Source organism: Struthio camelus, chromosome 1 (genome assembly GCF_040807025.1).
Source record: "Struthio camelus isolate bStrCam1 chromosome 1, bStrCam1.hap1, whole genome shotgun sequence".
Taxonomy (NCBI): domain Eukaryota; kingdom Metazoa; phylum Chordata; class Aves; order Struthioniformes; family Struthionidae; genus Struthio; species Struthio camelus.
Genome location: NC_090942.1, coordinates 120,949,619 through 121,010,566, shown reverse-complemented (window position 1 = coordinate 121,010,566; position 60,948 = coordinate 120,949,619). Strand labels below are relative to the sequence as shown.

The 60,948-nt window shown below is 45.5% G+C and overlaps 3 protein-coding genes and 1 long non-coding RNA gene across 6 annotated transcripts; 2 read left to right on the top strand and 2 right to left on the bottom strand.

The window, feature by feature from the left end:
- Nucleotides 1-2,722: 2,722 nt before the first annotated feature.
- Nucleotides 2,723-10,680, top strand: LOC138061579 (uncharacterized). Of its 2 annotated transcripts, none has more exons than XR_011135419.1 (2): nucleotides 2,723-2,854; nucleotides 6,895-10,680. It is a non-coding gene; the product is annotated as an uncharacterized lncRNA (long non-coding RNA). The 2 variants fall into 2 exon arrangements; XR_011135420.1 differs by lacking the exon at nucleotides 2,723-2,854 and adding an exon at nucleotides 5,408-5,623.
- Nucleotides 10,681-15,874: 5,194 nt separating this feature from the next.
- Nucleotides 15,875-16,736, top strand: C1H21orf140 (chromosome 1 C21orf140 homolog). The gene has a single exon (XM_009667641.2). It carries the CDS (start codon nucleotides 15,875-15,877, stop codon nucleotides 16,634-16,636), a length of 762 nt encoding a protein of 253 aa, XP_009665936.2. The 3' UTR covers nucleotides 16,637-16,736.
- A 7,414-nt stretch (nucleotides 16,737-24,150) lies between these two features.
- SMIM11 (small integral membrane protein 11) lies at nucleotides 24,151-35,283 on the bottom strand. Of its 2 annotated transcripts, XM_068913248.1 has the most exons (4): nucleotides 28,245-32,660; nucleotides 27,992-28,107; nucleotides 26,113-26,292; nucleotides 24,151-24,338 (listed from the first exon to the last, which is right to left on the bottom strand). In XM_068913248.1, exons 1-3 carry the CDS (start codon nucleotides 28,519-28,521, stop codon nucleotides 26,125-26,127), a joined length of 561 nt encoding a protein of 186 aa, XP_068769349.1. In that variant the 5' UTR covers nucleotides 28,522-32,660; the 3' UTR covers nucleotides 24,151-24,338; nucleotides 26,113-26,124. The 2 variants fall into 2 exon arrangements, 1 of the variants encoding a protein (XP_068769349.1); XR_011135418.1 differs by lacking the exons at nucleotides 24,151-24,338; nucleotides 26,113-26,292; nucleotides 28,245-32,660 and adding exons at nucleotides 32,742-32,843; nucleotides 35,031-35,283 and having other exon boundaries at nucleotides 28,021-28,107.
- Nucleotides 35,284-37,997: 2,714 nt separating this feature from the next.
- On the bottom strand, nucleotides 37,998-38,375 carry KCNE2 (potassium voltage-gated channel subfamily E regulatory subunit 2). Its single transcript, XM_009667587.1, has one exon. It carries the CDS (start codon nucleotides 38,373-38,375, stop codon nucleotides 37,998-38,000), a length of 378 nt encoding a protein of 125 aa, XP_009665882.1.
- Nucleotides 38,376-60,948: the final 22,573 nt, after the last annotated feature.

Genomic DNA, 60,948 nt, shown 5'->3' with positions numbered 1-60,948 from the left:
ACATTAGCGCAGAGATCCAACTAAAGTACTCTTGCTGATTTGTATTTTTTTCTTATGTTATCTTTAAGGAAAAATTAAACCTAAAAAGTGTGAGGATTAACTCCTCAGCTAATGGAAAGCTAATGGAAACATCCCAGCTTATTCTGGAGTCTTTGTATCTTCATTGAAAGACTCTCAACATTTTCCTTCTGGCCTTGCTGTTATGTTTGTGCTCCAAACCCATTCCCTCATGCCTCATTCCTTTTTAAAAGAAAGGTGTCATCGGCACTGGCACAGACTTCTAGGGCTGTCGATGGAGGAAGGAGACTGTCTCCATTAGGCAGGTGCTGAGTGCTTGTTCCTGCTCAAGGGACATGTTTGTGGCTGCACACCTCTCTCCACCCACACCACAACGGGATCCAGCCCTCTGATGTGTTCCCATGACTTCCGTCCTTTTCAAGAAATCCTCCCCTCACCTAAACATCGTGGCTACCCTAGCTCCTTCATTCATTTTACAGAGAATTGTATCTGGATGTTTCCTCCAGGTGACATGGGACCCTTTTTGTCCTGCCTTTGGGAAGGAGAAGCAGGAATCCTACATACTTCAGCCTCGGTATGACTGAGCATAATGTTTATCTCACAGCACTTTTACTGTCTTTAGATTAGAGGCTGACACTAATCATCTAGTCAATAGAAAGAAAGCCCCTCCTGAGGGCATGTCATGCTAAGAGAGAGGGACTCATCACCTTTGTGACTATCTGTCCCCCTCCACTGGGTAGACAAGCTCCCCATACAGTCCCAGTCAGTGAGATAAATCCCACTTTTGCTGTAGGCATGAGCCTGTCCCTCTCCTATCCCCATGTGGTATGGCAGATCAGGCAGACATCATCACCAATGGGTTTGTTATCACTGTTAACACTTTTACATTTTCATTTGTTTATGTTCCCAAGAAAAATGACCATCAAATCTAAGGAAGAGGTATGAAAACAGGTGGCTTCTCCCTCCTCACACTTTAGCTAGGGAGAGAGGTGAGGTAGGAGCTGCAAGGAGACTTGGAGCTATACTTGGTGGGGCAAATGGACATGGTGCAAGTTTCCCCCTTCCCTCGCTCTCACGACACTACCTCCAAAGCTAGAAACAGGACAGTGACTCTAACATAGCGCTAATAGATCAGTCTAATGTGGCCCTAATCTGATGAGCCCTGCAGAGAGGCAGGCTAACAAGCCATGCTGCAGTGCCTCGCTGACCCAGCTATGCCATTGCCAGGGCCCTCGCTAGCATCTCCACGTGGCCTTGCGTTGTGCCCTGCTGATGTACTGGCTCACTCCCAACCAGCCTCAGTCTCCAGCACAGCCCTGGGCAAGACAGTATAGACATGACGGCTGGTATTTTGTCCTCTCCACTGGGTTTTGTCTCTTGGAGTGATCGTGGCTTTAAATTGCTAATACTCTCAGTACCACATTTCACGCCTAGAGCTGGGGGTTAGCTATAAAAGTCCTGCAATCTTGCAGCAGTGCGAGTTATATACAGATGGGGAAAGCGCAGGAGGGAGTTTACCCCCGACTCTCGTTCCCATTAGGCCTTGCTGCCAGTGAGTCCCCAGATCTCATTTTCTCCAGTGAATAACACCCTGCTTCTGGTTTTGTCCTCTTACTCGCTCCGAGCTTGTTAGCCAAAGGTGCAGCTCGTCTAACGAGCTGCTCATACTTTCAAAGCACTGTGTGCATTGAATCCAGCAAAAATTAGACATGAAAAAATGAGTAGTTTGGAAACAAATCCCACAGCAAGATTTATGAATCTGTCTGACCGCGATTTAATAGCAATAGCTGCTGATGCTTCTCAAAGGCAGACAGACCCTGCTGTCATGGGGCCCTGGTTACCCCAGCTTTTATTTGTCCTACTCCCTCCTGTCTTTTGGCAGGGAAGGAAAACTAGCCTACTTTAGCAGAAGCTTTACTCTTTACTGAGCTGACGTTAGTGGAAGTGTTCTGGCATCGCAGAGTGTGCCCATGATAGCAATTGTCTGTGGCTCCCATGGCAAAATCTGAGTTAAATAGGAAATGCTGTAAACTGCGATCGGTGTTATATGTTGATCGTAAAAGGGGACTTGAATACGAAGGGGTGTAACTTGTACTGTTTTGGCATGTAGAGGGTGGATGAACTGAATAGAGCACCCCTGCCCAGCTGGCAGAACAGGATAGAAGAGGCTGTGGCAGGAGGATGTAAGATGAAAGATAGTAAGGTTGCTTCACCAAGCATCGTCTTTCCCATTCCTATCAGTACTTTCTTTCCCCATCCTTTCTCCAGAAGTGCAAAGCAGGAAGAACAGGGATGTAGGTGTGCACCAAATGCGGAGAAATAACTGCGTATTCTCTTTCCTGTTGCCTGAAGAGATGGCACCAGCCGTGATGTCTTGGGGTGACTAGAAGACAGATATTTTCTTCTCTATTTTGAGTATTGCCAACTTTAAAAATTCCAGATCTATGATGAATAACCAAAAATCAGCCTCAGACATAACATCTATTCTTACACAGGCTCTGTCCAGCAACAAGTGCCTGCCTGGAGAAGTCTTTGTGCTTTATTTTGCCCTGTACTGAGGCAACTGAATTCTCTCCCTCCACGAGATGAGGCAACATGTGGTCACTTGCCTGGAGCCCCCACACTGTACGAGCCTTGTATGCCCATAGGATCCTGTTACCACATTACTTTGGCGACACTCCCTCATACATAATGTGCCTGTGATTACTTGCTAGAGGCAAGAAGCAGAGGCCACTCCTCTCTCATGCTCCTTAAATAGTTAAATGCATTGGTCAGCAAGGGAAAAGCTTCACAGCTGAAAGAGGTGCTGCTCCCAGGGTATATCCAAGTCTACAATGTAAGTAAGCTCTTTGAACAAGTACGACATTTCATAGCTGTTGTTATGGTACCTGGCGGGTCTGGAACGTCTACATGGAGATAAATAGGCACTATTTTAACAGGGGCTATTTTTGAGATCTTTAATCGTCTCGATTATTATGGATACAGATTTTTCTTAAAGTGCTGTTCTCTGAAAATTAGCTCTGTTTAACACTCAAACTACCAATCATTTTTGGAAAATTAGCCAGATGATAGGGCATTATACATGTAGCTATACGGGTGTTTTTATATCATTGTGTGTATGTGTTTGTAGGGAGAGGAGAAGTATATGTACATATATCTGTGTGCATACATTTATGTTCATGGATTTAAACTTGTCTATGAGATAAATGATAGTAACGAATACTTACAACTGAAACGTATGGAACATACCTACGTTCACACGCAAAACAGAAAATGGTTAGAATGGAAAAATAATGTTTTGGCTGTGGAAAAGCAGTGGAGAGGGGATTGTGTAGAAACAAGATGAGTCCCACTGTGAAAGAAAATCTGTTGGGGATGGGGATGGGGATGAGGATGGGGAGAAAGTGACAACACGGCCACCTGAAGTCTCAAGGAGTGTCCATGTACCATCCCTGTATCGTTCCAATATTACGGGGGGGGGGGGGGGGGGGTGTATGTACATAGGCAAATGACACAGTCCTATTTGTACAAAACCATTGAAACCTGTTTTCTCTCTCCTAAAGGCCTGGTGAGGCACAACAGCAGTCACTAATTCTTACCTAGATGCCACTAAAGGCAGATCCTGTTCCTAGCTTTATTCCCTCTCATTTTGGGGTGAACCCTGAGGTTCTGCAGGCCTTTCAGTTGTGTTGCACTTGTTCTTGGCCTCCAAAGTCCACTGGCTAAAAATCTCCAGCGCGCTATGTGCCGACCTGAGCAGAATTAGGTAGCTGTTAAAGTAACAGGTGATGCTTTGCCCTTTCAGCTTGTTATGTCATTTGCCTCAAGCCTCTCATTATTTTTTTCTTGGGATTTGCATCTTTAGCATTGCTTTTCTGTTATATTTCATATAGGAGAGAAAGCTTTTCAAAATGTGGCCCATTACGTGTATCCCCCTGTGTTTTCCGTACGTACAGTATTTTACTGTAGTCGGATGACACATAGCTCAGCAATACCCACACTTGGCAGACTTTTCAAGTGCCAGTCCAACGTTTAACCGGTTTCAGTTTTATAGAGCACAAAGCGCTGGATACCCTAGAGAGAGGTGCATGAGGAGCTGCATGTTAAAAAAGTGTGCTTTTTGAATTAAATTTAAAAAATTCAACAATCTATATGCCTTGCTAAAGGACTAGCACCACTCCAGTAGCGGCAGGAGTCATGGGAGCTGATGCTAAGTGCGGGATCCCAAGGGCAGCACTGAGAAGAGCTAGAGAAATTTTAAGAAGACAAGAGGTCCATCTAAAATGTATCCTGTCTGCAAATATGACCAAAAGCAGAGATGTGAGGTAGGGTTTAAGGTGACCCCTAAAGCACCAGAATGTAGTTTGGAAATGAGTGCGGACCTCCCACTGCAAAAAAATGCTGACAGTAGTATGCATTGAAAGTAATAAATGTGAGTGAAAGAGCACTCAGAGCTTAGCCTCACTTTTACTTGGTGGTAAATGCATATAGTTGCAGCAACCAGGCACAACATAGTCTGGGGAGCAGGAGAGTATTTCTTTGGGGGGAGGGGGACTGCAGAAAGTTAGGGTGGCCATGTATCAAGAAAAATAAGGAGCACTACGGTATCCCTGAACTTTGGTGCTCCCCAGGTGTAGCAGCCCATCATGGCATTGGCCACCAAACCCAGAGCAGAGGGTTTGGTAGCATATGACAGAGAGACAGAGGAGGGATATGTGGGTTTTTGGAGCAAGAGAAAAAACCTTATTATCGGAAGTCAATTTACTTTCAGTAAAGCTTTTTCAGAATAAAACTTTCAGCCAGCGCCCACTTGAGGTAGAGAACACTTTTTTTTTAAATTGTGCACTCTGAAAGGGGAAAAACAAGATAGATTTCACTTTTGCAAAGTATTATGAACACTCATCTCTACCTGAACCGAGGACATATAGCCAGACTGGGCTTGAGTGCAAAGGCAGTTTAATTGCATCTGGTTAGAAGTATGGCAGGGATCTTGCCTTTTTATTTTTCTGTGTAGACCTAAAAATCCTAGTTAGCTAAAGACTAAATTCTACCCCAGCTAGGTAGTCCCAAATGGCCGCTATTGTTATAGTTTGTGATATTTCCCAGATGTGTTTCCAGTTCCTGTGCTGCAGTTGTAAATCTCCTCTTGCCTCTGCGCATGGCTGTCGTGTAAGTTGTACGCTCGACTCCGGTAACTGGCTGCAGGGGTTATTTGGCTATTAATAGATTCCAGGCAGGCCAGTCACAACCCAGCCAGCAAAGTAAACACGTTCATTAAAAGATAATAATTGCAAGGAGGTGGAAACCTAACCAGGAATAGCTAATCTTAATCATCCAGGATGTTCAGGCAATTTCAGACAACCAATCCATGCTTGCACATTCAGGTGACAGGCCCATCACAACTGGCCCAGAGAGGAAGTGCCTGACTTCCTTGAGTGAGGACTAGTGATCCTCACAATGCGGGACGCACAGAGAGGAGATAAAGCATCCCTTCCCGCCAGTGCCTGCTCTGGAGGGAGCAAGCAGGATGCAAAAGAAAAGGAGGCCGCCAGCTGGGGATGCCGGTTGCCCTGACGTTGGGATCTGACCATGAGCTTTTCCAAGGGTAATGCTTGTTTTCATGCTGCCAGATATCTCTTGGTGACTGGAGGAGTGAGCTGCTCTGAGGGAGATTTCTCTAGTCTCCATCAGAAAATTTTCATTTTTTTAAATTCTAATATCCATAGCTAGCTCTTTAAATGGCTTCTTGTACGAGATTTAAGGAAGTAGTCAAAGCCTCAGGTGTCGTAAATCACCAGATGTCATACTGAAATATGTGGGCTTGTATCTCCAGTTTGTACAGACCCTTTGCAACTAAGAGAGCTACACAGGTTTACTAGCACTGGCTGAAAAACAACAAAAAGCAACAAAGTAAATGTCGTTAAATTAGTGAAAGTGGCATATCTGAGATGAAACTCTTGGTTTCTGTTTACAGCTGGACAAGACTTTATGGAGAGATTTGCATAACGCTTTTCTAAGATTATAGCATGCTTCCTGAAGAAGGGTATTTCAGAGAACCAAAAATTATACACAGATTTGTATCAAATTTGGCAAATTGTTGCTGCCAAAAGAAATAGCTTATTATTTAGATGTAGGAGTGGGAGATGGAGTCAAAACTTTTCTTCTTGAAATTTTTCACAAAGGAATGACTTCATGTTTTTTTAGAGGCAATGGTTTAATTTTTTCTTGCACGAAAAATGACTCTGAAAAAAGCTCATAAGAAAAAAGAAGATAACCTCAACAAACATAATATGGCAGAAAATAATTTCTTTCTCAAGTCTCCTTCTCAGCAAGATAACAAACTTATACCAATTTGGATTAATTTAGTTCCTTCCCACTGTTTCCTTCTTTTGTCAGTTCAGCAAGTTTTATTGTAGATGGTTTATTGCCCTTCCACTCAGGATCCAGAGCTGTAATATAGTACTGTTCTCCTTTTGGTTGAGTGGTACTATCATTTGAATTATGGCAGTACCTAAGCACGTCATTGTGTTTACATCGTGATAGTCATAGGATTTGACAATGTTATTCCTTTGTCCTGAATTTGATGCTACATCACTATCAACACAAAATCAGCTTAATGGGGAGTGGTGTGTGCCTGTGCATGTGCATGCACATCTTTAAGGCAGTGAGCAACAGTGTTTAACTCTGTTGGTCTTGAATAAACTTCCCACTGCCTTTCGTGGTGGCTCTGTGCATGGAAGAAGTGGAGCTGAGAGAGAGCTGAGTGTAATAAGGTACACAGCGGAGGAGATGCAGTGTGAAAGACTTGAACTAGAAGACACAAAAGGAAGGAATGCATTAACCAGCTAAGTTGGTTTACTGTTTTGTTTTGTTTAGCTTTTGCAGCCAGAGTGGAAACAGAGAATGGATTTCAACAACCACACAAATGACAGTTCAGTCAAGCAGAATTTACTCCAGATGTTAGTGGAAGAAAAGAAGACCCTTCGGTTCAATAATTTCAGCAACCCAGCCTTGGAGTTGCAAGAGGAGATAATGGCCTCTTTTTATATCCTCATCATCGTTGGGTTTTTTGGCTTTCTTCTGTTTGTCATGATGCTCAGCAATATTGTTTCCAGTAAGCCTGAAAACTACATTGACTATCTCTACTCTGGGAAGCTTAACCCACCAAGAGCCAAAGTGGAGCTTCCAGGAAAGGACAGCAAAGACACATTGGTTATTATCAACAACATTGCCCTAGTGGAGCTGCAAAAACAAGACAATAACAGCACTGTGTCTGAGACACCATACACAGATGCGGTGCTGAGGAATGTATGAAAATAAGGTTTTTTACTATTTTATCATGCACAAGGAACTGAAACAGGGATATTTTTCCTTCACGAAAGCAAGAAACTAGGAGCTGTGCCAGGACAGATGCAGACTGGTCTTGTGCAAGCTTCCCACGCGCAGCTGTGAAGGTACCTGAAGTGAAACCTTTGTTATTTCAGCCTCAGGCCTTTGGAGAAGAGGCTGGAAATCAAGTCCTTACTAGCCTAGCTCTTTCATGGCTGCTTTTATAACATGTTTTTATAACTTGCCCCTCGGGAGAATGGAAGGCCTTCCTCTTCATCGTGCTGCTTCAGCCGGGCCAGTATGTTTCCAGTTGGGGTGCTGCTGGTGTGCCCGTTTGCTGTTATTATTTATTTATTTATTTGAGGGGTTGGTGCTGCCAGCGAGCTCTCGGGTGTGTGCTCTGCAACAGCCTTCATGGCACATCTGCCCTCTCCACCACACTGGGGCACCCAGAGGTGGAGGCAAGCTGAACGGCATGTCTGGTCCTTCTGGAAGAAAGATTATTTCAAGGATCTGCAGGCACACGTGAGACTTGAACTTGTTTGCTCACTTGGGAGGCTTGGTCTCGAACAAGTTTTTTGATTGTGGTCACTCATTTCTCAGCAGGTCTCTTCCTGCACATCACACCTTCACCAAAGCCCAGGAAAACAAGGAGGCCCAGGACATCTTGGCATCTCTCCAGGGTCCTTCCCAGGGTCCACCGGATGGCCACTAGAGCTGACAAGCCACAAGTGCTGTCCTCAGGGCTGAGCCACCATTGCACCAATAATCCCTGACAAATTCCTTCAGTGTTTAATGCTAATCCCGTCAACAAAAAATCCCACAGGCCCTCAGCATCTTCTGCTTCCTTGGATGGTAGACAATAAGCACAGGGGTTAAATGGTAGCTTGAAGGTGCCATCTGCTGTGACACAAGCCACGAAGCCTCATCAAACACAAGAAGGAGCAGTTTGCCCACCAAGCAGCTCAGTGGTGTTCAACTCGTGTCCTGCAGAGCCTGGGGGCACTGGGGTTCAGGATGGGTAGCCACAATGGGGCAAAACTATTGTTAGAAGGCTTAGACTTGCTGTACTGGGTCCTCATATTCACTGGAAAACTTTCCAGAGTCTGCAAATCAAAATTACTGAAAACTACTAGTGTAGATACTGTAAGAACATGAAGGTATTTTATTATGGAAGAAAAAAATTCTATAAAACCTTATAAAATGGTATGCCTGTGAGCGGATGTTGCTGGTTCCACTCAATCTCTTTTTTTGTCTGCTGTTTTTTGTTACTGATGGGAGAAAAATTCTTGCCAATTTTGTGCCCTAGAAAGCATTGTCATTCTCCCACCACCACCACCTTTTTCCCCTCTAACTTTTCTTAAACTGGCTTTTTCAAAATCTGTTGCTTCATGTTTTGCTCTTGTGACTTCTTTCTTCTTTTTTAATGTATCCCTTGCTGCCATGATATAGAGTTATTATTATGGGATTTTGCCACTGTTTAGTCCAAGCCAATTGCCTGTAAATGATTTACTTCATGTGGACCATATCCTTACAGGGAATTTCCAAAGACTGATTTTGTAAGACAGGTTCCAAGATTGATACTTTCAGCTGATAGCCAAGATGAAATCCACACTGCTATCTTGGCTGTCCGTATTTCTCGCTCCAATTCCAGAGATTGAATTTTCCAACACAGACATCTCCTTTTTTGGACAGGTGCATATTCCCCAGAGACTGTCTCCAGCAGAGAGTTGTTAGGCAGCTCAGTTAGATTTAGAACTCGCTGTCTTTGGCTTCATTATCATGTCTGGTTTAATAACTGCTAGTTTTGAGCCAGAATCCACTATTTAAGCTCACAGCTCCTGACTGCACTCAGTAGCCCCACTCCAATTACTTCACCTCAGCTATTCAGATCTAAAATTGAGAGGCGTTTTGGAGGTATGAAAAACATTTGCAGTTCCAAGTCTATCTCTTCTTCTTGGTGTGGGTATTTCCCAAAAGAAGGCAAGTATCCCACTCCATTTTGGAGAGGGATCAATTTCTGCCCAGTGCCAGCGCTTAAATGAGACATTAACCTGACTTCTTGCAATAGTGACAATTCCTCCTGCTTCGCAAACTAAGTTTATCTATTTTTCCAGTCGTGCAGCAGTGTCAGGAAGCAGGGTCAAATCTCTTTTTCCATCGCAAATGTTAGATACAGGCTTCAGACATCCATCATGACCATGAGGTTCTGGGCAGTGAAATTACACCTCCTGCAGGAGTGGCTGCTCCTTTTCCTGATGGGCTGATGTAGCCACATGACGTGTTATTTTCTGCCTTCTGAACAGCTTCAAAAAATGAATACACTGCAAATTCTTTGCAGAAGTCTTTATTGGTGCGCTCTTTGGTGTTCCCATGGGGAAAGCACATTCCCATTCATGCTCCCCTTGGTACTCGGCTCTCACGGGTAGTCTGGAGGGGTGAAGCCCCCCTGTCTGTGCTCACCATGCAGTGGGGCTCTGCACCATATATCAACAGCTTGAATTAGACCTCGATCGCTCAGGGCATGGACCTAACAGGTCTTTCCTGTTCCTGGACCTGGGCACACCCATCAGCTTCTCCCAGCCCCATCACGGGGTGAGATCACCAGCATAATCCTGCTGCTCAGGTGCCTGAAGCCCCCATGCGCGGGGTGGAAGCTGGTGCCCTGACAGATTTCCTCCATCTGGATGGATGCAGAATGGGGACCCTGAAGTGTGATCTGAGCAACATTTTGCTCTCTGTGCTGAAGGAGCTTCTGCATCACCATTAAAACAGGCCATCCACTTCAGCTGCTGGCAATCCCCCCTCTCCACTACCCTCTGTTAATCTTCCCAATTGTTTACTTGGGTTTTGGTGTTAAACTGGGACAAAAGTTCCTGTAGGTGTGCTCCTGTAGGTATTGCTGAGCTGGGGCAGTGTGTTCCCTCCTCTCCTGTGGTCCTTGAGGGTTTACAAGTGCTATTAGCAATGTCCAGTCCTACCAAGCTCCCCGGCTACCTTGATTCTTCAACTATAGGATCAAGTATCAGTGCAGTTTGAAACACTTCTGTTTCCATCTCAGGGGAACTTTTTTCCCCTCAAGGAAATGCCTATGTATGCACATATCTCTGATGGACAATTTCAACTACATCTGATAAAGGACTGCAACTCCCAAAGATATTCCCTTTCTAGAGATCTCAGGCAATAGATGGTCAAGTAGAAAAGAAACAGAAATATCTACTGTTTGCCTAATATCATACGAACTGTTTACATGTGTTTCATTGTGTTTCAAATTTCATTGTGTTTTTATTGTGTATTTTAAAATAAAGAGTTTGTGATGATTTTTATCTTGTATATAGAGGGATGATGATTGGTATCCTAATAACATAATTACTATGTAACCGATAATTGGTATCCTAATTGCTTCATTAATAGGTTCATGAGTAAATGGTAAATTTGTCATTTGGCTAAGTGGTACACTAGACTTTAGTACAACACAAAAAAGGTGCATTAGGCGGGGGGGGGGGGGGCCCTCGCCTTGTGTAGGCAGTGATTGAGATGATGGGTGCCAGCCCACCTGCAAAATGTGGATCCTGTAAAATGTGATGACAGTGTGGGCATCCCACTGAACTGCTCCATGTTCAGCCCACCGTCCTCATATCCACAGGCATATGGCAGCAAGGCCAGTTGCCCCCAGCCAGTACCCTGTGCCTGGCTGTGGGATGTGATGGTTGCACACACTGGGGGGTAGCAGAGGAAGACGCGTGGTCCCGGCATCGAAGCCCAAACCCCAAACTTCATGGGACTGCTGCATTGCCAAGCCTTGCTCCACAGGCACGGCTCGAGCAGGGTCTCTCTGGTAGGGCAGTGGAGTGAGATCGAGATGCTGTGGTACAAATAGCTTAGGGATAAGGTGGCTATCAGAAGAGTATTTTCCTGAATCCTAAATGAACTTGTGAGGCAGGGGTTATGCCCATATATTACACTGTGTCCCCATTTTAGAGAATGTCAGAAGTCTAAAACCAGAAAAGGAGAAAATATCCCTGCCCCAAAGTGCTCACTGGCTACGTGGACCAGGGGTTGGAGGTAAAAGGAGAGGCAAAAAAGGGTACCCAAGTAACAGAGCAGGTGAAAGGTAGCAATGGAAATAAACTCTACATTTCTCTATGTCTCATCCAGTGCCTTGTGTCTGCTACCCAAGTATTTTAAAGTGCAAGATGCAGAGAGTGTGAATAATTTTTTTAAAGATAAGCAACAGGTTAGTTTCTGTCATGTGTATGAGCGGACCAGAAAAGAGCCCAGTTTTCAAACAGTTACTACAAAAAGGATGAGAAAGCAGCTCATCCCTGATGCTTCATTACAAATCATCTGCCAGTATTACCATTAATATTTTCTTAACCAGCTAGCCTCAGCCCAGTTCATGAGGCCTGTAGGAGGCAGGGCCCACTGCAGACACAGGCACAGTGATGCCACCTGACACGCTGAGAGTGTCACAGTGTCCTTCTGCAACAGCACCGAAATACAGTGATTACACAGACCTTGCCCAGGACTAAGGCCTCATAAGCAGAAAGGCAAGTTTGCACCTCCTTCATCAGCCTTGTTAAATCTCTTCATCGACACATGAAAGCGAAAATAAGCTCTATGCCTACAGCAGCAGGCCGTCTATGTCACGTAGAATTTGACTTCATGCTGCAAAAATATATAGGGCTGGACAGTTAGAGTGACAGTTTCAGAACTGTTCACTTCAGAGAGTCTAAACTGAGGAACATCAAACCTAATTTTCTTGGGCATCCCCAGCTGTTCCTGCATGCCAGGTCTAGCTCAGGTCAGGACTGTACTTTTGAAGTGAATCTGCTCTCCTCATGGAGCAGTCTCGGAGCTCACAAGTCGGATTTCTCCTGGATGAAACTGAACTGGAAGGTGAGCTCCAGGAGGACACCAGATGCACTCTAGCTGCTAGAGGGCATTCAGCGCACAGGTTCAAATTAGAGCTAGTGCAAAGTAACCCCCCCTGAAACGTATGTAACATGGATGACAGGTCCAGCACTCACTCTTTTACTCAACAGATCCACTCCTATCAGACCACGCTGGTTACTAAAACAGACATAGCCATACATACACAGTCCTGCCAGACTGCAGTAGCTGTAGAGGAGGTACATTGTAAGAAAAAAGTATGCACTGAAGGTAGGCTGAGCTCTGGGCCTGCAAAAGGAGAACTGCACACAACTCCTCAGCTAGTCAGAGTCTTAAATAAACATGGGGCTATCCCATCCACTTAAGCAGGTAAAAGATAAAAGTTCTATTGCCATGGCAGAAAGGCTAATGCAGAGACTGGACATCCTTCTCCCTGTTGAGAGCTGTCTGAAGAGGTAAAAAGCCACCTGATTGTAATCCAAGACATTTTGGGCCTCTGCCAACCACCCTCCCCTAGTTTTGCACCAAAAGCCTCTTTAGCATTTGTCACTGGGTCAGGGCAGTTTAAAGTATAGTAAAACACAGAGTGGCCTGCTGCATTAACAAGATCCCCAGGGGAAGGTCACTGTTTGGCCCACACGAGGCTCTGTGGCCTCGTGGATAGAAGAGAGTGGATACCCCATCAGCCAAACCTGGTGGCACTGCCACGGTGGCCAGCAGCAGCGTTGCAACGGTGTGCCAGGATCTCCTTTGTCAAGGGCAGGAATGGCATATGGATCCACCTCAGCCCAGCTGCCATGCACCAGTACAGCCCCAGCCCTGCGGAGCAGAAGCCCAAGGGCTGCAGCTCCTGTGGGTCATCTGCCTGCACTGCCCTGGCTATGAATGAGGCCAGGCAGGAGCTATATGAAGCTGGCTGGGACAACAGAGCAGCAGAGCAGAAAAATTGTCAGATCGCTGCCCTGTGGCAAAAAGCCCCCACCATGGCTGCGCAACAGGTACCCACGGAGGAGAGCTGCTGCCAGCGCAGAGCAGCAGTAAGTTGCTGCTTCTTGCCAGCCAGTGAGCGCAGTGGGTGCAGGTCCAAGAGGGACAAGGAGGGCAATGTAGGAGAGCCACCCTGAGCCCAGGACAGCCAGCGGGCTCTCAGACACAGGCCCGGTGAGGGAGGAGTGGGTAAGGAGATGTCAACCCCTTACCTCACCCTTGTCCCTGGGGACCCTGCCCAGATACGACCATAATTGCTCTCCTGCCCTATTTCCTACTGATAACTATTCAATTTCAGAAGGCAACTAAAAAACAAGAATCAAAAAAAGGGACATGCCCTGTTTGCATAATGTCAAGGATGGGATGCTCCAGTTAATTTGCAATTCAGTGTATCCTCTCTGGAGAGGACAGAAGGAAAGGATACTTTCAGTTCAGGTAACATGAATTATGATCCACAATTCCAATGGATGTCAGAGACGGGTTGTTGATTACAGATACATAAGAAGATTATAGAATAAGATTTCTTTATAGGTAGTTGTTTAGACACTTTACATCCAGCTTCTGAACAGCGAGGTCTCTAAATCTGTATATAGATTTATAAATGTGTGTACTTTACAAAACTAATAAGCACCCATAACTTCCTCTAGGACTACTCCTGTTAGCTTATGCCCATGTACGTACCTTTTAAGGACAAGGACCTAACGCTAAAAGAGAAAGCTATACCACAGCAGAAAAACTAATAAGAAAAGGTATCGATATTATTTTGTGGTGTGTGAATAGGTACTGTAGATTCAAAGTTTTTCCTTATGTACACAGTCTGAATTGGCCATCATATTGTAGCCAGCTAACAGTTAAACCATGTAGGCTTTTTTCTGGGGTATAACCTTCTCATATCAAATTTCCAGGCTTCTGTTCTCTGTGCAGTGCTAACATGATGTGCATGATCACTCATCTGCCTCAGCAAGGAAAGCAACCAGATAGCTGTGTTAGCCCCTGTAGACCATGTTCCTGTTCGGATACATTTTGACTTCACAGAGTTTGCCACAGCTTTCGGGGGAAGGCAGTAAGAGGAGAAATGTTCACGAGGGGATGACGTGGACCGTGGGGTATCTTCATTCCAGAGGTAGACAAGGACATGTGGGTCGTCATCAGACTGACGTGTTTGTGCTGTTCAGCTCCATCTGGCAGACTGATAATGCTGTCAGCCTTTACTCCCAGCCTAGTAGCTATAGCTAAGTGTGAGCAATTTAACACTCCTGTTGCTCACAAGTTTGTTCCTGTGGTAAAATTCTGCGTGTGAATCTGAGGGGAGAAGGAGGGACAGGTAAGAAAACGGATGGGTCAAAATAGTCCTCATCTTCTGCTGCTCCATGCCTTTCCGCAGCTTAACACCTGCTGCCTGCTGTGCCTCTGCACGCATGCATGCACAGATACACAGACACGCAGACACACACATACACACACGTATGTGTGTGCGCGCACACATACACATACACACACACTTCTCCTCCCTAGCTATTAGTACTCCATCCCCCAGCCCAGCTGTAGCCCCCACTTTACCATATGCCTCTTCTGCTGCAGAGGCCTTGAGCTGCACGTCAGCTCATCCTCAGGAGGCTGAGCGGGATGCCCCTCACACGGTGTCTGCTCCATTGGACACCTTGCACCAGGCGTACCTTGCAGAGTGGCACGCGCAACCTGACAGCACCTCATACACTGGCAAGATTGGGCTCGCCTTGCACAGAGGCTCTTGGCGGGTGTCCGGAGGTCTACCTTGTTCCCCCGTAACCAGAAAACCTGGGTTCAGGTCCCCCTTCCACCTGAAGGGTTTCAGGTCCACATCTTCCACAAGGCCATACAGTAGCCGGAGAGGAGAGGGGACAGTTTCTTCCTCTGGTCTTGAAACTATCCTATGGAAAAGAGCAAGATTCAGTGTGCACTGGGCACAAGCAAGAGCACAGCCATAAATGTAATGCTCGGCTTGCCAGGCTCCCTTCCCACCTTTAGCCTCCCCCACTCCTAGGTCTTACCCAGCAGGCTGTTAGAGAAGGATTGGTATTTTCAAACATGCTTCAGAAGCAAAAAATGTGTTCTGCTTATTTCTTTGGGAAAAAAAAACCCATTTATGGACACATCCTTGTAGTAGATGCAGCTGGGTACGGCCAGGCTGTGGACCTCAAGAGGACAGAGGCATTTCCTTCAGCAGACACCAGAAGCCCAAGGAAGGTGAGACTTCAGATTCTCCAGTCATAGATACTTCTTGCAGCCTGGCTCAGGCCGTGGCATGGTCTCTGGGCTGATCCCAAGCAGCTCCTTCCTCCATCTCCCGATCCCTCCGCACCCCTTTTGGTGACATAAGGCTCATCCACATGCGTATGCCAGGCCTGAGCACCGCACCCAGCACTCGGAGAGGGGAATCATGATATTTGAGATGAGCAACATCCTGATGCGAGAAGCCTTGAGCTGCAAAATTACAGTTTACTCAGCCTGATGGCGCTATTGTTTTCTGAGACATCTGCATCTGGAACCCTTGGTGCTCGTTGGTTGTGACACGGCTGATAGGTAGCAGGGCTCATTATGAGCTCATCGATTTCCGTGTCCTTCTCCTCAGAACCTCACAGCCCTTCACAGCTCTCGGGACACCAACATGCAGCGCTTTGCAAATCCGCTTCTCAGGCACATCATTCATAGAGGCCACTTCGACGCTGCTTCACAGATGCAGTGTCTACAGTATTTAAGAGCTCTGCGGACACTGCAGCTTAAGGGCTTCAACACTGTTTTTTTAGGAGAAACAGATATTCCAGAAAGCTTCATAACAGGAGATAAAACAGCTGAGGAAGACAGCCTGAGCTGGCCAATATGGACACTTGTTCATGCTGGCAGCAGCCAAGGGTGGGTGCCTTGGAGGTACAGACTGCTATTAAGAGATAAACTGTCCGTCGATCGGCAGGAAGCTATCTTTCAGGAATTATGTGATTCTCTGACTCTGTCCTGTGGGAAATGTGTAATTGTGACAAAGGACAAAAGGCAGATGATGCATGTGGGGACAAAAGAAGTCAAGGATCAGGAGACAGGAACTCAGCCTCCAGTCCCACCAGTTATCTACATGTCCAGCATTAAGTGTTGCCCTGAAATTGCTAGAGCCAATGGCCATGAGCTTCTCGCTGTGCCTTCATCTTACAGCTATCTCTATCCTATGGATGTTGCCTGGTCTTCTTTGAAATGGTTTATTATAAACAACAGGCAGGGCTTTGCCTTGAGGTCTATTGAGAGGACCTACTCCTATAGGTGTATCCTCTTCAGTGACTTGATTATGAAAGGAATAGAGAAGATGACTCCAAGCAAATGGAAGGTAGCGATTAACAAAGTGAAGAGATGGGAGAACTACTACCTGGACACATTTTCTTAACTGGGTCTTTCTGCAGGCAGGCCTCAAAGGTACCTTGATTCATTTTTAATTACTCCGCCTGTTCCAGCCCTGCCAAGCCCCTTCCTTCAAAGGATGCAAACCTAAAACACACCTGTCAATAGTCCTAATAAAATAGGGCATTTTAAATATGAATGTTAAGTTTTAGATGCATTGCAGGACTAGGTTGGTATGTGATACACAGGCACTGGGAAGTTTGCCTTATTGCAACAATGGACTCAGAGCATGCCCAGGATTAAGTTAGCCTGCCTTCTGGATAAATTCCCCTATTGTGAGAATCATGAGCCCTAGCCACAGATGTAAATACCCCCAAATTTTGAGGAAGATTGGGCTGCAAACTGAATTCTGCAGGTCACGCCTATCTTTGATCCAAAAGGATGGACTTTCCCAATAATATAGGTATTAATATTGATAGCAGCTCAACAGTCCATTTTGCCTAGTACCTTGCTTCTAACAAGGGTCAGCAACAAGCGTTACAATGAAAGGTAAAAGAAATTTTGCTAAAAGGAAAGTTCCTTTCTAAAGGCTATCAATCAGTAGTTGGTTCAGGCTCTAAAGCAGGAAGAGTTCAGTCTCCTAGGATAAAATATGGCATCTATCACTGGAGATTTTCTTTATCCGTGACATTGAAGCACTCTAGTTTGAGTCCTACTGAGCACTCAGATGTAATTATTTCTCATGGAATTGAGTTCAAAATATTATTTATGAGTGGTGCAAAGTGGTATTTCCTAACATCGGTTTTAAATGAATTACTTTTCAAGTTCATTGAACGCTCTCTTGTTTTTATAAAGTGGTTCTCTATGTTGCTCAATACTTTCCATGTGCTTATTGTGTACTTCTAAGACAGAGAATCAAAACCATAAAAATGTAAAAGAAACAAGTTATGAGATATATTCACAGGTTTTCTAAAACATCTCAATACACTGAGAAAACCTGCGGAGTTCCCTCTACCTTCAGAAGAACTGGTGTATGTAATTCTCTAGAGTTGAGAAGGGAATAAACAGGGACAAATAACCATCTCTTCTCAGCTCTGTATGCATCAGCCAAAAATATCAGCTCATTTTTTTACAAACAGAAGCAGCAGGGAATGGAAAATTAAGTGCTTCAAGTACAAGGCAGAAAGAGTGAAAGGAAAAAGGGAGAGGGGTTGGAAAGGGGCAGGAATGCTTTTTTTGTTCTGGTGTCATGGCCCTAAATATATTTTCACACTGTTTTGAAGCAGCGATTGCTTCACTAAATGTCAATGAAATGGTGTGAAACCATCTTGAGAAGAGAAACAGTCCAATACCTCTTTATCACAAGGGTAGACAATAATTGCACAGTAGCTTGGTTTTCTGAAGAAACAAATGATGCACAGCCCATTTTCACAATGGCTCTGCCTGCCTTCACCCGGTGACACTGCACTGTGCTATTGCGAAAAAGCTATGGAGAACCAACAGTGCACTAATTGCAGCCCTAGTCACATCAGCATAAACCCAGTGGCTTCGTTGCTTTAGTCTGGATTTACATAAAAAGGAGTGAGATCAGAACCTGAACCCAGCAGCGTCCCAGACCACTTCCTCTTCACAGCTCAGCCTTACCAGTCTCTTCTACCCACTTGTTTGCACAATTCTGGGTTTAGGGCCAAATTGCAACATTTTCATTCATTGCTAGGGTGTGCCTTACGCCTCAGTAACTCTCAGTGGAGTCAGTGGAACTATACACAGAATCACCTGCTTTCCATTCATTTTTAGCAAGAGGGAAATATGAGGAAGTAGCTTCTCTCGCAGGAATTTACGAGTGTTTCCTATTTTGTATTCTTTGCTAGAATGAGGGTGAAGCCTTCATGGAAAGAAGAATGAGGAAAGAGGAGGTGTTTGGTACCGTATCTCCTAGAGAGCAAGGGGAAAATAGCCTTTTGCTGCAAAGGACTCTTGGCTTGGGAAGGCCTCTCTAAGCACCTTGACTCTTCCCAGCCTTCTGTTTGGAGCTTGAGGGCTAGTGAACCTTTTCTACCCAGTCCTGATTTTTGTGTATGGAAACCTGTAGGCAGAAAAAAAAGTGAGTTTGAAATCAAACGAACTTTGATATTTTTTACAAACTCCTCCGAGATGAGTCCTCTACTTCCTCCATCCCTCCCCCTTTGCTGCTGCACAAGGACAATTACAAATAATGTTTTCTACAAAACTTTGTAACCCTTTGTACTGAAGAAAAATATTGTGGCTCATACAGTTCTGACTCAACTGGCAATTTAGGATGACAAGTGATTTCTTTAACATATGACTAAACATTCTAATAGGAGGATGTTACCAAATAGCATGTGCCTAATTCAAGAGCATTTGAAATAGCATGCGTGAGTCTAATATCTTCTTGGCAGGATTTTAAATAGCTATTATTTTATTAGGTTTGCTAGCAATAGCTCTTGTAGTGAGGCCCACTCTACCTGACCATTACAGGATGTCTAAGCAAGTAACCTCTGTTCCTGCTCCCAGCTCTCTGTGTGACTGAGATGTACCACTAGCATAAAATAATTAAAGTAGCTTTACATAAAGAGGAGAGGCAAATGCAAATGTGTATATTGATGAAACAAGCTATCACAGATGTCCCTCCGCTCTAAGCTAGCTGGAATGCAAATCACCTGAATTTTTACATGACATCTCATTGACTAATTACTTGTAAACCCATTTCCAAGCCTCGTCTTCAGGAAAAAAGACGTTCATTTTCCTCCAGTTTATGAAGCAGGCCTGTAATGATCAGCTCAATGCAGTCCTTTCTCTATTTTCAAGTTCTCTGTTTTAACACTATGCTGCAACCCAGGCTGCAGACAGGGCAAATGCACTTGGGCCAAGAGCCTAGAGAGGCCTGAGTCGGGGACATAAAGATGGTGGGACACAAGAAGTGAGCTCCAGTGACTGACTAGGCAGAACAGAGCCCACTCTGTGCTGTGCACAAGAACAGAGAGAAGGATGGCCAGGTAATGGAAGGACAACCAGCAACTTTCAAAGCCCAGCCTATGCCTCTGTGAACTTGTTCCTTGAAATTTCCTGCTGCAGTGATCGTGTGAAGGAGATACAGTGGGACTCATAGCATATCAAAAAAAAATAGACCTGGGAAAGAGTCACACCAACAGAAGATGAGGCATTAGAGAGCAAAACCAACAATATGAAGAGGAAAGTAAAAAAAAAAAAAGCTAATAAAAAAAGGACAGTCACTCATAGTATGCTTCTAGTAATCGATACAGAACAGCTGTATACATTTTTTGTTCTGTGAAACCAGCTCATCAGAGTCTCTGGAGAGACAGTCCTTTCAATTCGTGGCACTCCGGGGAGGTACAGCCTTTGATGCTATTACACAGGGACATTCTCAATAGTTCTTTTATCACATTCAGAGAGCGAGAAATTGTTGCCATATGGAGATACACATGAATACATGCCTAATCACTTATTTGTGCCCAAAGTTTTCCTCTACAGGAACAAATGAGGAGTCCATCGTTGTGGGGATAACTCATCTGGCAACAACAGAGGCTATGTGTTATCAAGTGGAAAAGGGCCAGCTTGTGATCTGGTTATACCCATGATGGAAGATTGATACACCACATGCCAGTCAAGGTCCAGCTGAGCCTAGATAATACGCTAGGCTTGCTTCAATAGCAAAGATGGACCGGCTTTGATTGCCAAAGCCACACAGTGGAATGGCACAGGTTGTGTGTAAACATCCAGCCACCTCTGAGCCCCCACCTATGAGGTTAATAAATAGGGAGAGGATGCAGTAAGTTGGTAGATCTTTGGAAGTGATTTTTGCACAGCTGGAAGAACAGCAAAGGGATGTGGACTGTGGGACAACTGCCTGGGGAAGACTGAAACGAGAGGTGTATGTTAGCTCAGTCTACTGACTTCTCCCACGATGGAGCTGGAAGAGGGAGATAGGAGGGTTTGTCCAAGCGTTCCTCTTTGCCCAAAGTGTGTTGAGAGCTGGCAAACTGGTGGAGAAGCCAGCCAGCTGTCACTGCTGAGTATGAGAGTTGGGATCAGGGAGGGTTGTGAAGGTTGACATTGTCTCTGTCCCAGACAATGCTGAGAAAAGCAAGAAAAAACAGCCGGAATAGCTGATCCCCAAAAAGAGAAATGAGGAAAGAAATGCTAGAAATAGTTGTCTGTATCTGAGGCTCTTAGAGCTGGTGACCTGAGCCTAAACAGTATTTAGCTGACTGATTTGCAGCAAAATGGCCCTAGAGCGGCATGGGGTAGTGGCACAGCTGCCAGAATGCCTGCATGCGACAACAGATGAGGAATCCCAGCTGCCCCAGGAAACACTCAGGTTTTTCTAGCTGGCAACCCTGTCTTGAAGTCGACACTGTACAGCTTCAGCAGCGTGCTAGACTCTGCCACAGCACTGGAGGCTGTGCAGAAATGAGGAGCTTTGCACAGCACCCAGGTAAACAGCCCCTAAAACTAGCCTTGATCTCAGACAGGAGCAGGACTGCAGCTGGCCCTGCCCTCGGCATTGCTCAGGGCAATGTTGGCTTCCTCCAGCAACAAAAGTGCTGTTGCATTGCAGGTGAAAGTCTCATGGCCTTCAGACTAAAAGGCATTTAATGCCTCTGTAAAGGTTCATTTGGGCTAAAGTGTAAAATGGTTAACAAGAAAACATTCCTGCTGAGCTCTTCTTTACTTTCTTTCACTTTAAGGACTAGAGATACCCAGCAACCACTGAGCTCCTTCAAGCTGGAAGAGCCCTATTTAAAGAAGATACTTGGGTCCTCTCAGAAACAGGCAATGTTTAGTGTTTTCCTTACAATTCCAACAGCTACTTTCTGTATTACTATGCAAGGATTTCTGCTTTTGTTTAAAAACACGTGGCCTTCATGTCAGTAGAAGAAAGCCTAAAGATGCAAACACTAAATGAGTAAAAGCCAATAACTCTTTTATTTTCTCAGCCTTCAACACTTGGCATTGGTGACAGTGACAACATGTGATAGTGAAAGACCTGGGTGAATCAGGTATTCTGTAAGGTTAAGTTCCCCATCTTTACAACATGAGTATTTTTTTCAAAGAGAATAATTTTATGGAATAGATAAAGAGAGAAGTTGTAGGTCTGTAGGCATCAGAAGAGCGTGACCTGGCTCACTTTCTGGGATGGGAACATGTGTAAGAGAAACCCATGTAGATTCCCTGCCCTCTAAAAAGCTGCAAACTCATACATGCTGCATATGTCAAGGCTCTCTCTTCTTGCTGTCTCCTCCCACTTGCAGAAACTCAGTTGAACTGAATTCTTTATTCCTCTTTTAAGCTTGCCTGGACTGATCACAGAAAATTTCTTTCAGTAAGCAACCAGGCTTCAAGGTCCCCAGCTGGTTTCTGAAAGGGAAACTGGAACAAACCTGAGCTGGTGTCTCCCCCCAGTGTCAGCATATTTTCTTGTTCAAGCCTACGGCTTTAGCACAGTGGACGCTAGAGGTGAGCGAACCTGCTGTAACCCACACAGTGAAAGGAAACATGGGCATGTTCTCCTTCCCGATTGGCTTTCACAGCGTGATCAAACCTCTACCCTGACATATCAGAGAAGAGAAACTGGTGCAGATTTCAGAACAGATACAATCTCTTTATTTTGGAACTTCTAGGATATCAGCCTGCTGCGACATCCAGTGCAAGCTCTGTGGGTGGTTTATGCTGTAGCACTGCTCTAAAGTTAGGGAAAAAAGCAGCCAACTTGGACCGAATTTGGAGTCATAAACATACAAAGAGGTTTTCCGATCTGGCTGTAGAGGGAAAGAGAGGGTGACGGAGAGGAGACTGACTAGGAGACTGCCTCCTCACAGCTGTTTTTTTCTCCGTGTTTAAGGCACCAAAAAGAAAGAGGCTCCTTACGTTAATTCCCTTCTTTCACATGTTTGGTCATTAGGGTCCCCAGATTTTAATGCCAGTCTTGATTGCTTTGGGTGCTAAATGATGCTAAATTGAAGTAACGCTAAATTACTTTCTTTAAAAGTGGATTGCGTACCTCTGATTCTGCGTACAGAGCAGCTCTGCTGAAGGGGAGAATACCTCTGCTTTCAGTTTAAAAAACAAAAAAAAAAGCACATTATTGCTATCGGGCTAGAAATTTTACTCTTGGATAGAAGTCTAAAAAAATCTGGGCTGGGACCGATATGCAAAGACAATGCCTGACTGCACGGAGCCAACATGTTGCTTGCTTTTGAAGCTGAGGGACACTACACAGGCCTGACAATTTCCTTTAAAGTTTGGGCCATGTGGCTTAGGTAAACATCGTGGTGTGTTTCCCTCAATGGCTGCTTAAAGGAGGTGCTTAGCAGACTCTAACTGAACACAGCAGACCCATTTAATTAAATTACCATTCAATTCCATGTTTGCATACCCAGATGACTGCTGAGACAGTGGAGAGAAACTACTTTTTTATGATGGCACTAGTTCTCTAGCCAGACAATCCTCAGACTGCCACAGCAAGACTATTGCTCTATCCTAGGAATGTGGTTATCGCAATACTTATATTTTCTGCTCACCAAGGTGACCATGTGAACAGTGAAATTATAAAAATCACAGGAGTTCATGATAAGCAATGCTGACACATTGAGAGCTCTCTGGACATTAGCTGTTATCAACTGCACACAAATTTAGTCAGCTGATGTTTGTGAGATGGACACTGGAAGAGTGTGCGCTTGCTTGACTCCACCAGGTACCTGAGCCTGCAGCCGCAGAGAGAAGGCAGGAGCGAACTGTCCCAGGGTCCTCCTGCATCCCACCTGGCTCCCAGACCACTCCCAGGGCCCTCTGCCTCCTGTCTTCCCTCCCCTCCGCTCTCCCCTGTGGGATTTCAGCTTCACCCTAACCTCCAGAAGCTGCAAGGATCTGGGCAGTGCTTTACAATGGAAACATGAAGGCAGCTTTAACGGTTGGCACTGGTACGCATGCCTAAGCCTTTATTTCTGTGCTAAAAATCTTCTCTGTCGATTAGCCTTCAGTGACCGTGTTAGCTTATCCTGCAGGATTTGGTGTTATTGCATGTGCGGGAATGACTAGTTACTGTTAATAAAAATATCTCTCTACTTCATAGGCTGAGTAGTAAATAGCCAGACACAGCTTTCAGACATTGTGCATAGCAAAACAACATAAGAAACTTTTTAGCATTAAACTTCCTCAAAAGCTTTCATACTGACACTGTGATTTGCATTACTCTACGGAAGTCCTAAGTGCTGAAAGCGCTTGAGAAAGACCTGCCCTGAAAAGCTCACACCTTGGGTTTTGCCTAGACCCAATAAAGGGCCCATGAGTCTCAGATTTACACCCCTGCAGGAAGTAGTTCCTCTGAAGGAGTGGCACAGAGACCTCCTGATTTCTTTCTGTCTGTCCATAAACCTTATATACACCCATGATGGATTCAGAGGTTTTTATTTCTTGAAAATCAGCTACCTCTTTGCAGTTAATCTTTAAAAACTGCCTCCCTTGCAGCTCTAAGTGTAGCATTTGTAGTAAGCAGCAACCAAGGCCATTACTTTTTTTTTTTAACAAAGGAATTTTTATTGCATAAATAGAGGCTTAGATATTTTGCTGTACGTACAAAAAGTTGAGATACAGTTTAAGTGAATGTTACTCTTGAGGGTTTCATTCCTTTGATATATCCTTCATCTATAGGAAGGCTTCGTTCTCCCAGGAAAGGAATCCAAGCAAGCTGCCAGGAGTCAGAAGATCTGCAGGGTGGGGAAACAGCAGTGAGAACAGCAGGCATGCTATGCTGGCAGCACATGGGCTAAATCTGCCTGCCCACGTGGCATGCTGCAGCCAGAGCTAATCACAGCTCTGCAGTGCTGACACCGGAGAAGATTTTCAGGGTAGGAGAATCCACTCCTTCTTCCAGTCCCAGGATAGACACGGATGTCAGTTCTAGAGATGGCAGAATTTAGGGCCTCTAGTGGCAATACTGGGTGACCAAGAACATTTTTAGAGTATTTTCCAGGAAATCAGAGATCCTTTAATGCCACTTACTCAACAAGGCTAATGTCACATGCCAGACTTAGAGGCCTCATGGGACAAGCTCCTTACCCCGGTGCAGCAATCCTCTGGGCTAAGGACTCTGCCAGGCAGAACTCCCTGGGACCTGCCGCTGCACACACAGCATGGTACTGTTTTCTTTTCAAAAGTATCAGACCTGCTCACTTAGAAGGCATCTTATTCCCATTTCTCATTTGTTTAGCACTAAAACTCCATATAACTTACCCCTGTCTGATGTATTCAGCATAAACTAAGTGTCCGCACAGGCTTTTCCAATGGCTAGCTAAACTGATTTAAAATAAGAGCTTAAGATGGCACAGTTCAGCCCAGAGACATGTCCATGATATGACATAAACAGGAGACTGAAAAACACCTTCATTTCTGTTGTTTATTCTATGGGAATAAACCACTCCATTGCCATGGTTATTTCCAGGGCCCCATTTCTAGTCACAGTTTCCAGTCCCTCTTGCATGAAATAAAAGAGTGATAGATTTGTAATCAAAACTAGTAAAATTTCTAAAAACTGAAACTGTCTTCATATGTGAGGTGATGAACTCAAAAGCAGAAAGTAAGATTTCCTGTTTAATAAAGAGTAACATTACTTCAAACCCCCACTGAGCTTACACAGGGCAGGCAGGAATAGAATTCCTATTTTTCTGCGGAGCAGAGTGAGCTGAAATGAAATGATACAAAAAACACATGGCAAACAATGCAGGGAATATAATCTTAATGTTAGAAAATACTGATTTTGCTAACGGACTTGATCCAATGGGGCGATGATTGCTTAAGATTACTTTGAAGATAGTGGGAAGGAATTTGGCACACTGGGAATTTAAACTCAGACCTTTATGAACTTTGGCAATGCTCATTTTGCTCTTTTCTGGAGAAATATTTCCATTTTTCTCACTGAACTATATGCACCATATGCTGCACAGCATAATCTGCAGCATTTGTATTATCTTGGGAAGCTGCATGGCATGAGATTTGGCCCTGCCAGCTAAACTACCAACAACTCGTAAAGTATTTAACTAGCATGGAATGGCTGATTCTTTTCCATTTTAATTATGGTATTTAAGGCCAGGGAGTCCTGTTATGCCATCCTGTTTGACATGCCTTTTCATGCATTTTTTGCCCAATTTAACAACCTCTTCAATGTGTCAGGACATCCTATGCAACCAGTTGGGCATAAAGATTCAGGAAGATAAATAGCAGAAAAAGAATACTGGGCTAAGATCTCTGAAAACATTAATCATGGTAACCAAACTTTTCTGGCGGTAATTATATTCTTGCAAAGAACGGGCATGATAGAGGCGTGCAAATATGCTGAGGCATCAGAGGACACAAATTTTAACAGAACTCAAATAACAGTGATAGTTCTAAATTGTACAATCCAAACGTATCCAAGCCAAAACATAATGGGATTAACACAACAATGCCATTATCAAACACCAGGATGTCAAATAAATTGTATACCTGAGAGACTCTTCAATCATCCTTCTTCTCTGCTTCTTTTTTCAATTTCTCTTCACGTTCCCTCTTCAATTTTTCTTCAATTTTTTTGCTCTGGTACATTTTTACTCCAGCAAATGCTAAGCAAAGAATCAATGTTTTAGCTGCCAAAATGTACATCAGCAATGGGAAATTCTCCAAAGCCTGAAACACAGAACAATATATTTAAGCAGTCACTGGAATACTTCAGCAATTAAAAATGAATCTACAGGGATGTTATGCAGCTTCCTACACCAACAACATTATTCAAAGCAATGATAATGCTTCTGTTTGTGCTTCTTTTCTGTAGGAAGTATTAAACCGGGCAGATCAACAGCTAGGGGCAAAGGACAAAAATAAGTTCAGTTCATTTCAGTTTGTATAGGAAACCTCTTTGAATGAGTCTTTGTCCTATTTGTTTGCTTTACAGCAAATGAAATAGCAACAGGATCTGGAGTTGAAACAGTGAAATAATTGACTCCCTCAAGATAATTGTAAAAGGTGAAAGTCAAGCAATACTTCTAAGTAAGCAATGCTTCTGAACAGTTCTCATGAGTGATGTATCCATGCATCTCAGTCATCGGATATGATCCCTGAGGAAACTTTTTTCTTCCTGAAAATTTTAATCTATGGGAGTTTTGCAACCAACCTGCCCATACCTAGAAGATATAGATAACTGCCTTTGAACCAGAAGAGAAGTAAAAAGAACTTGGCCTCTTTTTTCACATCCAATCATTCAATTTTAGGAGTTTTTAATGCTTGGAACTAATGAAATTGCACTAAATGTTTCAATGTTATAAAAGCTGGCTATTGTAAATGCATATGGAGTGGAAAATGACATGCAAATAGGTAGTACTGTGAACTTGGAATACAAATATTGTAAGAGCAAGATAGGCACCCAGGAAAAGGTGTCAGCTCAAGAAAGGTATTGAAGGTCCTGGAACGTCTCAGCTCCTCTTAAGGAGGAGGGTGGGTGGACTCCTCTTCCTAAGAGTCACCCAGCCTGCAGGATCACTCCTGTCTGTTAGTGATGCACGGTAGATTCACAGTGATGCTTCTCCTTAGCAGGCCTCCCAGTACACTTAGCAGGCCTCCTCGCACCTCACAAAGCTGTTTAGCCATCGTGAAACTATTGCATTCAGAAAAAGCCTTGTATTCCTACCCCATTGAGGTGTCCCCTTGAAGTACACATATCAGAGTGCTCAAGTAAGGTCTTCTATAACACTGATTTATACAAGTTGCATGTTACTTCTGACATAGAGCCACTCCACACTAATTTTGCAAAAGACATCATTCTCTGTGAATCTCCCCACACATTAAAAGTGGCACTCTCTTTTAACCACAGCTCTGTAATACCATAAAGGTAGAGCCAAGCCTTGTGGTTAGCATTGTTTTCCTGATAAATGGTTTAACCAAACATGTTAAAATTGTTAGTATATGAGGTACTAGCTCAAACATCTGTGTGCCTTATGCATGTGCCCTGCAGAATGTTTATGGCCCCAATACACCAACAGACGAGGTGGAGAAAGCACCGTGCAGTATCGATTCGAGGAGACAACAGCCTGAGAAAAGCCTGGAAAGCCTGCAGGAGGAGGGGCAAACAGAACAGAGCCTGCCAACAAGCACTGCACTTGCATCCAAAGCGTGAGTCCCTAACAGCATGTGCTGGGGTCAACTTCCAAGGGGCTGAGTATGTACCATCGGAAATGACGACAGGGAGACCCCAGGCCTGAGGGCCAGAGAGCGCAGTGGTTAAATCGCCTTCATGTAGGCAAGGGACACATCTTTAAACACAGCACTCACCCCACCTCATCTTAAAGGGAGAGCAGAAATTCACTGTTTTATAAATGCAAAGCATCCTCACCTTCCAGTTAAACGCCACCATCTTGGTTTTGCAGTGAGAATGGCTGTCCCACAGTAGGCTGCACCCAGCACCAACAAGCGTCACACTTCTAAAGGCACAGACCAGGGCAGAAACATCTTGAAGAAAAGAAAATTAAAAAGAATTAGCCAATCTGTTTGTACTCAGTATGTCCACACCACAGCTCTCTGACAAGTTCATCTGTTGCACAGAGCTTGGCTGTCTGTCTGTCCCATGCAGCTCTGGAATGACCTACGTGGGTCTTTTTGGAGCTGATTGACAAGAGCAACAAGTCTGTGTGGGGTGCTGCTGAAGGACAGGGCTTTGACAGGCTCAAGGCAGGTGCCACACTTGCACAAAGGGGAGCTGCACTTCCACCATGCGCAGTAGATCCCAGCAGCTGCCCAACTGAAAACACAGTGCTGGCTGCTTTTGAAAGCTTGACACGTGTGCACATCAAGCTGCCTCACTGATGTTTGAGGTCTAGCTGACAGAAACATCCAGAAGAGTTGTCTTGTGGTTTTTAAGCCCATCTGCCCTGTTCAGAGCCTGAACGCCTAATGAGATCCTAGTATCTAGAAGCTTCTCTCTAATTAATTAATAAATTAATTTGTCCATGAAGGCCATAATAACACGGGAGCAAATCAACCACTTGGTGGATCCCTAGGGTGATGAGGTACATTTCAGAGATGAGTTTTGGGGCTGAGAAGTGCCTGGGGGCCACAGCACACCCAGCCATAACACTGCCCTCTGGTCTCCACAGCTGCTCCACTGGTGCTGACACTGTTTCAGCTGCTGGATTTCGGATTAAGCACATTCCCCTGCCTGACCCCCTTGAGGTGTTTCCTGTAAGTGTAACAAAAGAGTCATTGTTGGAGAGCAGGAGGAAACCGTAAGGCTCAGTCCAAACTTTCACTGGCAGCTGGACTGAACAAATGACCACCACAGCACAACAGCTGCTCCTGACCTTTCTTCGGAAACCATGGAGTCAAGTAAATATTCTTGCAGCTCCTGCGCCCCTAGTCAGCTTCTTCATGGGTACTGACAGGCCCTTAGTTCCCCAACAAGGGTGTTCCTTTCTCTCCTCTGAAAAAATCCTCACCCTGCAGAGACCACCCTGTAGGTATACCCATGGAGGGATGCCCACAGAAGACCCCAGACTAAAATGGAGAGTATCTGTCAGGACAGACTCACTGAGTGCACACGTGCTCGCCCTGGGCTCTTACACTTTGCTCCTGGCCACTGAGTTAGTCCGATCTTTGGACTGTCCAACATAGGTGTTTGGTTCCGATGGCCATGCACCATCCTGCCAGCCAGAACCCGCTCTTATGTCCCTGCCTGGGAACGGTGAGTTTGCTTTTTCCCCTCTTCAATCACACAGCTCAGGAAACATATTTTCATGAAGACCCATTTACCAAGAAGTATAAATTGTGACATGCAATCACAAATAGCAAGACTGCCTACAGAGAGATTAGAGGCAGAAATACCTTCTAGGACTTCTCATATCCTTGTGTGCAAGATTCACATCCCTACCCAAGCCTCACGCCTCCTGGCATGACCACTGCACCACAGCTTCTTCACCCATGCATTTAGATCATGGCAGCAGGGCTTTTCTCCTGCTCCAGCACCAGCAGTTTGAGGTCAGAGCAGAGGGTATACAGCATCTATGCACAAGCCTTTCCCAAGGAAGCCTTGTGAGGAGCACTCCATAGGTTGCAAATGGCAGCCCGTCTCATGCCACATGACTCATTATAGGGTATTCCAGGATTACATCCCACCATCGGAGATTCAAGTCAGGAAATCAGAAGCTACAAGGTCAGCCTCTCTTACCCAGATCAAACTGTACCTAAACAGTGGCACGGCCAACCTGTTCGTCAGTATTCAGTATTTACTAAGCTGATCCTGAGTTGTGCGGCTCTCTTCTGTTGATAAAATGTCAGATCAGCTGCGAACTAACAAGTCACTAATGTTTCACCTCCAGAAAAAAAAAAGGCATTTTAACTTCTGATGTTTCCTCCAGAATTTCAATGACCATTAAGATTTAAAATCCTCTGACAGATGATCACATCCAAAATCACCCATTAGAGCAGAATTTGGTTCACAATACCAAAATATCAAATTTGTGTTGCTACAGGCTACACAAAGAAAGCCAAGTTATACAAGCCTGGCTGGACCTGAAGAGACTGAACTACCCAACTAGAGCGTCCCCATCTCAAAATGTTGACTAGGATGGGGCTTCACCACACACAGTCTTTACTCTTCTCCTAAATTGCTGTAAATTCTATGGTTCAGTTGGAGTCAATTTTGCAATATGTTGTAAAAAGGCATGAAATCAGCCATTCAAACACACACTAGCATCTATCCTGAAAATAGGGTTTTAGTGCTTTTTACATATAGAAGAAAGTTTTAGATTCAGCAAACCTTACGTAAGCCCATCTGTGGGGTCTGGTGGCAGGGTACTGTCCCACCAGTAAGAAGCAGCATATAATGTATACCACAGTGTGCACTCCTGGGAATGCTCTCATTTCTGAGTCAATTATTTTAGCATTCAGCATAACACTTCACACAATACTTCCACTCAGCTGAGACATATGGCCTGATCTCACTCCCTATATTATGTATCCACTAGGAGTAACTGCATTGAAGTCACAAATGATGAGAAATAAAGAAATCCTCTCTTTCCTCTGAACAGCAATATTATAGTCAGAAATGCTTCCTGTGAGAGCTGAGACTTTTGGGGGTCTGTCCTTACAATGCCTTCTCCTGTTGGAACCAAGCAGTGAAGCCACTGCACTTTCTCCACATTGCATTTCCACATCCCGTGTCACCATCCTCCAATGATCACGCACTTCTCCTCCCCATTTCACCTCTCAAATTTTCCTTCTTGGTCCAGACCTTATAAAACACAGCTGAAGCCTCCAGACAGAAAAAAGTGGGTGGAGTTGGGGCATGGGGAAGGAAGAGGAAAGAGCGAAAAGGAGAGAAAAAGGCAGGATTCATTTCACATTTGAAAAGCAACATTTATTAGCACTGATGTCATCAGTTCAGAATTAAAAAGCTCACACGCTTGTACTTTCAAGGTTGCGATATCTTAAAAGCAAGCAGGCCAATAACAGCCAGTTTCATGTTTGCCTTTTCAGAGGCAGATAAGGCAAAGATAGGAGTTCAAAACACATCTACAGTCAGGCATTGTTTGTTCCCCAAGAAAACGCAAGCTCTCTTAACAAACACAGCACTAATGGAAACGGAGGCTTGGTTCCATGGAAGGTCACCATTACCTTCATTTGTAAGCAAGGAGGTTTCATGTTGAGCCACATGAAAAAGAAATAGGAGCGCTAGGCTCAGCCTGAAGCCCTGCCAGAAACTTTGTGATAGACTCTCCATAACCTATCTATCACGTACGCATATGCATCTATACAGACTAGGGATAAAATGACATCCTTCTCACACATATCTACAGCCTTCTTCACTGTGTTTGCACCTCACAGTCACTAGCCTATTTACCTTCTGCCCTCCTCTGTGAAGCAGGGTCAAACTACTGCAGATGGGAAAGGGAACAGAGGTGTGCATCACACACCTCAGTGCTGTACTATCAGTCCTCTGCTAGTTCCAAATGCAGTAAGGTCTACAGGTTGCAGAGCAGGCAGGCAGGGTTACTAAACCTGGTGCACATCATCAGCTGGGCTAAAGAGTTCCCAGGGAGCACTGCATCAGGTCACAGAGCTGCCTTTTGGCTGATACCAGCCTCAGCATCTCTGTTGTGCAACACTGACCACCCCAGACGGACTAAGGAGTTAGGCCCCAGTCAGATGGGAAGGCTGTGGCGGAGCAAGGAATTGAATCCAGGTCTGTCAGCCACTGAATTATAGCTCCCCTCTACCACAACAACCACATCACAAGCCAGCCACTCACACCATTGTTTGCTTATGCAGAGCCAGAATATCGACTGGTCTATGTGCACCAGAAAATTTCTATACAGGCATCCGGGAACTCACAAACCCACTTGAGTTGTCTTGGCTGAACTTCTCAGTCAGCCTGCCAATAATTCCATTCACTCAGCAATAAAATAGGACTCGAGATATTTCTATGTCTGCCTAGGATTTCTGAGTACCTCCATTTTATCCACTTTGTGAAGAGCTATAAAAGTCATCAGCTGCAAGGCCTCAGAAAGCAGTGAGCTACTGAGGTATTTGACTGCATTTAGAATGAAGGAATGAAGTGATGGCTGAATATATCCTGAGCTAGAAAAGGGGTTTTCTTCCACCCATCTCCTCTTGCTGTTTTCTTTAATGTACATATTTCAGGGAACAAGATGCTCGTTTCACACCTGGCGAGTAGCTGGATGATCCACCACTATGCTTGGCCTGCTGCATCATGCAGCAGGCTCAGCATCTGGAGGACAGGACCAAGACTCCTCAAAAAAAAAAAAAAAAAGGAAACAACTTGGTAGATGGAAAACATAGTAATATGGCACAGCCCAAAGGCTGCAGAGAAATACAGTGGGAGCAATGGTGTGCCAGAGCTGCTGCCCTAAGAACAGATCACAAACCACTGCTGTAAGAGGCAGCAGTTAAATATTAAGTCAGATATACATGTATATTTACAGCTCATATGTGATCATAGGCAAGACGACACGCCACAACAAGATCTATAAAATCGCTCAGTTCATACCAGTGTCACTGATAAGGTAATTTCTAAATTAACACCAACTAAAGGAACATCAGAAACATAAAGCCGTATGAGATCTCCATACCTGAAGAAGCAGAAATGAAAACACTAATGATTCCTCTGGCAGCACTTCACGCGCTCCAAACCCTAAGTAAGCAGAGCAGATGGGATATGTCAAGCATGGCACCTGGATTAAAATCAAATAGAAAAAATTGTCAGTGGCGCTTCAGGTTGTTGCCCCTTGGGACCCAGGGCACTATTTCAGCCACGTGCCAGAGTCACTGCAAGTTGCAAGCTTTTGCCTGCCGCTAGCACCCTGCTCTAGGAGGGTTTGCTGGGCTGCCAGCCCCCCGGCTCCATCCTGAGTCCCAGCTTTGCCTTGGCCCCCAGTCACCTTCCTGGTCCTGGCAGCACCAGCACCAGCACCCAGCACAGCCAGCAACTTGCATACACACATGAGGAAACCAAAGCTGTATTTTCAACATATGGCAACTCTACTTATTTGCTTTAGTTTTGTTTAGGAAAAGAAAAAAACCTCAACAGATTCATAGGCAGTAACATGCACTTTCAAGCAACTACGCATCTTACTCCGCAGCAATACTCCTGGAGACAACATAATCGCTCCGGGGAGTGGCTTATAGCCAGCAAGTATGTCTCCCGTCAATTTTTAAATCACGCACACCTTTTCCTTAGATGTGGCCAGAAGGACATAATCTATTTTGAGGGAGCTTTTGCTGCCACTTCACTAGCACTGCCGCTCCCAACAGCCAGTGTGAAGGGTGCACAGGGAGGACGGTGAGCAGGGGGGCAGGTAGGCAGGATGGCAGGCGGCAGGTGGATAGGCAGGCAGCAGGGCAGGGCAGACAGGGAGGAGGGAGGACCTGCAGAAAGGGGCAAGGGTTGGCAGGCAGACGGGAGGGTAGTGGGGCAGGGAGGCAGGCAGGAGGGGCAGGGAGGAGGACCGGCTGGGCAGGCAGGGGGCAGACAGGCAGGGGGAGAGTGGGGCAAGCAGGGGAGCATGGGGCAAGTGTGGGTGGGCAGGCAAGGGGGCAGTGTGGGCAGACAGGCGGGGGGCAGGCAGGTGGAGGAACAGGTAGGCAGGAAGGGCCAAGGGTGGGCAGGCAGGTAGGGGGCCGGCATGGGGTAGGCAGGCAGGGGGCAGGCTGAGGGGCAGGCAGGCTGGGGGGCGGGTTGGGGACCGGCAGGGGGGTAGGCAGCCCGGGGGGCAGGCAGGCAGGCACGCCACGGGGGAGCACAAAAGGAGGCAGGCAAGCAGGCAGGCTGGGGGGCAGAAAGAGGGGCAAGCAGGCAGGGGGCAGGCTGGGAGGCAGGCAAGCTGGGGGGGCCAGGCTGGGTACAGGCAGGGGGGCAGGCAGGCAGAGCGGCTGGGGGGCAGGAAGGGGGGCAGGCTGGGGGGGCAGGCAGGCAGGGAGCAGGCAGGCTCAGGGCATGCCGGAGGCAGGCGGGGGCAGACAGGTAGGGGGCAGGCCAAGGGGGCAGGAAGAGGGGCAGGCAGGCAGGGGGCAGGCAGGGGGGCAGACAGGCCGAGGGGCAGGCTGGGGGGCAGGAAGAGGGGCAGGCAGGCATGGGGCAGGCTGGGGGGGGGCGGGCTGGGGGCAGGCAGGGCAGCAGACAGGCCGAGGGGCTGGAAGTGGGGCAGGCAGGCAGGGGGCAGACAGGCCGAGGGGCAGGCTGGGGGGCAGGAAGAGGGGCAGGCAGGCAGGGCTCAGGCCGGGGGGCAGGCAGGCAGCGGGGGGGGGGCGGGGGTGCAGGCGGCAGCACAGGCCGAGCAAGGGCTGGCAGAGGCGGGGGGCAGCCCCGCTCTCGCCCACACCGCCCGTCCCGTCCCCGGCGGGCGCCGCACGGGCTCTGGCCCCCGCCAGCCCCCCAGGCCCGGTGCGCGGGGAGCGGCGGGGGGAAAGGCGGCAGGAACGCGCGCTCTCACCGTGTGCCTGGCGGGGCGGCCATCGCGCTCGGCGCCAGCCCGCCGACAAACTACATCTCCCAGGAGCGGCAGCTGCCGGCGCGGCCGCCGGCGAGGCCAGGCCTGTGCCCACGCCGAGCGGCCGCCGCCTCTCGCCTCCCCTCGCCACGCGTTGTCACCCCTCTCGGCCGCTGCCACGGCTTTTGGGGGTGAGGGGCAGAGGGGAAAAAAAAAAAAAAAACGCACAGCACGAAGAAGCTAAAAATAAGGCGTTTGGGGTGCACCCGTGCTGCGGCGGCCTCCGCCCTGCCCTCCTCCCCGTGACCCTCTCACAGGGCCGCCCGCGGTGGCGTTTAGCCTCCCCGCTCTCCCTTTGAGGAAAGGATGGTGGAAACGTCCCCTTTTTTTTTTGGTGGGGAGTTCGTGCCCGGCGCCGTGTCCCCCCCGTACCTCCTTCCCCGGCGGCACATCCGCCACCCGCTGCCCCCGCCCGAGCGGGGCCGAGCGGCCCGCCGCGGCGCACGCAGCGATTCGGGAGCCTCCTCCTTTACGTGGCCCTGCTGGAGGGGCTCGACCCCATGGCAGCGTCCAAACGTGGGCAGATGGGCCCCAGCGCTCGCTGGGCACGAAGGGACGGGCTCCCGCGCAGCCAGTAGAGCCCTGGCAGGGACGACCGCACGCTCCGCTCCGGGTTAAAAACAAAACCAACCATTTCGTTGGCGGTAACACGGGCGCTTTTTCAGACACGTGATTTTTCCAGCCTGACGGCGCTCCTGTTGAAGAACGCAGTTGCTCTACAGCTGCCCCTCTGCACGCCTCCGTAGTCTCCCCCCGAAACACCAGTAGCTGTTTTTCTGCAAAACGGCAGCCCGCTGGAAGTAGGAAGCCTCAAGCAAAACCGCAAAAGGCAGCAAAAGATGAACTGATACGCTCCTCATTGCTGAGGAGGTTTCCGTGTCCTGTGACCCAGACGTGCAAAGAAGCTGTGCCTGCCTTACAAGCTGGCAGCGTTTAGGGCCAAATCCCGCTTGTGCCCATCCCAGCAGCAGTCGAGCCCAGGCAGCTGATGGAGCTGCACTGTGGAGTTCGAGCCCTGGCATTTTGGGGACAGAGGCTCACCCTGCCCCAGGAGCAATGCAAGGGTGAGCTATCAGTCACTGCCGTTCCCTCCTCTGTTCAGCAGGTAGTGGTTTCCTGCTGGTCTTTACCAAATGCAGACTGGTAAATCTGCACCGTCCTGGCCACTGCCTGAGGCAGGAGTAGAAAGCAGCACCTTACATACCTCACTCATACCCTCCTTCACCTGCCCAGACATACCAACTGCTCACCTCGGAGAGCGAGGAACCCATTTTATGACAGCAAGATCTAACGCAATACATCCATCTCCTATTTGTTACTAGGCAAACAATGCTGAATATTCAGGCTGTGTAATTTGTTTAGGAAGTGGTGAATTTTTCAAGGTTTGAGCTCCTGAAACTGAAACTTTCTGTGGCATGAAGCCTTACCTTGTAAACTCTTCTTTACAATGACTTTAACTGGACCATCTGCCTATGATCCACACTTACTAGAGACAGTAATACTTGGACATATATGTTAGGTTTTGTAGCTCTGAGGGTAAAAACAGGCCTTGTTCGTAGTTTTGCTGTGCAGGGCCACATAGTCTGCAAACAACCAGCGGCATGGCCAGAGGCAGAAGCTGCCATCTGTTTCTGAGGGGAGCAGGGGCTGAGCAGGTGTATCAGTTGCTTAAAATGTTAGTGGTACCTGAACAGGTTCTCTGGGGGGGACCATGCTCCCTGTTGTACCCTGTGGGAAGCTGTTGTCTTCACCTGACTGCAGCACTGTGGTAGCGTTGGGCCCAGCACCCCTCCACCTAGCTGGCAGCATAGTATCTGCACTCTTCCAGTCTGTGGGCCTCAAGAGTAAGAGTTAAGGCAACTCCTGCAATGTAGATGTTGAGCACAACCAAAACAAGAGCTGGGGAGCTGACACATACCCACAGGTCACCCAGGAGAGGTAGGAGGGAAGAGGACATGCATGGTAGAGTTAGACTGACCAGAAAACTATGCTAGGACCTAACAAGTCTTCACTAACACTCATGGATGGAGATTATTCAAAGGCTTATAACTATGCTGGTAAAAGGCACATCTGAGGCATGACAGCCACTCTCATGCCAGATCTCAAGACCAGGCTCTGAAACAAGCCAAAGTGTCACAATAAAAGAGGTCCATTTCTTTTGCTTTTCTTTTTAATGTTGTTAGAAATGCAGCATCAGACATGCTTCAGCCAAGACATTCTAAAAACAAAAAGCAAGCATGGGAACTTTTAGCTTAAACGGCTTTAATCTGGCAACAGGAACAGGAGCTAAACGCAGAGCTTTATGAAGGGAAGCATATTCTAATACCAGAAGTGCCACCAGTTCTGCTTCTAATTGTTCCCTGAGAACCAGCATTGTGGTGCTTTGCCAGCACAGGAGGAATATAAACCGTCCTGAGAACCCATTCCCCAGCCAGTGGAAACCAGTACACAACATGGCAAGTCCTTATGAATCACAGCGTTAGGCCAGCCTTTATAGCTGGGTATAGAAATCCCACTTGTGAAAGCCACATGGCAAGATCTCAGTAGTTTACACTGAGTCCTGACTGCTAGGATTATAACCAAAGCTTCCATAACCCAGCCTTCATCCCAGATAGACAGAGCTCTGGAGAATCGAGGAGCAGCAGAAGAGACAAGCTGGCCAGCTACGGACTTGGGGGGGGTTGCTGAACCGCTGGAGGCTGCCCTGCACAACTAGCACACGTCCCCAGAAGAAGACTGCTAGTTTAGGAGCTCTGTTGCTATAAAACAGGCCTCCTCAGAAGGCCATGAGTCAATGTTTACTGCCAATGAATAAGGAACTCAAAATGGGAGCCAGATTACATCATTAAAACAACAGTTTGGCTTGAATGTGTGCAAGTATAGGTTACCTCTTAAGATTCAAACCATAACATATTGTTCAGTCAATAGATGGGGATTTTGATATTTATTGGTACAGTTTCATGTTATTTTTAAGATGGGCTTAAACCATACAGTTTGGATCTCAATTGACACTTTTGACCACTTCAAAATGCTAGTTTTTCTGAGGTGGCAACATCCAGATCCACTTCTAGATTTCAAAAATGCTAAAAATTCCCTGTTGGTTTTATTTTTTTGAAGAACAGAATATCAAAGCAAAGCACAATTATGCATTTTTCTTGGATGTTCCCCAATTAGCCCTGTCAAAGTTCTCACAGAAAACAGTAATGTTGATTTCCTTAGCACTCTATTCCACTTTGACCTGTCTGTTAATTTAACAAACAGTTTTATAACCATTTATAATTATAGTGAATTCCCTATGTGTGGCTTTATGATTTCATCATTGATGATGTTTCCAAAAGGTCAGGGTGATCCAGGGCTGCTTTTTTCCCTTGCACCAAAGTTTTCATGGACCACACACTTTAAATCCTCTCGATTCAGAACCTGGCTTTTATACTTCTCGCCCCAGTCCTCAACAATGTACTGATGATAGGGGTCATTGGAGTGCTCTCGCCTCTTTGATTTCACAGTGCTCACCAAGATTGCCACAATAATGAAGGAGAACATCCCAATCATCACCATCAAATAAAGGATAACATAGTCAAAGTTTTCAGCATCAACCTTAGCTTGCAGTTCATCTGCTGCTTCCGTCATGTTTTTCCTCCAGCCATTCATGTAAGGGAGAAATGTGTCCTTGAAAATGTCTTGCACCACCTGGGTGAAATTTCGTATTTCAGCCATCCTTCCAGGTTACGGCCACTAAAGACAACACGATACTTATTTTAATTGAATATCTATATTATAACACTTACATTGATTTCTTTTGTCTGCTTTATAACAATTAAACAGTAACACCTGCCTCTTGCTGGTGAAAACTTAGTGCCTATTTTAGACAGCTGATGATCCCCATCTCTGAGTGGTACAGTGTGTTCAGAAGCCCAAGAAGGTCTTACTCCTCTCTTCACTGAGGTCATTTTCGGTCTGTGGGAGACCAAAGACTCCTCAGCGAAGTTCAGTGACCGTGGGCCACAGTGATCCACGTTCCAGGGGTCCAAGTGCACTGCCTTTCATATGGAGGTAAAACACCAACTGAAGAGAATGAATTTCACCCTGGAAAGGACAGGATAAATGTCGGGTCCCCTAAGGATTGAGTCGCAATGAGCACAGTGCCACGCCAATTGAAGCAGTTGCACAGGATCTCTCAGTGAGGGATGGGGCTTTCCTGTTTCTCAGTTAGTCTCAGAAATTCAATCTGGAGTGCATGCTGGCATACCCCTGCAAACACAAATGCCTCTGTGGAGCATAAAAACCAGACAGCTCACTCCTGAATGGCAGCCTGACAGACAAGGGGAGGGAGAGCCCGCATCTCTGGAATAACCTCACTACTCTTTGGGGCCACCATCCCCACAAAGTGGGAGGGGATGCTAAGAAGTGTTGTAAAGCCTTATCTTTCCCATGTCTGCCCCAGCTATTCCAAAGCTCGCCATAATGTGACCCAGCTGCTTCTGTATAAAAGCCATGAATCACATCTCCATCCCGCAGCAAACTTTCCCTTCCAACATACTTCTCCTGCAGAGCTCCCACACAGGGACAGGACGGGCCCAGTTTCATATGGTGCGAACATCCCTGCATCCAGGCCTGTCAGGAGCTGTAGTTTCCAATGGTCTTTGTCTAAGGCTGAATTTCAGTGCTGCTAGTAGAGTAGTAGAGGGGCAGAGGGTGGGAGAGGGACCTAGCTGAGGCTCCCAGTCTGTTGACCCGTGAATAAAGCAATGGAGGGCTGGAGAACACCTGCTAAGCAACAGATTCATTGTCAACCTAAGTATTCCTCTGATTCAGTCACTCCATGCTGATCCGTCTGGTGCCACTCACACTGGGCTAGGTCCAGGAGAGGAACTCATGTACTAACTCCAGCAAACAAGCTCCAAGAAGCTCTGAGAAGAACCGCTATCCTTTTCTGCCTTTCCTACATGAAGAGGAAGGTGTGAATGGGTTGTATCATACTAGCATGCAAGAAGTAAAGCATGTCTGGTACAGAGTTTCAGCCTGACGCTCCTGCATAGCACCTGTCCTTCAGTCTTCCTCAGTGACCTGCTCAGTGGATGAAGTTGTAGGCTACCGAGCCCTGCAACACATAACAAAGCTTGCACAAAAAGTCACTCAGTCTCAGCGCAGTCTTCAAGTGATGATGAGCTTACTACAGCCTTTAGTAAGGGGCTGCAATGATGAAATGCCCTCACTTATAAGAAATTACTGTATCTTTCAAATTTGAATGTTCTTAAGTTCAGCCATCCACCTTCCTCTGCTTTTTGGACCAGCCTCATAATATCAGCACGTACAGAATAGACATGCACACAGGCACATGCAGATACACATGCATGTATATCTCTTCGTGCATTTATACGCTTACAGACACTCAAACGTATGGGATAAAGGAAATCTAAAGAAAGTAATCAAACTATAAAAAAATCCAAATTCAAACTATCCTGAAACTTTTTATGTTCTAAATCTCTCTGCTTTTCCTTTGACTCAGAACAAAAATTACTGTGGTTTTTTTTTGATAGGAAATGAAGAATTACCAACAGAAACATACCTTTTCTTTGTTATTCTCTGATGAGATTCACAGCAACAATCCAGATTTTAAAACTCCACTGGATAATATTACGATATTCTTGGAGAGAACAGAGATATCTTAAACTTTAAGTAGCCTCCAGCCAGTACAAGGCTATAAGCACCTGCCTGTTAAATAAATGCATTGTACTGAATGCTTTATGTTTATATTAAATGAAATGCTAATCTAATCTCACTTGGAAAGTAAAATATTGGCTGATAGCTTACATCAGTCATCCTGTCAGATGCCGAATACTACTCTTTATGCTTATTACTGCAATTTCTTACATTGTAAAAGAGCACTGTCACACTTTCTATGGTTAAGCGTTGATGCCACTTGCTCTTTGCTGACCCAGACAGAAAAGAGTAAAAATGAGCTCTACAAAATAATAATGAAAATTCCCTTGGCTGATATGGGCACAAGAGTCTGAACACAGCCTGGCACTATAAAAGGCCTGCCACCCTGCCAGTCTATTAGCACCCAAAGGGAAGAATATTCTGCTCCTTCCACTATGAAGTTGACAATTTGGGTCTCTTACCTCTTTCCCTGTTTTTAGATCCTTCTTTCTCTTTCTCTCGTTCCTTTGTTTCATGTGTCCTCTGTCCTTTGCCATAAGCTCGCCCTTTCTCTCCCTTTCCCTTGGATTCCCCACATGATTTGCCTCTCCTTTTCTTGCACTAGGAATATGGCTCTTAGCAATGAGCCCCTCTGTGAAGCCCATGCGGTGGGAAATGGGTCTTCAAACCAAACCAGGCTGAGCATCTCCAAGCTCTTCTCTTCTTGTGCCTCACACATGATCTGGAGCAGGAAAAGACAGAAACTTATATAAAAGAAGCAGAATTAATTCATGTTGATTTCATATCTGAGCAAATAACACGTGCTGACACCTAACTGAAAGGCACTGAGTCACACCTCAGAAATAGCAGCGCGTTCAGCAGAACGAGATACCGTGGGTTTTAGTCAGCAATGGTTCCTGGCTATGATCAGGACATCCAAGGGAGAGGTGTTAGGGTGGAGAGACAGACCTTTGCAAAATGCTCCACAAACACATGGGAAGGGACAGACACTCCTAAAAAATGCTTTTATTTTATAGCTAGTCCTGCCTAAGCGATTTTCAGAGAAAGCAGTTACACACAGATAGCTCTGCTTTGAGGAAGATAAAAGCAAACATGGACTACCACTCAATCAACAGCACACATCATAAAAAGAGAGATACACTCTTGGTACTTAAAAGTGTCCCTGAGGAAAAAATAATCCCTGCAGAGGCCCCGCTAGTGCCACGCTGCTGACATTGTCATGGTTACTGCTATCACTTCTTCTGGATGATTCTCTGTGCATGAACGGCTCTCAGCAGCAGCATGAGATGCTGGCAGCGTTTCTTCTCTGATCCTTGGCTTCTTTCTGGCAGTTTCCTGCACACCCTCAGTTAGGCTCCTTGAACCTGGGGTAGCTGCCAAGCCTCTTCTGTTTGCTTTCATGAACCCATACACTGGAGGGACCGCTGCAATCCAGCCTCCTGCATTACATAGCCAGAGAAGTGCCTTGTTGGTGGCCACTGAATGAAGGTACTGAGCCGTCAGTGTGGTTTTAGAAGACCTTCCAGATGCAAAGCCATGAGCCCAGCTATGGAAACAACAGAGTGATAGTCCTGGAGGCTAGGCTGCAAGCAGAACAGCTTAGGAACTGCTGCCCTGGGCCCTCTGCCTATAACCAGGTGAAAGGACTTGTCACTTCTTCAGCCAGCCTCTTTGCCATCTGTCCCTGGCCGGTCCTGTCTGGCCAATATCTGCAGACATACACTCACACATACCCATACATACATATGTAAAAAATGCATATGTTATCAAGCAGTCATCAAGTTTAACTGCCCACTCTGCTCTCAACTAAACCTGAAAAGTCCTTGAGTAATCCTGTTCTGCTGCACATCCCACTGAAGGTGACATTTGCCTTCCAGAGCATGAAGGTCATCAAGAGCAGGCAACATGGAACTGATTAGAAAAAAGGATGGGTAGCCAAATGTCTTGGTCAAGAAAGGAGGCAGTCTTCATATTAGTCTCCATTTGAGACAGCAAAAACAAAAAGTTCCTGTCCTCGATGGAGAGAGGTAAGAACTGCTAGCTAAGCTTCCTGTCCTCACACCAAGAATGGCAAGGTCATGGCAGTCAGGGAAGGTCCCTGATAACTGGGAAAAAGCAAATGTCATGCTCATTCTTGAGAAGGGCAACAACAACCCAGGGAGCTGCAGGTTGGTCAGCCATGCTTCGGACACCAGGAAGATTAAAGGGTAAATCCTTCTGGAAGCCATTATCAGGCACGTGAAGAACCAAAGGTGATTGGCAACAGCCAGCCTAGATTTACCAAGGGCAAACGGTGCCTGACCAAGCTGATTGCTTTTTGTGGCAAAATGATGGGAGGACTGGTTCAGTGGGTGATGGCAGAGGGGTGGTTTTTGTTTGCCTTGACTTCAGCAAGGCTTTCAGCATGGTCTCCCATAATATCCTTGTAGTCAAACTGGAGAGATAAGGTCCAGATGGGTGGACTCCAAGACGAGCTGGACCACTGTCACGGGCAAGACAGAGGAGATGATAGCCCATAGCAGTTCTGGATATCAGGGTTTATTTAATAACCAGTGAGATTAACGTTTTTATAGCCATCTGCCAGCTCCTTCACAATGCCTGACCATTCACCGATGAGGCTGTGCTGCGACAACATCTGCTCTTGCCTTTTGAGTGTCCTGGAGCAGGTGAGTCCATCCCACGACACGGTATTGTGATTGGAAGGAAGAACACCACATGTAACCGGGCACAGTTACACACTATTTAACACGATTAGTATAAACAACATTACAATTGGATTTATTTTCACACGTAGCAGTCCTGTGAAGTTACCACTCCAAGGGAAAACATTTTCTCTGTAGAGGTACAAAAGGCTCAAGACTGGATGGTATTTGATTGTTCATAACCTTAGTGATTGATAACCGTTCTATGACTGTTTACCTACTTACTCAATTGTTGAGTGTTTTACAAATCCTTTGTTAGTCTTACTAGTGATGTAGTGAAGAGGGCAGCAGAGATATTGAAGGCTTTTGTGATTAGGCCTAGATCACATAAGAGGGTTTACATGGCCTCATCAGCACTGCATCTCTACCCACAATTTGCAGTATCTTTTGCAAATGCATAAAGTGACACTCATAAATACCTACACATATGCACATACACAAGATACACAGATCAGTATCTGTAGAATTAGAATGGGATGCTCAATTTTCTGTTACCTATAGAAGATAAGATTAACAGAATATTTTTTATTAACAGTCATCTTTGTTCCACAAGCTGGACTATTTCCGTTCATAGGAGCTTTTGGTATATTAAAACCCACTCACATTTTATCCAGTCCTGCATGAGTCAGTTCCCTGTCTTCTCTATAGTACACTGACAAACTTTACACTTAAGTTTTAATCAGCAATTTATATGTTTATACATAGATTTTACCATTTTCTTTTTCTTTCCTTTCCTTTAAAGGGACAATATTAACCACTACTGAAGATCATGTATTATATGGAGTTAGTTTTTAGAAACACAAGATTATACTGGTTAAGTTTGCTTATTGAGCAGGAATGAGTATCCTATCATACTTATCTATTCCATTTTCCTTCAATGTTATTTCTATGCTGGTTAAATCATAAGATTGTGCTAGTCACTGTGCCTCTCAAACCCTCTCAAACCTGTGTATACATAGGCTCATCCCCACTCGTCTCAACCTTTAACTATTCAAGTATTGATATCATGTAATTAATTTCCCCTCTGCTTCAAACATTTTACCTTCTTGATACCCCTCCTACATTCCTTTTGTTACTTACACACTCACTTAGAAGAACATTAGTGAAATCAATAATTTTATCAGCAGGCCTAGTTGCTTCTTTTCGAGTTGTTGTCCTTCACCTTGTAAATCAAAACAAAAAGACCTACTAAGGCCACCAGGTTATCATAGTCTGGCTTTAACTGTGACTGCAGAAACCTTTTCTCTCAAGATTACTCAAGGTTACATCTACCTATTACTTAAATCAGAGCTGTTTCTTTACATTGATTTTTCTTTACAATCAGAGGTTTTTACTACATCGTGGGACGTTTTCCAGCCCCTTCTGTTTTTTCATAACAGTGTTGGTAATTAAAGATAGTTGCTTTTTACTTTATAGGCCTTTTTCCTCTTTTGAAACTGTGTTTTTAGGACTCTGATCTGCCTCTCACATTCCTGTGACTAGCCTTTGCAGCAGGACAGCATGCATAAGCTACCACCTCTCCTGGAGCTTTGACTTCCACCCCTCAGACGTTTAATTCATTTGACCTTGTTCACCATTCCCACAAGCAACTCTTTATCACTTCATTTTCTTACTGCGTTCATCCCATGGGTGATGGATGTTATTCTCTTTCACAGGGTAATAAATAGAATTAGGATTTGTACTTTTTCCCTCCCACAAGTATGGTTTTCAATACACCTGGGAATTTTCTTGTCTTGTCCCATACAGCTTGAATTTTCTTTTTAGTTTAATTAAATCAGTTAAAGTAATTATGTTTGCAATTGTTTATTTTGTAACAACTGCTTTTCCAGCTTCCTGTGTGATGGGGCAGTGTGCACCTTCACCAGCTGGGTGCAAGGCTTGGGGAACAGAGTTTGTGTTTGAAGGTTGGCTGCTGTTCAGAGGGATTTTGGCAGGCTGGTAACATGAACTGACAGAAACTTCCTGAAGTTCCACGAAGACAAATGATTTGGATGAAATAAGACCATCTAGCAGTACAGGCTTGGTACTGACTGGACAGAAAGCTGTTCTGCAGGAAAAGACCGGAGGGTCTTGGTGGGCAACAAGTTGAACGTGAGTCAGCAGTGTTCCCTGACAGCAAAGAAGTCTTACTGCATACCAATCTGTATTAGTAAAACTGTGGCCAGCAGGTTGAGGAAGATGATTATTTCCTTCTATTCGGCAATTGTGAGACTATATCTGGAGTCCTATTTCCAGCTCTGAGCTCTCCACTCCAAGAAATATATTGACATACTGCCAAGATGATCAGGGGCTGCAGCACATAACGTACAAGTAGAGGCTGAGAGAAGGGTTTCTTCAGCCTGGGGAAGAGAAGGCTAAGAGGAGACCGTAATGCTGTCTACAACCACATTCTTGGAGTGTGTAGAGAAGATGAAGCCAGACTCGTCTTGGAAGTTCAAAGTGAAAGGACAAGAGGCAACAGACACAATCAAAGGAATTAGATATAAGGAAAAAAATCCTCACAGTGGAGGTGCCCAGAGGGGCTGTGAGATCTCCACCCTTGGACACTTTCAGAACGAGACTGGACACGTGCTGAGCACCCTCATCTACCCTTGAAGTCAGCCCGGCTCTGAGCAGAGCTGGATGAGACAACTGCCAGGTCCTTTCCTCATCTCCTCTGGTTCAGTGACACCAGGCTTACCTTCCCTTGGGAAATGCATTCACTAGTTTTCCCCATAAAGTAGGGAGTAGGGGAGAGAAGAAAGGAAGGACACCACAGACGTCTGCCTACTTCATATCTGGGTTGTGTTTGTTGAGGTGGGGAGATGGGGGAGAGAGCTGGTCTCAGATGGGGCCCTGAGTTGCTCATGCAACGTCACCCCACTCAGAGTTACTACTACTGTTTTTCAGGCTGTGTACACAGTATGATAGACATCACCATACTGGATACAGTTAAGTTGTTTTTTAAAAGTCTTCATAAGTCTGAGGACTAGAAACTTACACTAGAAAAAAAAAAGAGATAAGGGAGATAACAATCACACAATGGAGGGTCTAAGCAAAGAGCTGCAATAGCTATACGTTAGCCTGGTTTTGAATCTATACACAGGCAACAGCTTGTTGTTCAGGAGAATGTCTCCATACAAAGGAAGTTTAATAAGGCTTTCAACACTGTCTCCCATAACATCCTCACAGACTAGCTGATGAAGTGTGAGCTAGATAGACAGTGAGGTGGAATGAAAACTGGATGAACTGCTGGGCTCAGAGGGTTATGAACAGCAACATGAAGGCGAGCAGGAGGTGAGTCACTAGTAATATATCCCAGGGGTTCATACTGGGACCAATACTATTTAACATCGTCATTACTGACCTGGATGGTGGGACAGAGTACACCTTCAGAAAGTTTGCAGAAGGGACAAGGAGGAGTGGTTGATATGTGAGATAGTAACGCTGCCATTCAGAGGGACCTCAACATACTGGAGAAATGGGCAAACAGGAACATGAAGTTCAACAAAGGGAAATGCAAAGTCCTACACCTGAGGAGGAATAACCAGTACATGCAGGGGGTCTGACCGGCTGAAAAGCAGCTTTTCAGAGAAGGACCTGGGGGTCCTGGTGAACAAGCTGACCATGAGCCAGCAATGTGCCCTCACAGCAAAGGCCAGTGGTATCCTGGGCTACATTAGGAAGAGCACTGCCAGCAGGTCGAGGGAGGGGATCTTTCCCCTCTGCTCAGCCCTGGTGAGGTTGTATCTGGAGTATTGGCTCCCCAGTATGAGAGAGACATGGACATACCGGAGCAAGACTAGTGAAGGGCTACTAAGATGATTAAGGGCTTGTAGCATCTCTCATATGAGGAGAAACTGAGAGAGCTGGGACTGTTCAGCCTGGAGAAGAGAAGGCCCGGGGGGATCTGATCAATATATATAAATATCTGAAGGGAAAGTGCAAAGAAAATGGGGCCAGACTCTTCTCAGTAGTGCCCAGTGACAGGATGAGAGGCAACCGGCACAAGCTGAAACACGGGAAGTTCCATCTGAGCATAAGAAACACTTTTTTGGTGTGAGAGTGGCTGAACATTGAAATAGGTTTCCCGGAGAGGTTGTGGAGTTTCTATCCTCGGAGATACTCAAAAGCTATTTGGACGTGGTCCTGGGCAACCTTCTCTAGCTGACTGCACTTTGAGCAAGGGAGCTCGACCAGATGATCCCCAGAGGTCCCTTCCAACCCCACTATTCTGTGATTCTGTGAACCAAAATTCTGGACAATCTATTCATGCATATGCACAGGAACATAGAGTAATAACAGAGCTGAACCTGACCCATACATTTTGGAGCCCTGTTCCTCACAGAGTTCATTACCGAGAGAGGAATGTTGGCCATTGCTCTGCATTTGGGCTTCACATCCCACAAATGGGAAGTGTTTGTGCCTGGATAAAACCTATCCCTAATTATTAGCATAACTTCATGTTTCTCTCTCCACATCAGAGACTCACAACAAGATCCACAATCCTTAATGCCTTTTGTAGGAACAAAAAGTTTGGACAATGGAGAGGGCCACCTGGAATGGTCCTTAGTGACTAAAGAAAAATAAGTTTGACAAAGCAAAATTTCCCAGCCATCACTGAAGTGAGAGGGGAAGGATGCAAGTGGAAAGTGAATTTTAAACATATTTTGTTTGGCAGCACAAACGTAAGCAAGATTGTGAGGAAAACCCTTTGTCTCTGTGAGAGAAGAGCATACATCAGGATGCATTTGACAGTGAGGGACTCAAATCTAAGCAGTTTCTCCAACACTGAAAACTTAAAAAAGACAATGTGGCAGAACAAATCAGGTCTCAAATGCTGTCTGTGCCTGGTGTCAGGGTGGCACAAGTGAGATACAGGCATGTTGCATTCTGCCAAGAAATGCATTGCTCCCTTCAGCCTAAGCTACAGGAATGGAGAAATCCTGGCTAGGAGGAGACTGCAATCATTCAGCTTTGTTGCTATGGTTTTGTGTTGCTGTTGCAAAAGCTTTGGAGAATAAATAAGGGTGTTGTCTGCATACAGTGTTTGAATGAAAAAGTAAACACTAATATTTTACCATGGCCAGTGCTTAACTTCTAGTGACTTTAGGAGATTCACTCCTCAGCCTCTTTGAGCTCACGCTTCTAAAAGCAAGAAGGAAAATAAAGACCTTCCCAAACAATGACTACCAGAACAGCTTTTGCCCCCAAAATGAAGGGGGAAATAGCTCTGAGAGAAGCATTGTCCGACACAATGCAGAGTAGCCACTAAATTGAAAGGGTTCCTGGCTATTCCTTATCAGCTCACCACCACTTCCTGACCGACTCATCCAGGTTGTCTGGCTGAGCTGTGCAACATGGGGGGAGACTGGATACAAGGGACCCAGCAGCCCCCATCTACCCAGGCAATTAGAGCTCCTGAAGCACAGTCCCAGGCACAACAGCAGGCCCCACATTAGAGCACCAGTGAACAGCCATTGCTAGCAGTGAGACGTTGAGCGCTGGTTGCCATGTATCACCGTATCTGTCCCTCCAGGGTCCTTGTTCTTCCTTTCTAATCTGAGCAGAAGAATAGAGCTGATTTCTGAACTGTACCCCAAAACCAGAAGAGATAAATAGGCATAGGAAAAGAATGTGTTTTATCAGCATCTCTGTCTCAGTCTCAAAGAATGTGAGCTGCTGAGTTACCTCAGCTCCCTGCATGGGCAGCGGAGAATGACACTTCCATGCACTGCAAGTGAGCTGCACAGCAGCTGGTGAGACTGGGCTGCTTTCTGCCAATGCTACAGATGACTAATAGGATTAGCCACTAGACTACATGCCCATTAATGCCTCAGTGTGCCCACACACAGACTGTGTGCTAAGCTGTGGAGCTCCTTGCTATGGGACACTGTAGATGCTAATAGCTGGCATACATTCAAAAGTGATTAGATTGTTCTTGGGAAGCATCATTACCTGCTTGCCCCACTTTCACGTTCTTTCTTAGGTTTCCAGGTTTGGCCATGCCCACGACCAATTTCTCCATTTAGCAAAACCTCCCAGCCCAGGCTGGTAAGTGGGAGGAGAGGCAGGAAAGAGGACAGTGGGAAAAGGACAAAAGCATGTAGAAAGTAAGTTGATTTTAGGGGACAACACATAAAACAAAGGGAAGTCTATAAGAGTCACCAGGATACTCCCATGAAACCTCCTCCTTTGGGGACAAGGGTGCCATGACGTGACAGAGCTTCAGATGGGACAAGGTAAGTAAGGGGAGGGCAGAGTTGCAGCCAGAGCCTCGGTAGCACCTTCAGTGTACATGTGCGCCAGGGTATCCTTCTTGCCACAGAAGGCTAGATGGACTTGTAGTCTGACCCAGGATAGCCATCCTTACATTGTTAAAGTCTACCAATGCACCAGAGCAGGCTTCAGCCCCAAGTTTAACAGTACTAATGTAAGAGTCACAGCTGAGAGGTGCTCACAAGCACCTAGGACAGATGACAGGACAGATGTGAACAAGTACCCAGGTCAGCTTCTGGTACCAGCTGTCCCACGGACTGTCACTCTGGCACGACGCAGATTGTAAGCGTGCTGGTTCTGCACTCCTGGCTCAAGTAAAATCCACAGAAGTCAGTGAGGAACTTGGACAGGACAGAGAAAGGAGGGTCTGAACTGGAACAATAGTTATTGCGAATAGCCACTTTTGCAGGGCTTTTTGTTAGCTCACAAGTCTACAGGGCTATGGCCTTGTTGAAAAGTGGCACATATGAGTGAATCATCTGTTTTCATAATGCCTCAGCAAAATAAACGGTCTGATTCACATGAGCAGGAGAGCTCAACCATTTCTCCTGTGGGGTCCCTGCAACTCCTTAGCAAGAACATATTTCAAGAAACGTTTAAAGCAATGCTGTCCAGAAGAGAGAGGACTAAAGTCAAGGATTAAATTTGAGCCCCACCTGGACCCTGAAAAATTACATGACACTTAGGGGCCTTTCAAATCCTGCTGGAATTGTTTTCCTGCATTACCAAGAGCCAAGGGTGCTGACGGCAGATCTGTTACACATCCAAAACCCATTGGATATGTACACAGTTAATTTCACTTGCTCTAGAAGGACAAGCAGTGCTTTAGAGCAGCTTGCAGCCATGTGTAGAAAACTCCATCTCACGTTGCCTACCCGATACATTTAGCCAGTGATCAAGATCTGCCTCATAAGGAGACACTAAATGCTTCTGCTCATAACTGCCTCCCTTTGAAAGCCAGTCAGGTAGCTAGGTACCGCTGCCCCATTTCTCAGAGGCACTGAATGTAAGCACTTTCAAAACAGTATGCCTTCCCAAGGGGTACCCTCTGGAGTTGGTGACTGTCAGAGGCTGGGCTGGGAATTAAAGTGCTTGCCAACGCACCTGCCTGTCTCCCTTCTGTGCTCAAAACCGCCGTGCTAGCGAGCAAGCATATTTCGCTGCCATAGCTGAGCATAACAGCCACCTCTCAGCCACGCAGCCCAATACGATTCTGCCTCCTCTGTTGGGAAAGAAAAGATTTGAGAGCTCTGCATCTTATCTTGCGGCACTCAAGCAGCTTTACCAGTGGGGTCCAAGCAATCAGCACTGAGCACCTGCACCAAGTTATGCACACATGCAGGAAGAGGAGGAGAGCATCCAGAGCAGGCCATGCCAGCATTAGGTAATACGATCATTACAGCTGGGTGCATCCTGCTAATGAACTCTGTTTTTCATGGAAATGACAAGTTAGTTCTAGAGCTATAGTATATTCTGGGCTTATTTGCACTCCATCATTGCCTTTTAAAAAAAGCATTGTTTATTTTTCCCAATCTGTTGACCTGGGTATCACTTAGCAAACTTGCTCGTTGTTCATACTTGGGAGTTTAACAAAATTCTGTGATTGTGGAACCAGTTGACACTGCTCACACAGTGCTAATGAAAGGAGAAGTAAAGGCCGGGTCAAGAGATTATACTGAAATAAAGAAACAGAGTGAGCACCCTACACAATCACATGCAATGGTATCTCATGAGCTCGACACCGCTGTCAGAGGGAGTTACATTAAACTGATATTCAATTTGGCAGAAAAAAATCTATTTTACACATAACAATTCATAGGGGTTATTGAGACCAAAATACATCCTGAGCCCCTGCATCACCCAAGAGCTCTAAAAAGCAATGACAACAACTCATATCAGGTCTGCTAACAAGGCAGGAAAACAAGTAAGTCAGCACATGAGCTAAGAGGTAGTTGCTCATTTAACCTGGTATATGTTGCATGAACATAGGCACATCTCGTTTCCTCAGCGTTCCCTGACCCTGGGCCCATTTGCTTATATAGCTGCAATCCAGTTGTGCAACCTGGCCTTAAAACCTGTCAGTGTTCAGCTCCCACTTCATGCAAAACTCCTCGCCTGCAAAATGGCAAACAAAAGCCACCCACATGCACGCTCCCTTAGAGCACCAGCACCCAAGTGCTTCCAGAGGCAGCATTGTTTTACCTGCACCTTTCTTAATACTTGCTCTCAGCACCATGCTGCAGCTGCTGGAAGGGCACTGGAATTTCCTGGGCTGGCTCCACGTGTGGGGCAGGGCTCTGTGAAACACGGCCAGAAGGGACATACAGGGAGGTCCAGCAGCTCTTGTGTCAGCCTGCTCTCAATTTGGTGCTGACCCTGCACTGAGCAGGGCTGTCTTCCCCCAAGGTGCCAGCCAGAGTGACTCTCTGCTCAGTGTTACTAGGGAGCAATACAATCCCTGTTTGTCATTGCTGCATCTCCTCTGAGCACAGAAGTGCTTTGCCATGCCAGCGCTTCTCACACCAGCTTTGAGGAGCTGGGCCCATCCTACAGGAAAAGGGCATGATACCTCTTTGTAGTTAAATAGCCACTGCCTGCTCTAGGGGCGCAGTAAGAGCATTACTGTCACCATGGTATCCCTCTCCACTGCATCCAGTTTCGCAAAGCTACCTGTCACTCCAGGCACAGCATGAGACCCATGTCCAAGTAAACAACTTTCATAACAGCACCTTGAGCCTTTAAAGCCGCCACCCCACCAGCTGAATTCAACATATCAAACTGAGCAGTCACAGGCCTGTAGGCATCTGAAGTACTCTCGTTCCAGATGAGGATAGCAAACTGCTCCCCTGCAGACATAGGTTCTCTCAGAAAGGCACTGTGAGGCAGAGTGAACTCCTTGCACCCGTCCAGTGAGGTACATGTCTTCACATGGAAGTGCCAGAGCCCCCCAAGACAGTTCCCATGCATCAAAGCACAAGATCCTCCTATTCCTTGAGAAGTCTTGATCCACCACGACTGCTTTACATATAAAGATAAGCCTGCAGTCACCCCCTGTATCCCACCATCCAAAGTCACAGTGCCTGATCCCTCACTTCCATTCTCATCCTCTGGCCATGCACTTGAGTAGGCAACAAATATTTCTGCTTGCATGACCACTGCAGAAGGACAATTGCACCCCAGAGCACCAGAGGTACCTCCCAGGCAGCTGTCCCTGGGCACGGCTCTAGCACACGCTCCTGTGGGTCGCCAGGCTCTGCGTGAGCTCCATCAGGAAGGTGGGTAAGGGTAAGCAGAGTTTAGCTCATAGTTTCCTTGCCTCAATTTTGTTCCACATTGAGGATGCAAGAGTTGGCCCATAAGGTCTGCATGATGAGCACTAAGGTGCCTAAATGAGCCTCCTGCACGTTTCAGACTTGGATGCCTATTTCACCTGTGATTTCAGCTGGCTTCTTTTGTTCATTTGTTTCATCTGTTTTAGTCACCTGTTTCACTCATTTGTTTTTAATTTAGTATTCGCATTTCACTGTGAGTTACATGTGCTTACTGTATTGGGCCTAATCTTGTTGCCATGGAAGCGGTTGTCAAAAATCCCCTTTACTTCAAAGTAGGCCCTTCAGTAGTTTACTTAATGCTCTTTTACAGTAGAAAACTTGGTCTGTGTTTGCTCCGCAGCTCCTCTGATCAGAGTTACTCCTGCTAGTAGTCAAGTACAATACTTGGCACATGAGCACGCGCGCTGGAACGCAGGCCAGGTTGTACAAACACTTCCTCCTGATTGTGCCATATGCTGCCAGGAGCAATCCCATGAGTGACCTTGCAGAGTCCAATCCCCAGACAACGTTTTAAGAAGATATACAAGTGTATTTTTAAATATACTATATATTATATAACTCTGAGTATCTGTATAATTCAGAGGTATAATGATTCTCTGCAGAAATGGCAACAGCCTTGTCCCAGCTTTCTGAATTCAGCCGTAACCTTTCCATTGACAATCTCAGTTTAGGAAAGCATGTGGGGTACAATTAGGTACAACCTTATTCAAAGTAGCTCTTACGTACATGACTAACTTTAAGCAATTGCTTAAGTGCTCTTCCTAATAAAGGTGATTTCCTGAATCAGTGCCTCCACTGGGAACTGGAGTGGATCCAAAAGAAGGTTAGTCTGGGTAAGCTGCCTGAGGGATTTCAACAGATAATTTTTACATCCATATAGCACTCTATCTGGAGAACAGGAAAGTAATCTTTTAATTGGATTCCATTTGATTAATTACCATCCTGGATCTGCTAACATCCAGTGTTTTAGAAACCATATTCTGGCATCTACATGAAAGACTACAGTGAAAGCTACAATAAAGAATCATGGGTTGTTGGCACATGTTAAATTTCAACAATAGTGCAAATATGGCATCCAGGAAAAGACTGCTGTAAGCATCGTGGCATGGTATGTACGCTCATCCCATGAAAGTCATGGAAACGCTTTCTTTTAGTTCCAGGCCTATATAACATGCACTTCATCGAAGTGCCTTCTTCAAGAAGGCTGATTTCCAGCACAAAAAATTTAGCATTTCCACTGCTGGGCTTCACTGGCCATTTCCAAGGTAAGAGAAAGAGGAAAAATTACCATTTTAAGAAAAATTCAGTCAATTTTAAAATTAATCAGATTTTTCATAATGCCCCAGAATGCTGTCAGACTTACATTATTGGAGTATGCATACCTTTTTGTGTGTATAAGCATATGATTGTCATGGTTAATGTAAGAATATGTTCACAAAATTTGCATCTCTTGTTGATACCTCACCCTGCCTTTCCCTTGACCCAGAGCATTCAGAGGTTTCATCTTCTCCGTGGGGTAACCATATCTACCAGATATCAGATATCTACCATCCTGATATCTACCAGATGGGCATGAAGCTGCCCAAAGCACCATGGCAGGCACCAGAGTACAACAGTCAGTGTCCAGGCTGCCAAGAGCAGGTTTGGTCTCACTACTATATGCTCTTTAGGACAAGGGGTAACTCCATATTCCAGTTCAACATATTGAATCAATACTGCACACAAGTCAGTTCACAAGTCATGCGCACAACTCCTGTTTTATAGTCTTGAGGGAGGGCCATATCTCCTGCACTTGCAATGTAGAGCTGTACCAGTACCATCACTTCTTCTCCATCCCCAAAACCAGCTACAAGCCTAGTGTTAAGAGCAACCCTCCAACTCCAACTCAAAAGCAGCAACATCCCAGCTTAACCTGAGCTCATACCTTGTTACATGAAACAACAGGCCAGGCACACACAGTGGTGCATGGACTAAGGGACTAGATATGTTAACCATCAAGGTATGTATGTGTTGGAGGACAAGATATTGAGAGGTTTGTGTGTAAGATGACTATGCATTGTCTAAGTCACTGGGGTCCAGGATCTTCATTAAAAAATATTTTGTTCTATTGTAATAGCAGAAAAAACAGTACAAGCTTCCTAATGCAACTTATTTGTAACACACACAACCAATTTCAGCTAAAAATTAGTGGTTGGGGCCCACAAACATTAGAGGGAATAGTTTGGAGTCATATGGATGTTTATTTGTTTGCTTGCCTCCTCCTCTTCTGCTTCAGATGCTTTCAGAACTGACAAAGTTCAGCCTATTGTCCTGGGGGCACTGGGAATTAGCAGACTAAGAGATGGGTTGCCTGCCTGATTATGATCATACATGTCTTCCCTGAAGTTAGCCTGAAAGAAATCCCAAGTAAAACCAACCACTGATCTCCCCCTTTCCTGCTATTGAAATTCTGCAGCCCAGCGTTACATCTACTAAACAAAGACATTTTGTGACAGATATTTTTAAAAGCAAATTGCCCATTTGCTCAAAGGCCTTTCAAAGAGGAGCAGCACTAGAGGTAAGGGAAGAGCAGGCAGAAAGGCATATACGGGACCTATCACAAATACAGAATTTGTATGATGTAACTGAAAATGTTTTGCTGTATATCTTTTAGAATAGCGAGTGAGAAGCTGCATCTTTCAGTGGTCATGAAAAAACCAATTCTCAGGCAGAAGCACCATCTGCTGGTGGACAGTAAGTTTACTCCTTCACTAGGAAGTTTACAGTGAAACCAGCTTAAGCAACCACCTCAGAGACCGTCAAACTGGTCCTTAAGAGGCATCTTTGAGACCTTAATCCAAACCCTAAGTGTGATATTTACCCATTTTTCACATCAAATCCCTCATGGCACTGTGTTATTCCAGCTCCTAGCTAAGAAGTTCTACAAGCAGATATTTGCTTTGACAGAAAGGAAAAGGTTTCTTACATTTAGAAAAGGATCAGGCTTTCAGCCTGCACTCACTGAAGTCGATAGGAGAACTTTCACTGCCTCTGGAGCACAGCAAGTGTTTCTTCAGTGACAACAGGAGATACTTTTTATCACTGGGCTAAAAAGGGTATATGTTTCCTCTTTGTCTATGGAGGTCTTGGTTTTCAACAAGCGAACATTTCTCTCTACCCAGAAACACTAAGGAAAGGTAATGTACCCTGCAAGCTCTCAAGAAAATGTTAACACGTAGGATGGAAATGGTGAGTACATTTCACTCAATGAAATTACAAAATGATTAAAAATCTCCATGTATTACAATATGAAGAAAGGGTCAAAAATACTGTGCTATATATTTGTCATCCAGGAAATGGTTAATAAAGCCTACAAAGCGCTGTTTTCAGTAAGTTTTCTACATTCCATCATTAAAAATTTATTCTACTGACATGATTCAGGATCCTTGCTTGACACAAATACGGATCTGACCTTTCTGATCCCAGGTCCCTGAACTCAGGCAGGGTTCAAAATATGAATTCAGATCTGGATTAAATGCTACAGACAGTCCATGCATCTTTATATCTGAATAAGGGGCTGAACTTCAGCTGTGCAGTATTCCTCAGTGCTGATACATTCAAGTTTGACCTGAGATCTCAGTGCTGCATCATGAGCTCACCTCTGATCCTAACTTGCAGTGAGAAATGGAAGTGCTCTTTGTACCAAACTGCTCCTCATGAAGGACTGCAAACATTCAAAATCCAGCTGCAGTAATGTACATGGGTTGGTTGAGGAAAAAGAGGCTTGAATTAGAGGGGTTTCTATCTCTGAGGTTTGTTTTGCCAACCCACTCATGGAATGATAATCTTTTGCATAACTCAAATAAAAACTCAATTTCCCATAGCTTATGGCTCACCAAGAGCAATTTCATCTTCTATGAAGGGAAGTCTTTAACCTCTGAGGAAAGACAGACCTTTTCTTAAAACTGGTCTGTAAAAACTTGTTTTTCTCTCCTTTTTTATTCAGATTTCAGTTTCAATAAGTGAACATCCCCCTTGTTGCTGAGAAGAACTGTAAAGCTAATATACCAGTGAAGTATATGCCAATATACCAAGTTCAAGAATGGGTTGAAATAAACGGTGTGTCAGCTATGTACCAGACTATGAGGAAGACCTAACCAGTGGGGAGAAGATCATTCACATTTTTACTTCAAAGGCTCCGTATCAGTCTCCATTTGGCACACTTTACAAAGCAGTTTGCTTGACCTGGAACTCTGGCTAAACATCATGATAAATGACAAAGAACCTGATTAGATATAAAAATATCTGTGTCTTTAGAGTGCCTGCCAATGAAGCAAAACCCGATTTAATCTCTTCCAGAGACATTTTTCCATAAATCAGAACAAACGGATGTCCCTTGTTTTTCCTCTTGGAGCACGTGGAACAGCACAGATGAGGCAGGTCCCACCAACCCCAGCTGATATCATTATTCTAAATACTATTTCCTGTCTGAAGGGCCAACTGAGGTCTTATTAAAGTAGCGAAATGTCTGACTTTCCCTTTGGACATCAGTCCAGTAGCAGAGGTCAGGGTCAGCAGTGTATGGTGACCCAAAACTGGTTCCTCCTATAAAACAGCCATTCCTTCTGTACACGGCAGAAAACTATGAAACAAAGAGGTAGGCAGTGAAGAAATGGCAACATAGGAAGAAGTGATGCTCTACAATGATAGGTTACAGGCATTTTGCTTATTGTCCTTGCACTGATACATTTCTGTCTGAAAGTCTCAAAAGTGCCTTAACCACGAGGCCAACTTGTTTTCACAGTAACTGATCTTTCTACTGTATTCTTTTGACAAACTCAATGCATTTTAAAGTTCTACGTTTTAGAAGATATTTGCTGAAAATATAGATACAGTTTTGCTCATATAACTCTAAACAATCTGGAAGCTTCCAGACACATTGCATGTGGTGTGAGATTTTCTTTAACAAGTTGGAACTTTGAAGCAGTCTTATCTCACCAGGCAGGAACAGCGTGAGCCGTACCCCGCAGCATCTCACAGTCGATACGAGTCAGAGGAAGAGTAAGAACATTGTTTTCTGAAGGACACAGACACATTCCACCCAGAGATAGAGCCTGGCTAAGAGGACGCAGCTGCTCCTAGGTATGCAGTCCCAGGAGGCTTCACATTTGCAGGACTGCACTCAGTGCTCTCTTACTATTTTTGGGCCTTCCTTTGGTAGCGGGATCACCGCAGACCTGAGCACCTCAGATGAAAACATTCATGGTAGCACTGCTAACTCCATTTCAGGAGAGGAACGGAAAGCATAGACCTTCAAGGATACTGAGGTGTGTAATATTATTCAAATCAATGGGTGCTAGGAACCGAAACAGCTTGGAGGATCTGAGTGGTTTTTCCAGCCACTGAGTGACTCTGTGATGGGATGAGAGGGCTGAACTTAGGTCTTTTCAGTCTTGGCTGTCTCCGCTGACCCACTGAGCCCTCATGCTTTAGCTTTAAAGACTGATATATGGACCCAGTCCTCCATGTGACATGCATCAAAAATTCTTATTTCTCTATGATGCCCTACCTTGTATGCAACATCTGTGCTACCTGGATGATGAAAGTCTGCCTGAGACTCCCCTCATAACTGCTAGTCTCCTAGCATTGCCTTGCTCTTTTAAACAAGAATGTCTACTACTAATTCATAGGTGAGGGATATTTTTAATTGATCATGAATATCACATTGTAGGTGTCTGAAACTCACATAATGGGATGAATAAGGACAAAAGGCTCCTCTGAACAGGCCTGAACTTTGTGGAATCAGAGATCAAATGCTGGGTCAAGCACCATTAATAATGGATTGAAACCAACTATCCTGTTAAACTGAAGGAACTGAGGAACTCAGAGCCATCTTCGCAGTAGAATCTGATCCTGGTACATAACACTGTATATCTGAGCTCTTCCTAGGTTAATCCAAATCCCAGAGCAAAGTCTTTGATAAATTTTATAGGATCTTCAACTTTAATCAGGGAAACAATCTCAAAGGCATGTGCAAAACAGGTATCCAAATTCACAGCCTCCACAGCATCACAATGAGAACTAGGCAGAAAACACTAATCCCATTTTACGTAGAATTTTTTCGTTGAAGAATCTAGTCTCCTTCCAACCTGAACTAAAACTCAAACCATTGTACCTTCCTCTTGGAAAGGGAATGGAGTCTCACGTGGGTGGGTGGGGAGGAGGAGGAAGTGCAGGGGCAGTCTGTATGGCTACTGAGAGTGTATTAACGAAATACTGCTGTTGTATTCTGGAGAGCACTGCATGGTCCAGTGCAGCACCTTCCCTCTGCTGCTACTGCTGGCTGCAACAAAAAGTTTAACAGGATCTCCTGGGTGCATATATGAACAAGTTCAGAGAAGGGATAATCCAGAGGTTAGGGCAGGAACATCAAACCCATGTTGCTCCTTAGGAAGGGAGGACTTTAATTCAGAAATTAGGATAGTAGCACCCATAGCACACTAGGACAAGCACACTAGGGCTTGGCCCAGCTGAGTTAACAGTACCACATGCGCATCCCTCCAGCTAGATGGTAAGATGTAGGAATCAAGGCCTTTCAGTTAGTCAGCTTCAAATTTGATATATGTAATATCTGTATGAGTTATCTAACGAAGACAGAGCCTGAATCTAGGGTAGTCTAAATTACTGCAGGAAAAGTTCTGAGGAAGAGTAGCTCTAAAATTTAGGTAGCAAGGATAGCTATAGCAGTGTAGGCTCAGACAGACTTCATCACAGGCTGTGCAGCCTACTGGGAACACTGAACTGTATTGAGGGGGCTAGTTTGCTTGGAAATAACTCCTACTGAGATTAAAATTCCCAGACAGATGCCTACCCATGTGCAGTTGTTGTGGAGGCACACGCAGAGTCTAGGTTGGTGTCATTCACAAATGGAGTGAGACAGAAGGAGGCATAATTTACTCTGACTGAGATACACTTAGCCTCTCTGCTGAATCTAGCCGAGAAGATTGAGTGCAGAGTTGTCAGGAGTCAAAGTGCAGAAAACTGAGTCAATATTTTTCATCTTTGTGAGCTGGTCAGTGTCAAAGTTTGGCCAACTGAAAGGCAGAAGCCAACAGCTAGGTGACCTTACAAGTTGGCACTTCTATTTACTCGACGATTATGACATGCAAATTCATCTTCAGTCTTGCACTATGCCTATATATAGCTAAAGAGAAAGCCAGAGGTTCATTTCATGCGCATCGGGTGCCTTTTTCAGGAGTGACCACACCGTGTCCCCACAGAGCTGTGCTTCCACCGCTCCACATACCAACAGAAACGTTTCCAAATGGTAGTTCATCCGCATGCCCATAAATATACCCCCCTCCAGCACTGCTGTAACCCCTAGTTATATGGTTAGAGCTGGCAGGAAAATAATTCTGACCTTCAATTGCTACCAGTCCATTCAGTCCAGGTCTGGTGAGGCAAGTACGGATAGTCGTAAAAAAAACAAACAACATGGAAAGGTCAAAATTCAAGGTCTGGTGTTCATTGCTAAGAAATAACACTGAGACCTTCCTCGTTTACATAATACGTTTCATGCTGAGACCTGAAAGGTCCTGAAAACAAAGGTAAGCACCACGTAGCCCCATTTCACAGATGGAAAAGCGAGCAGATTGCCAAGACCACCCAACAGGCAAATAGCGGATCTGAGCCAGATTAGGCTCCTGTCTGTCTAGTCTCACCCTGCTGGACCACAGTCTCAAGCCTGTGATAAGGTGACAATGTGGGTTTTTGTAGAGAGAAATCTCTACCCTTAAACATAAAGTCTCGCTGGTTGAGGGTTCTGAGTGAATCAGCTCTTACCTTGCCTCCAAGCTGTGCCTGTTCTGCTCTGTTCGCTTGCCCTTGCAGCTTCCTTGAGGCCAGACTCTCTGAGCACCAGCGATGCAGGCCATTGCACCTGGCCCCCTCCATTGTCCCTTCAAACAGAGCGTGTCTCTTCAAAAGCTGGGCACTGCCAGCAGGACACAGGGCCCTCTCATCTACATCTCTGCAGCCAGGCATGCCAACCACTTGACATCCAAGCGTGGGAGCTCTGAGGCCAGATAAGGCCCACACAGTTCTCACTAAATGGGGCAGAGGGGTTGGAGGGGTAGGGGGAAGAAATAGATAAAGGACTATGATTTCACAGTGGGGACATGCAACAGCTGTAGGTATGCAAAGATCGCTGGACAGACTGGCCACTTGGGTAAATGCAGATTGGAGAGCCATGCTAGGCAAAGGTTAAAGTTAAAGGTTAAAGTTAAAAGTTAAAGGAGGACTTCAAGGCCAAGAGCAGGAGCAACCACTTGAGATGGGGAAAGATACTACTGCCTC

What these genes read in the sequence shown, in the direction of transcription:
- C1H21orf140 (XM_009667641.2), top strand. Translation starts at nt 15,875, where the DNA reads ATGCAGCGCTTTGCAAATCCGCTTCTCAGGCACATCATTCATAGAGGC.
- SMIM11 (XM_068913248.1), bottom strand. Translation starts at nt 28,521, where the DNA reads ATGGGCTTAAAAACCACAAGACAACTCTTCTGGATGTTTCTGTCAGCT. An exon ending in TCAGCTCCAAAAAGACCCAC is followed by an intron (nt 28,108 to 28,244) that starts GTAGGTCATTCC and finishes CTTTTCTTCAAG; the next exon opens with ATGTTTCTGCCCTGGTCTGT. An exon ending in TGGTGGCGTTTAACTGGAAG is followed by an intron (nt 26,293 to 27,991) that starts GTGAGGATGCTT and finishes TCTGTGTTTCAG; the next exon opens with GCTTTGGAGAATTTCCCATT.
- KCNE2 (XM_009667587.1), bottom strand. Translation starts at nt 38,375, where the DNA reads ATGGCTGAAATACGAAATTTCACCCAGGTGGTGCAAGACATTTTCAAG.